The sequence below is a fragment of the Dasypus novemcinctus genome, chromosome 8, assembly GCF_030445035.2.
Source record: "Dasypus novemcinctus isolate mDasNov1 chromosome 8, mDasNov1.1.hap2, whole genome shotgun sequence".
NCBI lineage: Eukaryota > Metazoa > Chordata > Mammalia > Cingulata > Dasypodidae > Dasypus > Dasypus novemcinctus.
The window spans coordinates 123,936,086-124,007,103 of record NC_080680.1 but is presented as its reverse complement, the minus strand read 5'-3'; the positions used below and the strand labels follow the sequence as shown (position 1 = coordinate 124,007,103).

The 71,018-nt window shown below is 46.5% G+C and overlaps 2 protein-coding genes across 3 annotated transcripts; both read right to left on the bottom strand.

The window, feature by feature from the left end:
* Positions 1-33,322: 33,322 nt before the first annotated feature.
* TRMO (tRNA methyltransferase O) lies at positions 33,323-47,354 on the bottom strand. Of its 2 annotated transcripts, XM_004453965.5 has the most exons (5): positions 47,224-47,354; positions 44,554-44,728; positions 40,188-40,345; positions 36,607-37,245; positions 33,323-33,759 (listed from the first exon to the last, which is right to left on the bottom strand). In XM_004453965.5, exons 1-5 carry the CDS (start codon positions 47,285-47,287, stop codon positions 33,500-33,502), a joined length of 1,296 nt encoding a protein of 431 aa, XP_004454022.1. In that variant the 5' UTR covers positions 47,288-47,354; the 3' UTR covers positions 33,323-33,499. The 2 variants fall into 2 exon arrangements, with proteins under 2 accessions (XP_004454022.1, XP_071073212.1); XM_071217111.1 differs by lacking the exon at positions 40,188-40,345 and having other exon boundaries at positions 47,224-47,292.
* A 4,198-nt stretch (positions 47,355-51,552) lies between these two features.
* HEMGN (hemogen) lies at positions 51,553-70,801 on the bottom strand. The gene is made up of 6 exons (XM_058302629.1): positions 70,743-70,801; positions 64,236-64,313; positions 62,537-62,870; positions 59,902-59,995; positions 53,965-55,178; positions 51,553-51,712 (listed from the first exon to the last, which is right to left on the bottom strand). Exons 3-6 carry the CDS (start codon positions 62,613-62,615, stop codon positions 51,606-51,608), a joined length of 1,494 nt encoding a protein of 497 aa, XP_058158612.1. The 5' UTR covers positions 62,616-62,870; positions 64,236-64,313; positions 70,743-70,801; the 3' UTR covers positions 51,553-51,605.
* Between the last annotated feature and the right edge of the window lie 217 nt (positions 70,802-71,018).

Below are 71,018 nucleotides of genomic sequence, written 5' to 3'. Positions count from 1 at the left end.
AATATTGATGTTCAGATCTCAAGGTTTTAACAACATGTCCAGTTGCTTCCTGTGTGCTTTTTGTAGGACTTTCTAGGGAGAAAATGTAAATGGTCATTCAGTAGTTTGGGTAACATAGTAAGCAGAATTGAGAGATTATAGGTACATAGAAAATTTTTTAAGTGAGAACTATTGACCATGGACATACAAAATGTTGTAAAAGAGAGGAAAAAGTTCGCTACTTTCACAACAGGCAACATTATTTGCAGAGACCTGTGGGACTTTTTGGCTATCAGAACAGATTTATTTCTTGGTAAAAAAGCAAAAATCTGGTTTCCTGGCCACCTTACACCTGCTCCTTTGGTCTATGTGGGTCTAGTGACGTGAGTGTTTGTTTATAAGAGGACACTTCTCTAGGGAGGACAGGCCGGAAACCAAAAGGTCCACCCTCAGGCCAACACCCTTTGGGTAAGTTATGCCTCAGGTCATCATTTTAAAACCTTATGAGAAGGGAGCTGAGGTGTCGCAAGAGAGTAATCACCTCTCTCCCACTCCAGAAGGTCCCAGGATCAGTTCCCGGAGCTGCCTGGTGAGAACACAAGCAGACACAGAACACACAGCAAATGGACACAGAGAGCAGACAACAGAGGGAATGTGGGGAGGGGGGTGTTGGAAACTGAGGCACAGTGGCCTCTCAAGAAGAGACGTGCTGTCTCCATGCTAGTGCTGTCTCCATGGCTGCGCTTGCAACCTAAGGAATGTGCTAATTAAGAGTTCCTGGCAAATGGGATGAAGCTGTTAAAGGCTGACAGAAAAGATGAGCACATACCTTTTATAGTGAATAGAACACTTAGACTTTGTACCTTGAGATAAGATTTTTTAAAATTCCTTAGACTATGGGTAATGCTGATAGTTTAGATGTGTTGCTGCTTGATGACACGTGGGCTATGTGTTTGTGCTCATTGGCACATAGGCTATGTATGCCTGCTTCTTGACACGTACACTGGGGTATATAGAGAGCCCCTTGTAAACAATAAAGTTGTCTGAGGAGTTATTACTCGCAGACCCCCTGATCCCAGCTCTCGTTCTTTTTATCTCGCACGTTCTTTCTCTTTGTTTCCTTCTCCTTTTTCTCTTTCTTTCATTCCCGATACCCTTTGGGTCCAAATCTCCAACAGGGGGGAATAAATAAAATAAAATCTAAAAAAAATGAAAAACTTCATGAGGAGTTACAGGAAGATGGCCATGGAATAGGCAGTCAGAGCTCGACTCTCTCACAAAAGCAATGGAGAGAGAGCTAAAAGCTGTCTGAGGGACCTGCTTTGGGGGTCAGCAGACCAGGGAAATGCTATACAACTCCCAAGAGGGTGAGGGACAGAGAGATGAAGAACCCAAAACAACAAATGTGAGTTACCAAATCCTGGTGGCATCCAGGAAGTTCTCCCCTCTCCCACCCCCAAGATATTAAGCCGGGGTAAAACCCCTGGCTCACTGCATTCGACTGAGAGTGGAACAGGTGTCTTCCTTCTCTGTCAGCTGTTACAAGGGAAGAGGGAAGGGGAGTCAGGGGGCTTCTCTTCCATGAATTTGGCCAGCAGAGCAGGCTTTGAATCTTGGCTCTGACTAGACCAAAGCACAGAAAAGTCAAGACTAAAACATCTCTGTGAAAAGGCATGTCAACATGCGCCATCTGCTGGCAGGTCTGCAAATTGCATGAACAAAAACTGATTTTGAGTCTTTGTACCCTAAGTCCTGGGAGAAAATCTGTGCCCTATTAGTAAGTCTCTAGCCCAATTTTGGTAACTTAAGCTGGGAAATATTAAAAACTTAGACTAAGTTGAACCAAATATCAAAGAAGAGCTATGGGGAAAAAATAGGCAAGAGAGAGAATTTGGCCATCAGAGTAAATTCACCAGCATATTCAGATGCCTAGACAACAGCAAATAATTACAAGCTATACTAGGAAACAGGAAAACAGAAAACAGGAATAAGCCAAATATCCTGAAGAGAAACAGAATTTAAGACAATTAGTCAATGATAATCATACATCTCTCCTAAATCAATTCAAAGAATTGTAAGAAAATATGACTAAAGAGATAAAGGATATTAAGAAGACACTAAGTGAGCATAAAGAACAGTTTTAAAGCCTGCAAAGGAAAGTAACAAACCTTATGGTAATGAAAGACATGATGGACATGATTAAAAATACATTACAGGCACATAAGAGCAGACTTGAATTGCTCAAAGCAGAATTAGTTGAGGGGTGGGAAGTGGGGTATATGGTAACCTCATGTTTTTTAACGTAACACTTTGTGTAGTATATTTTTTAAAAAGATAATAATTTTAAAAATAAATAAGAAAAAAAGAAGAAAAAGACAGAATTAGTGATTTCAAAGACAGAACATCTGAACTGGAAGAGACAGGAGAACAGAAAGAAAGAGAATGGGAAAACTGGAACAGGGCCCCAGACAACTGAATGACAACATGAAAAATACATTATCAGTGTCCCAGAAGGAGATGAGAATGGAAAAGGGGCAGAAAGAATATTTGAGGAAATCATGACCAAAAACTTCCCAACCCTTATGAAAGACATCATATCCAAGAGGGACAATACAGCTTAAACAGAATAAATCCAAATAGACCTACACCAAGGCACCTACTACTCAGAATGACAAATATCAGAGATAAAGAGAGGATTCTAAAGCATCAAGAGCCAAAGCAAAGCATCACATACATCAGTAAGATTGAGTGCTGACCTCTCATCAGAAACCATGGAGGAGAGAAGAAAGTGGTATGATGTATTTAAGGTATTGAAAGAGAAGAACTGCCAGCTAAGAATTCTGTATCCAGCAAAGCTGCCCTTCAGAAATGAAGGTGAGTTCAAAGTCTTCACAAGCAAAAACTGATAGAATATGTTACCAAAAGGCCAGAATTACAAGAGATACTAAAGGGAGTGCTACAGTCTGAAAGGAAAAAACAAGGGCGAGAGACTTGGAGAAGAGGGTAGAAATGAAGCTTATTAGGAAAAGGGTAAATTAAAGGGTAAAAAGACAGACAATAGTACAATATGACAACAGAAAGTCAAAGGACAAAATGGGTGAAGTAAATAATGACTTTATGGTAAAAACATTGAATATTAATGGCTTGAACTCCCTAATCAAAAGACACAAACTGGGAAGCGGACTTGGCCCAGTGGATAGGGCATCCGTCTACCACATGGGAGGTCCACGGTTCAAACCCGTGTGGAGCTGGCCCGCATGCAAGGAGTGCCGTGCCACGCAAGGGTGTCCCCCGCATTGGGGAGCCCCACGTGCAAGGAGTGCACCCCGTAAGGAGAGCCACCCAGTGCAAAAGAAAGTACAGCCTGCCCAGGAATGGCACTGCACACACGGAGAGCTGACACAAGATGACGCAACAAAAAGAAGCACAGATTCCCGTGCCACTGACAACAACAACAGAAGCGGACAAAGAAGACACAGCAAATAGACACAGAGAACAGACAACCGGGGTGGGAGGGAAGGGGAGAGAAATAAATAAATAAATAAATAAAATCTTTTTTAAAAAAGTGAAAGACTGGAAAAAGATATTCCATGCAAAAAGTAACCAAAAAAGATCTGGAGTAGTGATATTAATATTGGACAAAATAGATTTTTTTAAAAAAAGATTTATTTATTTATTTAATTTCCCCCCCCTCCCCTGGTTGTCTGTTCTTGGTGTCTATTTGCTGCGTCTTGTTTCTTTGTCCGCTTCTGTTGTCGTCAGTGGCACGGGAAGTGTGGGCGGCGCCATTCCTGGGCAGGCTGCTCTTTCTTTTCACGCTGGGTGGCTTTCCTCATGGGCGCACTCCTTGCGCGTGGGGCTCCCCCACGCGGGGGATACCCTTGCGTGGCAAGGCACTCCTTGCGCGCATCAGCGCTGTGCATGGCCAGCTCCACATGGGTCAAGGAGGCCCGGGGTTTGAACCACGGACCTCCCATATGGTAGACGGACGCCCTAACCACTGGGCCAAAGTCCGTTTCCCCAAAATAGATTTTAAATGCAAAACTGTTACAAGGGATGAAGGAGGTCATTATATATTAATAAAAGGGGCAATTGACCAAGAAGAAATAGCTATATTAAATGTTTATGCATCTAACCTGAGTTCCCCAAGATACATGAGGCACACACTGGCAAAACTGAAGGGAGAAATAGGTGTCTCTACAATAATAGTTGGAGATGTCAATATACCACTCTCAGTAGTGGATAGAACATCTGGACAGAGGATAAGTAAAGAAAAAGAGAGCTTGAATAATATGATAAATGAACTAGACCTAACAGACAGCTATAGATCATTGCACCCCAAAAACAGCAGGATATACATTCTTTTCAAGCGTTTATGGACCCTTCTCCAGAAGAGGCCATATGTTGGGTCACAAGACAGTTCTCAATAAATTTTAAAAGATTGAAATTATATAAAACATTTTCTCTGATCATAACAGAATGAAGCTGGAAATCAATAATGGACGGAGAAAAGGAAAATTCATTTAGAAATGGAGATTAAGCAACACACTCTTAAATCATCAGTGGGTCAAAGAAGAAATTGCAAGAGAATTCAGCAAATACTTTGAGATAAATGAAAATGAGAACACAATATATCAAAACCTATGAGATACTGCAAAGGCAGTGCTGAGAGGGAAATTTATAGCCCTCATTGCTTACATTAAAAACTTTCCCTGGGAAACAGATGTGGCTCAATCAATCAATTGCTCCTGTCTACCATAGAGGAGTTCCAGGGTTCGATGCCCAGGGCCTCCTGGTGAGGGCAGGCTGGCCCACGTGGCAAGCTGGCCCACGTGGAGTGTTGGCCCACTTGGGAATGTGACCCTGTACAGGAGTGCCACCCTGCGTGGAAATGCCGTCTGGTGTGGGAAAACCACCCTGTGCAGGAGTGCCGGTCACACAGAGAGCTGGTGCAGCAAGATGATGCAACAAGAGACATAGAGGAGAGAAAATAAGAAGACGTAGTAGAACAGGGAGCTGAGGTGACACAAGAGAGTAATCACCTCTCTCCCACTCCAGAAGGTTCCAGGATCAGTTCCCAGAGCCACCTAATGAGAATACAAGCAGACACAGAACACACAGCAAATGGACAGAGAGTAGACAACAGGGGGAATGGGGGGAATGGGGGGGAGAAACAAATAAAATCTTTTGTTTTAAAGATTTATTTTATATATTTCTCTCCCCTTCCTCCCCTCCCCCCCATTGTCTGCTCTCTGTGTCCATTCACTGTGTGTTCTTCTGCATCCGCTTGCATTGTCAGGCGGCACTAGGAAACTAGTCTCTTTTATCTGTTGTATCATCTTGCTGCATCAGCTCTCCGTGTGTATGGCGCCACTCCTGGGCAGGCTGCACTTTTTTTTGCATGGGATGGCTCTCCCTCCTGTGTGGCAGGGCACTCTTTGCGCACAGCAGCACTGCACGTGGGCCAGCTTACCACAAGAGTCAGGAGGTCCTGGGGATCGAACCCTTGGACCCTCCATATGGTAGGCGGATGCTCTATCAGTTGCTTCCCAAAATAAATCTTAAAAAAAAAAAAAAAAAAGACTCCCAAAGATGAAAAGCCTGGAACCAGATGGCCTCACAGGTGAATTCTACACCTTCACAAATGAATTCTACCAATCATTCAAAGACAATTGAATACCAATCTTGCTCAAGCTCTTTCAAAAAACTGAACAGGAAAGAACACTACCAAACTCATTCTATGAAGCCAGCATCACTCTAAAAACAAAACCAGACCAAGACACTATAAAAAAATAAAATTACAAACTCATATCTCTAATGAATATAGATACAAAAATCCTCAACAAAATACTTGCAAACCAAATTCGAAAGCACATTAAAAGAATTATACACCATAATGAAGTGGGTTTTATCCCAGGTATGCAAGAGTGTTTCAACATAAGAAAATCAATTAATGTAGTAAACCACATTGAATAACTGGAAGAAAAAGTTACATGATCCTCTTAATTAATGCAGAAAAGGCATTTGACAAATTACAGTACCATTTCTTGATAAAAACACCCCAAAAGGTAGTAATAGAAGGAAACTTTCTCAGTACAGTAAAGTGTATATATGAAAGATTTGCAGCTAGCGTAGTACTCGATGGTGAAGACTGAAAGCTTTCCCATTGATATCAGAAATAAGACAAGGATGCCCACTGTCGCCACCATTATTCAATATTGAGCTGGAAGTTCTGGCTGGAGCAATTAGGCTAGTTAAAGAAATAAAAGGCACCCAAATAAGAGAGGAAAGTAAAACCTGCACTATTCACTGATGATATAATCGGATACCTAGAAAATCCTGAAAAATCCACAACAAAGCTACCAGAAATAATAGATGAGTTCAGCAAAGTGACAGGATGCAAGATTAATAGGCAAAAGCCAACAGCACTTCTATACACGGTTTCTGAGCAGGATATCAGGGAAAATAAACTCCATTTATAATAGTGACTGAAACAATCAAATATTTAGGAATAAACTTAACCAAGGATATAAGGGACCTATATTCAGAAAACTACAAAAAATTTGCTAAATGAAACTGAAGAAGATTTAAATAAATGGAAGGAAATACCGTGTTCATGGATTGGAATGTCAGTTCAACCTAAAACTGATTTATAGATTCAATGCAATTCCAATAAAAATCCCAACAACTTTTTTTGCAGAAATGGGAAAGCCAATTATCAAATTTATTTGGAAAAGTAAAGGGCCCCGAATAACCAAAAATGTCTTTAAAAAGAATGAAGTTGGAGGACTCTCACTTTCTGACTTTAAGCCATCTACTTAGTGACCATGGTAAAAAAAAAAAAAAATAGCATGGTACTGGCATAAAGACAGACATGTTGACCAATGGAACCAAATCAAGAAATCAGAAATAGATCCTTATATCTACAGTCAAGCGATTTTTGACAAGGCAGTCCTGCCCTCCCAGCTGGGCCAGAACAGTCTGTTCAACAAATGGTGCTGGGAGAACTGGAGAGCCTTATCCAGAAGAAAGAAAGAAGACCCTTATCTCACACCTTATACAAAAATTAATTCAAAACGGATCAAGGACCTAAATATAAAAGTGACAGCCATAAAACTCCTGGAAGAAAATGTAGGAAAACATCTTCGAGATCTTGTGGTAAGCAGTAGTTTCTTAAACCTTACACTCAAAGCACGAGCAACAAAAGAAAAAATAGATAAATGGGACCTCCTCAAAATTAAATATTTTTTCAACTCAAAAGACATTGTCAAAACGGTGAAAAGGCAGCCAACTCAATCAGAGAAGACGTTTGGCAATCACATATCCAATAAGGGTTTAATAGCCATGATATATAAAGAGATCATAAAACTCAACAATAAAAAGACAAACTACCTGATTTAAAAATGGGCAAAAGACTTGAAAAGACAATGTCCAAAGAAGAAATACAAATGGTGAAGAAACACATGAAAAAATGTTCAATATCACTAGCAATTAGGGAAATGCAAGTCAAAACGACAATCAGATACCATTTCATACCTATTAGATTGGTCACCATTAAAAAGTCATAAAACTGTAAATGCTGGAGGGCACATGGAGAGATGGGAAAGTGTGCGTACTGTTGGGGAGGGGGATGGAGAAGGGGACAGCCACTGTGGAGGACTGTTTAGAAGTTCCTGAGGAAGTTGAATAGACTTGCCATGTGACCCAGCAATACCATTACTAGGTATATATCCACAAGAACTGAGAAGAGTGACGTGAGCAGACATCCGCACACCGATGTTCACAGCAGTGTTATTCATGATTCCCAAAAGTTGGAAACCACCCAGGCGTCCATCAACTGAGGAGCGGATAAACAAATTGTGGTGTATACACATGATGGAATATTATGCAGCGGTAAGAAGAAATGAAGACGTGGCGCATATGACAACATGGCTGAACCTGGAGGACATTATGTTGAGCGAAGCAAGCCAGACACAAAGGGACAAATACTGTATGATTGTGCTACTATGACCTAAATAAATTGTGTAAACTCATGGAATTAATAACTAGAATACAGGCCACCAGAAAATAGAATGAGGGTATCGAATGGACAACTGAGGGTTAATCTGTGCAGACTTGGTTAAAAGCTTGTTTGTAAATCTTTGGAATTGAATGGAAATTAGGAGAACACTCTAACTGGAATTGCAGCAGCCCCTTTGGGCAATTTTGGACAGGAATGAGATTGTTCCTTTGAGAGAAAAAAGTGAAAAATCCTCATGAGGAGACTGTCTTGTTCACTGAAAAGGGAGATCACTTTGGTCAGTGTAGAGGCACCCCCCTTTTCTGTTCTTCAGGGGGCGATAGGTGCTCCTCTTTTCACTGTACCCCTCGAGAACGTTGCCAAGGACCTGAGTTACCGTCAAGCCAGCTGTTACCCCTTTCTCTCTTGTGTGGGCATCACGTCAGCACGGGTTTCTGCAGCTAAACTTTCTTCCTTCCTTTGAGACGAGAACATCATCAGCCTTTTTCCGTGATAATTTCATTTTTGTCTTGAAACGGCTCCCTCTCACTTTTTTATCCTATTCATCCCTCTCTCTTTTTCCCCTTCTTGAGAAGTTTTAAAGATTTATTGATCAAAAGGTCATTCAGACATTATCTGCACACTCTAAGACTATTGTGTGCAGATAAATATAAAGAAAAGAAAAGAAGGTCATTAGCTATTTTTCTTTTTCTGTGGACACTGAAAAGTATACTTACATAATAGCTTCTGTTACTATCGTTACAAGATAAGGAAAAAAGGCCTTAATTTCAAGATAAAGAAGCATTTTGATGTGATTTAGAATCTTTAAGAATTAGTTTTCCATATAAAAATGTCAGTCCAAATTTGGGTTCCGTTAAACCGGGATTAAATTTCTCATGATTGAAACTTTCTACATTTCCTGCATTGATTTTGAGTTAAGAAAGTCGCCACTTTTTCCAAAACTTGTTTACAAAATTTGCAATTTTACATTTAATTGTGTTCAACTAGATGGAATGGTAATAACAGATTTTTTCTAAAGGGTTTAATTTTATGACAGTCCTACAATGCCAAGAATCAGAAGGATTTAATCAGCTAAAGTTGTAATTTCCAGATCCTTTACTACTTCAAACCCTCAGACAAATCATTAAATTAATTAGTAAATAATCATTGGATGTTTGAACAGTAAGGAAGAGATAAAACACTGGTCACTAAAGTCATTTTTCACCTTTATTTCCTAGAATGGAAATAGATTAACAAAATATGTGAATTATTTGGAATGATGTTACATGAACACACACATATATTCTTTTGTTGTTTTTGGCCGCCTCAAATTTGTTAAAATGAAATGATAAGAATGCCAACTCCTTGCTGAAAGAAAAATAGCTAAACTGGTCTTGATTTTCTCTCTCTGGTTTTCTCTTGTGTCTGAAGAAAAGTTGGTAACTTTGGTTAAGGATGATCACTATAAATGGTTGGCTAGCCTAAGGACAATAATTACAGAGAAATACAAACATGTATTCAAGATAATGGGTCTGATTTTTTATTTGTTTCGTTTAACATTTATTCCAGTTTATTCCACTAATAAACTTAAATGATGCATATATTTTCCTGTTTTATTTAATATACTGATACTTTATACTTTAAAGCTATAGGTATAAGCTTAAAATTTATTAACCATTTGCATATTTGCATAACTGAGTATGTCTAGATACATGTATATTAAAGGATATTAATAAATCCTTCACTGAAAATTATTACATAATTTTTATGTAAAGTGACTAAGATGTTTTATGTTCCAATTAGTTCTTTTTAATTACCAAAATATTCTGTTAGTACTCGGTACTAACACACTTTAACACACTTTTAAATTATTTTTAAAGATTTTTCTCTTTTGACAAAGGTACATTTCTACGAATCGTTCTACTTCTGACTGTGTGCTATGGCAGCACTACTGGTCTTATCTTTAGATATGACTTTACATTTTGTCTCTTCCTCTAAGAATGTTTTCTTGATTTTGCCTTTCCCAAATTCAGGCCCCAAATTCAAAACAGTAAAATTGTTAAAAATGTCATTTATACCTGAACAATCTCTGGGTTTTCTAAAATAGCCACTGGGTTACACAAAGATGTATTCCTTTGCCACCTGTAGAAGGAAGAACAAAAGGAATAATTAATTTGTCTAGAATATTCCAAATGATAGTTCATATTTTATGAGAGCTGAGAGCTCTTTTGCATAACAAACTTTACATAAAATGACAAATTAAAAATATTTATTTAGGGTAATTATACGTAAATAAAATATGTTACTATGACTATCTTTCAGTGATTATACGCTTTTCAAATTAAAGAGGCATATTTATGTTTAAGCTCCAGGACAGGTACAGTCTGTCTGGACAAAGATGCTCTTCTTTCAGGATTTCAGATTCACAGACCTTTTTCCCTTTTGTCCATGAAAAGTCTGAATAAGCGCTAGGAACACTGACTCGAATGCGTGGACTCATTAGAGAACCAGTGCTTGTTTCCCCTTTCGTTTGACCCAGGGGCCCAGGCCCACCCACCTCCTTCCTCTAAGAGCCGTAGAAGCAGCTGCAAAACAGGGGTTAGAGCTTCGGTTGATTGAGCTCTGGAGTCTCCACTAAAGTCTAGACACTCCCCAGCACATCCTTAATTTCATTTTGTTTCTTGAGGATTCACACTAAAAAATTAACGAGCAGGCTATGCCATCACAGGCTTGAACTAACCCTGGGGGAAAAAGTTCTTCACAGAAATCAAATCGGTTCAGATGGCTAAATTAATTGCCCTCACCCAAACCTGCTACTAACAGAAGATGAAAGAGCAAATATTTATATCAATAATAGTTATAATTTTGGATTAGTCCAAGATTTTAAAATGCTTCAGAAACAAAGCGATCTTCTGACCTCTACAGGAAACTCTATAAAATGAACGGCAAATTTAAAAACTTTGAGATCCTTTACTAGTACCTAAGGAGATAGCCACAGTGAACATGGAGTTTACAAAAATGCTTCATGGCATTACCCACAAGAGCAGAGAGAAATTGGCAACAGTATCGCACCAGCCTTGGTGCGGTAGTTTTAAGGACTTGGCTGAGGATGTTCCTACCTGCCAATGCCACAGTCCTAGCAAAGAGGTAAAGACAGGACAGAAATGCAACCAAAGCCTCAAAGCCCCTCTGACCATCTCCAAATGAATTCTTTTTTTTTTTTAACACTTTTTTTTATTAAAGTTTCCAAATGAATTCTTTTTAATAGAGGTAAAAGTCACATCATATGAAACAAACCATTTTAAAATGAACAATTCAGTGGCGTTGATCACATTCATGATGTTGGACAACCTCCACCACTATCATTTTCATTAATCCAAAATAAAGCTCCGTGCCCCTGAGCACTCTCTCCCACTCCTCCCTCCTCCCACCTCCTGGCAACCACTAATCTACTTTCTGTCTCTAAAGATTTACCTATTCCGGGCTTTTCATGTAATAGACTCCTACAATATGTGGCCTTTGGCACGTGGCTCCTTTCATGAAGCATGTTTCTGAGGTTCATCAATGTGCGAGCGAGTATCTGTACTTCCTTCCTTTTTACAGCTGAATAATATTCCACACGTGTTTGTCCCTTCACCCACTGATGGACGTTTGGGCTGTTTCCACCTTGTGGCTGCTGTAAGCACTCACGTGCAAGTATTTGGGTCCCTGTTTTCAAATCTTTGGGGTACATACCTAGGAGTGGAATTGCTTGCTCATAGATACAGATATGTAGCTATATAGATATATAATGAACGATGAGATGGAAGTGCGCTCTGGTTGTCATTGGCTTATTCTCAGAGTGGTCAAGACATTTCCTTGCTGAAAAGCTATGGCCACAATCGTGGAGGGAAAAGTTATTTTAAAGAACTCTGTAAAGTTTTACCTTTTATTCATGAATTCTGCTGTCATCAACCACCAGCTTCAGGAAAAAGTAAACAAATAGAACTCTAAAGCTTTAAAATATCAAAGCTCTCAGAAGGCGCGGGCTGAAGCCCTGCCCTCAGCCTGGCACTGGAGGCGATCTCTCCCAGGGCTCGCGCCTGTCTCCTGAATTAGTAACAGGCAGCTCCGCGCATCTGGGAGTCCCTTCCAACCCTGCTTTAAGCAGACATGACTGTTTACAAGGAACTCCGACAGTTCCTCCTGCCCTACCCCCAACAGGAAGCTGCATTTCCAAAACACTCACCTAAGTAGCCTCCACGTGGTCTGAAATACGGATATTTGCTTTCTGGAAAAGACATCAAAGAAAAACTTCCCATGAGCCTCAGTAGAAAGGAACTTGGCAGCCGCTGTCAGCAGCTGACGGGGCAGTACAGTTCCCAGTGCTGGTCCTTGGATTCGTGCTCGGCAGCTGAAGAGACATACATCATGCTCTCCTGTTTACAAGATAGTCATTCCCTTGGGAGACTTCAAACCGAGGACTTTCAGGAATTCTCCACAACCTGCCGGCTTTGGAAGAGGGTAGCTTCTTCCCAAGATGACGGCCACGCCGCCGACTGCAGAAGTAGACGGCTTCCACCCGAGGTGGCACCACGAGATTGCCTTTCTGACCCTACGGCACTCTTTTTCTCTCCCCTCCTCTCCCACTCACCTCGCCTATTTACATGGACACCCTGCATTTTCTTTTCTTTTCTTTAAACAAATCAACGCCCTCCATTTTCTCAAGATGATTTCCCTTATCTTCCTTCTGTGACGTTGGCCCCCCTCTGGTGGCGACCCATTCTGGTTGAGGACTGCCTGACCCACAGGAGACCCGCTTCGCAGGGACGGCGTTTCAGGTCATGGGATCCAGGGCGACACGCCCCACGGGGTGCGAAAATGTCCTTCTAAAGGCACGACAGGTGCACCGGCCCTGAGGCCACACCCTGCGAAGATGGAGTGCCGCCTTCAGGGTGCAGTGCATTTATCCAGGCCTCCTCCTAGAGAGGAGGAAGGACAGATGATCTGAGAAGCAAGGGGTGGAAGAGGAGTGACCCCATTTTCCATCACCCCAGTGATCCACGGTGGGGCTCTGTGCCTCCCACCCCCCTCGGGGCTTTCCAGCACTTGCCTCAAAATCATGTGGCTCTACCTGCATGGAAATATATTTTATAGTTTATCAGTTGGACTTCTTGACTGGAAGTTATTGTTTTGTTAGAAAATTTAAAATAGTTACATGAAATATGTGGCTTTGAAAGAAAAATATATTGAGATATCAATAGGGATTTCAGTAAAAACATAGAACACGGGTGGGGGAAAGTTCAAGAAACACTTCCTGGAAGAAGCAATCGTAGGTGTGATTCAAAAGTAACAAAAGAGAATCCTGACTGTGACTCCACTGTGCTCTTCTACTCCTCAAGTCAAGATGGGTTTGAGTGTGCAGGTTGGGATAGGGTCTGGGGTTCTGCGTAACAAGGGAGAAGAATCTCAGTGCTGGGAGAAGGGTAGGGACCTTGTAGAAAAGAGAGGGACTGGCAGGGTGGGGCACTGTGCAGGGGGAGGGGGAGAATTGAGAGCCATCCGGGGCAGAGCAGCCCAAAAGGGACTTTGGGGGAAAAGGAATGACTAAGGACTTTTTAAAAATTATTTATTTCCCCCCTCCCCCACCCCACTGTTTTTGCTGTCTGTACCCATTTGCTGTGTGATCTTCTGTATCTATTTCTCTTTTTATCTTCTCGTCTTTCTTCTCTAGGATTCACCAGGACTCGAGCCCAGGGACCTCTGATGTGGAGAGAGGTTCCCTGTCTATTGCGCCACCTCAGTTCCTGGTCTGCTGCGCTTCGCCTTGACTCTCCCCTTCGTCTCTCTTTGTTGCATCATCATCTTGCTGCGTGACTCACTTGAGCAGGAAGTGGCTCACCACACAGGCCCTTGGCTCGCCGCGTGGGCACCGGCTCACCACAGAGGCATTCGCGCAGGCACCCAGCTCGCCGAGGGAGCACCCACACGGGCACTGGCTCACCACACGGGCACTCGGCTCGCTGCGTGGGCACCGGCTCACCACACAGGCATTCGCGCAGGCACCCAGCTCGCCACGCGGGCACTCACGTGGGCACTGGCTCACCACACGGGCACTCGGCTCGCTGCGTGGACACCCACACGGGCACTCAGCTCGCCGAGGGAGCACCCACACGGGCACTGGCTCACCACATGAGCACTTGGCTCATTGCACGGGCACTGGCTCACCACGCGGGCACACGTTCTCTTCTTCTTTTTCACCAGGAGGGCCCAGGATCAAACCCAGATCCTTCTGTATGGGAGACAGAGGCCTTATCACTTGACCCACATCTGCGTCCCAGAAATTTTTTTTTTAAGGTAGCAAGGCCAGGGATGGAACCTAGGACCTCCCGTGTGGGAAGCCAGCACTCAACCACTGAGCGACATCAGCAATCCTGAGTTGTTTTTTTCATTTTGTTTTGCTTGTTGTTTGTTTTATTTTTGTTTTTGTTTCTGTTTTTAGGAGGCACCAGATACTGAACGTGGGACCTCCCATGTTAGAAGGAGGCTCTTAACTCCTTGAGCCACATCCGCTCCCACTAAGATTTTTAAGTTGTTTGCCATGGTGTGTGCTACGTGCCCCTCTCCCTGTGCTCTCCTTTGCCCTATCTGTAGAAAAGGCTGTAGTGCTCACAGATCTTTTTTGTCAATGTGGATTCTTCTGGGCATATTGAAGGTGGGGTTGAGTTGCATGTCGATGTCGATGTGAGGCAAAACCTGATCATGCCGGGAAGCTGGAGCCAGAGATGTAGACAATGCTGAGAATGCATATCCTGGGAAGTTAGCACAATGCTTGGAAGAACTTGAAACTTGCAAAAGCTGTAGAATTGGGGTCCAAGCTGAGATTTCCAAGGGAGTAAGGAGGACCCAGAGGCTGTAGGTGAAGAAAGAAGATCATGTGATGAAATGATGGAGTAGGAGAACAGGAAGGCCCGGGCAGGGCGTAGGGATTTAGAAGGCCCTGGAAGGCTGGAGAACCTGCTGGGTGGGTGCAGGGGGCAGAGGCTGTGTTTCCCCTGCACGCTCTGTCCCCTTCCCAGCCTTAAAGAACCCTCTGTGGCTGTGCCGTAGCTCTGCGGTCGGGGCCCGATCTGGTCTCCAGCGTGGAGCTCAGGGCTCAGGTTCCTGCGGCAGCCGTGCTCCTCGGATGATGGCTCCGTGGCTAAGGAGGAGCTCAGTTTAACCGGCCATTGAGTCGCCTTTCTCCTTCCTCTGGGGATGGGTCTCCTCCTTCTGTTCCCCTCCTGCCTACAGAGGAGCACCAATGTTTACAAATGTTTTTGAAAAACACACATCTATTAGGTAAGAGAAACTGAGGACCAGCCCCCCACAGGGGCTGAGCCTTGTTTCCCTGTCCCTCTTCCCATTTTTCTGTTATTAATATCTTGGCACAGAGAGAGGGGACACTCAGGAAACAAGAAAAAATCATCCTTGTGTGCAAGACAGAGTGGAGACCAGGGCTTCTACCAAGGCTCACACGTCGTCCGACGTGGCTCGGGGGCCGCGGGTTGGGTTATTAAGTGGCCTCCCAATCACTGCAGGAGAATGGTCTCTTCAACGCCCGTGCCTCAGGCACTCTCCCACCCTAGGGGTCTCCTAGCCCAGCTGTTCCTTTGTGGTCGGGCCGAGCTGAGGAGCAGTGCTGGGCCCCTGGAAGCTTCTCAGCAGATGCTGTCCTCATGAAGCAGAATCCTAGTTTAGGGAGAAAACCCAACCTGAGAACTTTGTGTCCATCCTCAGCCCGGGTCTGTTGACTGAAAAGTAAATAAATGATGGAGGATCACATACAGAACATCCTTGTTGGAGATTTTCAACTACAAAAAGAAAATAGAAAATATCATATCCATTCTGCAAATGAATAAAAGGGAAGAAACACACAGAGGTCCATTCATGCAACGTGGAAAGCCTGATCATCCATGAATCAGCCGAGAGAGAAGAGGCGGATCTGGTTCCAGCCCGGGGGCCGTTCTTGTCTTTCCACATCACCGCAGAGGGAAGAGGAGCAAAGAGGAGCTCTGACAGGAAAGGTTCGGCCTCTGCAGCTGGAGCACCCCGGGATGCACCTCCTAGAGCTCTTCCCGCTCGGAGCCGGGGACCCCCAGGAAGGAAATCAGACCTCGGGGCCCATCCCTAGGACGAAAGGTGAGGGAGCCGGCCGACGGGACGTGCCCGCCAGCTGGCGGTGTGAGATGCAGTGGAAGGGGCGTTTGGAGGTAGACCTTTTGGCTCCTGACTTGGGGCAAATGATTGAATTTCCCGAAGGCTCAGATTCCTCCTTGAGACACACTTGGCCTGCCTCCCCCGGGGCCTGGCCGTGCACATCGCGTGGGATACTGTGTGAGCAACACCTTCACATATAAAACACACCTCGAGCCCCAGGATTGTCCTCATTGTGCGTCCAACCTTGTGTACTGCGGCCTCACAGTACACAATGGTCTCCTCCAAGGGCCATTTTAAGCAGCCTTCTGGAAGATTCCTTTGCTCCTCCCTTCACTACGTGCACCCGAGCCTTCTGGTTTCCCAGCTTGCAGAGCTTGCTGGAACAGTGCGGAGGTGGCATGGGACCCCCTTGCCCCTTAGAAAACATGATTAATCTCTTCCCCACTGTATTACTCAGACAAAGGGGTACTGATACAAAGTGCCAGAAATTGGTTGACTTTTATAAAGGGTATTACCTGGGGTAAAAGCTTACAGTTACAAGGGCCCTAAAGAATCCAACTTGGGAAGCAGATGTGGCTCAAGTGATTGGGCTTCTGCCCACCACATGGGAGGTCCCGGGTTCAGTTCCCGGTGCCTGTTGGAGAAGCTGAGCTGGAGGGACAGGCAGGCACAGCAAGCTGACGCAACAAGATGACACAACAAAGAGACACAAAGAAGAAAAACAATGAGAGACACAACAAACCATGTTGCTGAGGTGGCGCAAGTGGCTGAGCCCCTCTTTCCAACATGGGAGGTCTCAGGTTCAGTCCCCAGTGCCTCCTAAAGAGAAGATGACTTGCTGAGATGGGGGTTGCTGGGAATTCTAAAGCACTTCCTGTGAGTAGAGGTGCTTTATTTGTTTTATATATATATAAAAGATTTTTTTCTTTCTTTCTCACCCCCCCCCCCGCCACGGTTGTCTGTTCTCTGTGTCTATTTGCTGCTTCTTGTTTCTTTGTCCACTTCTGTTGTTGTCAGCGGCACAGGACTCTGTGTTTCTTTTTGTTGCGTCATCTTGTGTCTGATCTCCGTGTGTGCAGCACCATTCCTGGGCAGGCTGCACTTTCTTTCGCGCTGGGCTGCTCTCCTTATGGGGTGCACTCCTTGCACATGGGGCTCCCCCACACGGGGGACACCGCTGCGTGGCAGGGCACTCCTTGCGCGCATCAGCACTGCGCATGGGCCAGCTCCACACGGGTCAAGGAGGCCCGGGGTTTGAACTGCGGACCTCCCTTGTGGTAGACGGACACCCTACCTACTGGGCCAAGCCCGCTTCCCCTTTATTTGTTATACTCACATACATTGATACTCCTAGACTTTTCATGGCTTCTTTTTAAATAGTAAATGCAGTGGAGCAATTTCAGCCATTAGGCAATCTTATGGCTGATTCAGGCCTTCAGGTTAAATAATTAAAAAATAGAAGTACTCTCACGCTCTTGTCAAGATTGATGAGAAGACAGCTACTTAGTGAAGCATTTTATGTGCAGCAACTTGGAATTCTGTAGCTGTGGAGATGTCTAGATATGCAGATAAAGGTTTGCACATTTGGCTTTACATTTCTTTTCTTTTGCTGTTCTTTTGGGGAACTACCTGAGGTTGATTAATTCTTTCTCCATGTATTATATATTAGGTAAAAGAGCATTAGCCTGATTCACCAATGAAATGTGGTTACTTGCTGTAGTAACTGTTCTTCTGGATATACACTTGGATTTTACTTTAAAAATAAATGTCTAGGGAAGCAAAAAATAATAATAATTTTAAAAATTAGAATAATAAATAATAAAGAGATGATGAGCAGACACAGAGAGCACACAGCGACCACAAACAACAAGGCGGGGGTAGGAATAAATAAATTTTAAAATCTTAAAAAAGAAAAATAATCCAACTCAAGGTACCATAAGAGGTGTTTTCTCACCACAGTCAGCCGCCACGTGTTGAAGCAAGGTGGCCGCCATCTCTGCTGGTCTCCCCTGCCTTCTTCCTCTTAAGGCCCCGTGGGCCCAGCTTCCTCGGATCTCAGCTGTAGGCTGGCCTGGGGCTCGTCTCTCAGGGCCTCCTGTACAGGCTGACGCAGGGCTTGTTTCTTCCCAGGCCTTCTCGGCTGCTCAGCTGCTCTGTTCTTCTCAGCTGCAAACTATCAGGTGAATGGCTCATCTGTGCCCTGGGCCACAGGATCAAAATTCTCTCCTCTTCTGTGTCCCAGAAGCTCCCTCCTCCCATGTGAGTGTCCTTTTATATCAGGGGGAGCAGACTTAACCCTGAGTCAGGCCTTACTGACGTGGTCAAATCAAAGCCCTAACCTTTTATCGAGTAAACGTAAAACCTTTGAAATTAGTACAGCCAAAGGTATCACACCCAGAGTGTATCAGTCAGCCAAAGCGGTGCTGATGCAAAGTACCAGCACTCTGTTGGCTTTTATAAAGGGGATTTATTTGGGGTAGAAGCTTACGGTTACCAGGCCCTATGAGTCCACCTCAAGGTACCATAAGAGGTCACTGGCCACGTGTTGGAGCAAGATGTATGTCACATCTGCGAGGGTCCCGCCTTCCTTCTTCCTCCGTAGGCTCCGTGGTCCCACTTCTTCCAGTCTCAGCTGTAGGCTGGAATAAGACTCGTCTCTTTCCCGGCGCTCGTTTCTCTCTGGGCTCAGCTGCTCAGGGCTCTGAGCCCTGCAAGTCCACACCATCAGGTGCACAGCCCATCTCCCCAGGGCTGCAAGGTCCTGTCCAATGAGCTGCCTCTCTTCCTCTCTGTTCTCCTCAGTGCATTTACTTCCCGGGGCCCCAGCATCAAAACCCCAACTCTGCTGTCATGTTATTTTCTCTGTGAGTCTCCTCCTCACTCACCAAGGGGGTAGGAACGCAACGTCCTACTTACATGGCCCAATCAAAGCCCTAACCTTAATTTAATCAAGTAAAAGTGAAACCTCTAAAGTTAATACTATCTAATACGCCCAGAGGAACAGACCAGTTTATAAACATAATCCAATCTCTACTTTCAGAATTCATAAACAATAGCAAACTGCTACACAAAGGAACAGACCAGTTCACAAACAGCAACTTCCTCCTGTTGGGGGCTTCATAAATCATATCAAACTGCCATGCCCGTCTCTCCTGAGCCCTCTTCCCAGCAGAGCCAATGGAATTCCAGGGCCCCAGGGCACCTGGGGTTACCTGGAGAAGGGGAGCCCCTAGGGAAAGGATGTGAAAGAAAGCCCCTAAAAGGGACCGCCTGAAGCCAGGGGCGTGGGGAAGCGTGACTCCTGCCAGATGTGCTGGGCCCCTCAGCCCCTGCACTCCCACTGCAGCTGTGATCTCCCCTTCTTCCTCCGCTCATCCTCCTTCTTTTAAATTTTATTGTGGAGGGAAACGGACTTGGCCCAGTGGTTAGGGCATCCGTCTACCACATGGGAGGTCCGCGGTTCAAACCCGGGCCTCCTTGACCCGTGTGGAGCTGGCCCATGCGCAGTGCTGATGCGCGCAAGGAGTGCCCTGCCACGCAGGGGTGTCCCCCGCGTAGGGGAGCCCCACGCGCAAGGAGTGCGCCCCGTAAGGAGAGCCGCCCAGCGTGAAAGAAAGTGCAGCCTGCCCAGGAATGGTGCCGCCCACACAGAGAGCTGACACAACAACAAGATGACACAACAAAAAGAAACACAGATTCCCGGTGCCACTGACAAGAATGCAAGAGAACACAGAAGAACACACAGCAAATGGACACAGAAAGCAGACAACTCGGGGGCAGGAGGAAGAGGAGAGAAATAAATTTTTTTTAACTTTAAAAATTAAATAAAATTTTATTGTGGAGATATGTATATAATTTGCCATGTAATCCATTTTAAGCTGACGATTCAGTAGCATTACTCACATTCCCAATATTGTGCAACCATCGCCTCTATCCAGTTCCAAAACTTTTCCACCACCCAAAGCAAGCTCTCTCCCCAGCAAGCCATAGCTCCCCATTCCCTCCCGCCAGCTGCTGGAGCCTCTGCTCTTTCTGTGTCTGTGAAATTGCGTATTCTAAATGGTACATACAAGCAGACACATACAAGATGCGTCCTTTTGGATCTGGCTGGCTTCACCAAGCATCGCGTCTTCCAGGCTCACCTGTGTCGTGGCAGGTGTCAGAACTCCCCTCCTCTTGACGGCTGAACCATAGTCCACTGCGTGGACAAGCACCTGGCTTGTCCATCCGTCTGTCCAAGGACACTCGGGTGGCTCCTGCCTTCCGCCTTCCTCCTGCCTCCTGTGGGGAGGGGCCCGACAGAGCGACTGAAGCTGCTCTGGAGCCGGGGGCCACCTGCACCCTCCAGGCCCGCAGCAACCCCGGCCCCTGCCTCTGGGGGCCGGTCCTCCTGGGCATTTCCCCAACAGCTGAGGCAGCCTCGCCCCTGACGCTGGGTCCTCTCTGCGAAGACCCACCTGCTCGTGCTGGGGTGCCGTCGAGGGGTGGAACTTCCCGCACCGTGGGGCGTGTGTGGGGTTGGGGCCGGGGCGGCTGCTGAAGGCCTCGTGCACCCCCTACCCCAAATGGAAAGGGCCTCAAACTCGACAGCCCTGTCCATGTTCCGACCTTCCCCGCCTCTCTCCACCCCAGGGGGGCGCAGACGGCTCTAGGCGGGTGGCGTGTGCGTGAACACTGGGGGAGGGTGCTTGCCCTCTGGGTGGGCACTGTGGACCTTTTCCCTCCTCCCCCCCTAACAGGAGGAACCAGGGAGAGAAAAGGTGCTAGCCAAGCTGAGACAAGGACCCGCTCCTTAAACAGGTGGGGGCGAGGGATCGCCGCGTGTCTCAAGGCGGGCCACGCGCCAGGCGCTGGAACGGGGCCTGGGGTCAAGGCGCGGGGCGTGACAACTGGCCTCCGGCCTGGACCAGCTGCCCCCACTGCCCCCCACCCGCCAGGCAGCTCTGAAGGGGGTGAGGAATGATACCACCTTCCTGAAAACAGTAACATTTTCTGTTTGAGGAAAAGTAACTGAACTTCCGGGAAGATGGCAGACTAGAAAGACACGGGACTCTCTTCTCTCCCAGAAAAATTGCCAGAGGTCAGGGAGAAACAACATGGAAAAAAATCTTCTATGGTTTAGGACACCAGGGGAAGGCTGGACACAGCCCAGAGGAGAGACGGACAAAGAAAAAAAATTGTGACGGCAAAACTTTGAGCTAAGGCTCTCTGCCCAGAGGGGCCCACACCCAATCTTGGTGTGTGTTTCCGTCTTTCTCTCCCATTTCTCAGGAAGCTCTGTTCTTTCCCTCATTTCCCAAATAAATTCTTTGTATTGGCCTAACTAAAACAAAACAAAACAAAAAACCAAGCTGTGAGTTAAAAGCAGCAGCTGCTATCGCCAGCATCCTGCCCCTCGCCAGAGACACTTTTGAATTCCCAGGCCTCAGGGCCAGCAGCTACAGAAAAGGGGGCCCCAGGGACCCACCTTTCCAGAAAAGGGGAGAGGGAGCCTGAGGCTGACTCATCTTTTGACCCACAGATTGGTCTGCTGTGTCCCACGAGCCTTTCCAGGTTGGGTGGCCTGAGTCATTGTTGGCCTTGGGAGCTGGCAAGCCGCTATCAAGAGCCTCTTACTCTCCATCTCTACTAACCAGGACTGATTTTGAAGAAAGTTTGAAACCCGAGGCTCCTAGGCTCCAGGCAGGATCCCCTATCACATTGATCAGGTCTGTGTTGCCACAAATACGCTCAGACCTGGCATTGAACTGAGAGCTGCCAAGGAGCTCCATCTGCTGGCAGAATAAGGAAGTGCAAGGAGGAAATTAAAAGTAAGAGGGAAGCAGGTGTGGCTCAACCCTCTGGGCTCCCGTCCACCACATGGGAGGCCCTGGGTTTGCTTCCCAAAGCTGGCCCACACCCACAGAGAGCTAGCGAGCTGAGAGCCCACGCCCAGGGAGAGCCGGCACAGCAAGATGACGCAACAAAGGGAGACAAGCAGACCCAGAGGAAGGTGCAGCAAATGAACACAGAAAGCAGACAACAAGCAAGTGGCAAGGGAGGGATAAATTTAAATTTTTTTTAATTTAATCAATCTTTTTTAAAAATAATATAAGAAAGACAGGCTTTTTCCAGCCTTTATAACCTCTCTCCCCAAAACCCTCAGAAGTGGGTCTGCAACCCATTTCTGGTTCTAGGGACAAGTTTTGAACAACTAAAGACCAAGTTGAACCAAGAATCAAAGAACAGCAGTAACACATCCCCCCACCACTAAATCCTATAAAAGAGAGACAAATTGAGCACCTGAGTAAACTCACCTTCTTAATCAGATGCCTAGACATTGGCAAAAAATGACAAGCCATTCTAAGAAAATGGAAGACATAGGTCAAGGAAAGGAGAATATCAAAGCCCCAGAAGAGACAAAGGATTTGAGGAAACTAATTAATGAAATGCACACAAATTTCCAAAATCAAATTAATGAGTTAAAAGACAATATGGCTAAAGCAATAAATGACATCAAGAAGACATTGAGGGGGAAGCGGATGTGGCTCAAGTGACAGAGCTTCCGTCTACCATATGGGAGGACCTGGGTTCAATCCCTGGGACCTCCTGGTGAAAAAGAAGAAGAGAAAACGTGCCCACGCAGTGAGCCAGTGCCCGCACAAGTGCCCATGTGGTGAGCCAGTGCCCACATGAGTGCCTGCACAAGCAGCCGCATGGTGGGCCAGAGCCCGCACAAGTGAGTCCCGCAGCAAGATGATGACACAACAAAAGAGAGGCAAGGGGAGAGTCAAGGTGAAGCACAGCAGAAACCAGGGACTGAGGTGGCACAGGTGGCAGGGAACCTCTCACCACATCAGAGGTCCGCAGGATCGAAACCTGGTGAATCCTAGAGGAGAGAAAATAAGCAGAGAAGACAACACGGACAGCAAAAACAGCAGGGCAGGAGGAGGGGAAGGAGGAAAATAAATAAATAAATCTTAAAAAGAAAAGAAGACAACATTGAGGGAAGTAGATGTGGCTCAAGCAATTGAGCTCCCATTTACCATCTGGAGGACTCAGGTCTGATCCTCCAGGACTTCCTGTAAAAGAAGAGAAAAGCATCCCAGACTTGCAACGGTGAGGTGCGGGCCCCAGCGCAGTGCAGTGAAGCAATGCAGCAAAAAGACAATGATGAAAACAGATTTTTAAAAAAGAAAAAGGAGACACTGAGCAGGAGCAGATGTGGCTCAAGCAGTTGTGTGCCTGCTTCCCACAAGGGAAGTCCTGCATTTGGTCCCTGGTGCCTCCTAAAAACAAAAAAACACCATAAACAAAGGAAAAAACCAACTCCGGGGAGGCAATGTGGCTCAGTGTTTGCATCCTGGCTTCCCGCATGTGAGGTCCTGGTTCAATCCCCAGTCTGGTACCTAAAAAAAAAAAAAAAATTGAGCAATCACAAAGAAGAATTTGACAACCTGAATAGAAAAGTAACAGAGCTCATGGGGACGAAAGACATGATAGGTGAGATCAAAAACACACTAGAGGCACACGACAGCAGGCTCAGAACGGATTCCTGACCCAGGGAAACAATGAGATAACTAATGTTGTTTCTAGCTGCTAAATTTTGGGGTCACTTGTTACAGAGCAATAGATAACTAATACAAGGGCTTACTATGTATCCTGTACTATGCAGTGTAGGAACTCAATGTTTGCTTCACTGAAGGTGAAAGTCAATACTTTTTAAAAGTGTATTTTTCCCATTTAAGAGTATTATACAGCTATTTAGAAGATAGAGAAAAGTAGAGGAATGCATCCCATAGACTCCCAGCCTCAAAGCAATTACTATTAACAGGAGGAGGTATTTCTTTCCAGACTATACCAGGCATATTTTCACATTTTTAAAATATCATGGAGTTTTTTTTAAGGTAGGAAAATATTTAAAATTTTTATCAAAAATATTTTCCACATTATAAAGTCTTCCTAAACATCATTTTTTTTAAAAAGATTTAAATCTCCATCCACCCCCATTGTCTGCTCTCTGTGGTCATTCACCGTGTGTTCTTCTGTGTCTGCTTGTGTTCTCATTAGGCGGCTCCAGGAACCCATCCTGGGACCTTCAGGAGTGAGAGAGGCAATGGTTCTCTTCCGCCACCTCAGCTCCCTGTTCGGCTACATCTTCTTATTGTCTCTCCTCTGTGTCTCCTGTTGTGTCGTCTTGCTGTGCCAGCTCTCCGCATCGGCCGGCCCTCCTGCATGGCATTCCTACAGGGGCGGTACTCCCACATGGGCCGGCATTCCACGTGGGCCAGCTCGCCCTCACCAGGAGGCCCTGGCATCAAACCCTGGACCTCTATATGGTAAATGGGAGTCTGACTGCTTGAGCCCCATCCATTTCCCTAAACATCATTTTTAATGACTAGAAGTTCTATCAGGTGTATATATCATATTAAAGTAACCATTATCTTTCTTTGCCATGTAAATGGTTTCCAATTTCTTTGATCGTATAAGACTTTGTTTTACAACCTTGGGCATAATTGTACTTTTTTTTCTTTTTCTTTGAGATACCAGGGCTGGGGATTGAACTGGTGCCTCCCATGTGGGAAGCCAGCGCTCAACCACGGAGCCGCATCTGCTCCCAAGTTGGCTTTTTCGTTTGTTTGCTTGTTGTTTGTTTTTTCGTTTTTGAGGAAGCACCAGTAATTGAACCTAGGAACTCCCATGGGGGAAGCAAGCATTCAATCACTTGAGCCACATCCACTCCCTCATTGTACTTGATTATAATTATGCTTATTCCAAAAAATTATAAATCTCTCCCTGGCTTTCAGATTGTTTCCTAATCCGGGTACCGCCCTTGGGCCCCTGCTCCTCTCTCCTCTTAGGTGAGTTATCACTCATGCAATTCGTATTTCAGCTCTACCTCTTGGAGCTTCACACTCATGAATCCCATCCCTTGCTAAACATCCTCAGCCTCAGTTTCCCACAGGGACCCCACACCCGTCATCTTCTATATGTACCCCACCAGGCTGCTCTTCTGCTTGCATCCCCCAGTCAATGAGCAGCTCCCAGTCACTCTGCCACAGGTCGTCAGAGCTGCCCCACACCCTTCCGCCTTCATGCTCCCAGAGCTCGCCAGGCACCACGGCTGGCTGATGTCCCGACTAGCTCGACCCCGTTCTGCCTCTCACCGCAGCCCGTACTCACCCTGGGAGCTGGGCCTCGACACACCTCACCTAAACCGAGCAGCAGCCTCGGAGCTGACCTCTGCCCTGCTGCAATTCTTTCCTCTTGTACCCATCAGAGCAACCTACCTCAAATATGCCCGTGCCACCCCCTGCTTAAAATCCTTCAGCGCCTCTCTGCCCAGTAAAGCCGGACCTCGGTTCCTAATGCGCGATACCAGCCCTCCACCCACCCATCTCTGCAGTCCTCCAGCTTCTCCTGCTCGGGGCTGGATGGAGAAATGATACCCTCCCCCCCCAGCTCTTCAGTGTGCCCCTGGGTTTGCCTTCACCATGTCACCTCGTTTCACTGTCCTTCTCAGCACTGCCCGGGCATCGCCCTGCCTCAGTGAATCTACCCTGGGAAGTCAGGGGATGCCTCCCTGAATTAGCCAGAACTCCGTGCGTTTGAATTTTCAGGGCTCACACCCTCGTGCGCTGCGCACTCTATCAGCCTGCAAACAGGGGGCCCCGTAGCCATGCGCTCCTGCGTTGGAGACGAGCCGCTCCTCCTGAGGCTTTGCTAGCCACCCGGGGCACACCCCACCCAGCCACCTCAAGTTCCGAGACGCTCGCTGGGCCACGCCCTCCCACGGGTGCTCCCTGGCCCACGCAGGTGTTTGAGGCTGGCGAGACCCCGTGTCATCCCATCTGCCCCCTGCCTGTGTGCGGGGCTGGGAGCTCCTGCCAGGGCTTTGCTCCTACACTGTCTCCAGGGACATAATCTTCCGTGCTGGCCCCCAATGGCCACATTTGGCTGGTTGCCCTTGACCCTCAGACCCCACGGGCCTCTCCGCCCGACTCAGAGCTCTCGGCGGTGTCCCCTCCTTCTTCTTAGAGCCACAAACTGGGCCGGTGCTTCTTCCTCGCAGCCTCCCAGAGTTTCCCTTCTAATTTCCTAGCATGACCATCCTTCCTTCCTCCTTCCTTTTAATTGAGGTATAACTTACAAGAGCCCTGTTTCCATGGGGAACGATAGTTCAGAGAATGCTCGTGGGGTTGGTAGGCCTTTCCAATGCACAGAGCTGGGGTATAAAAATCAAATACCTCATTGGTTCATACTGAAACTTCCCCTTCAAATTCAGGGCGACATCATTTTTACTTAACCATGTCTGTCTTGCAACTGTATTAAACAATCTTCCACACTGAGGATCTTGCTTCTCAGAAACATAGACAAAGGGGAAGCGGATGTGGCTCAAGCAGTTGGATGCCTGCCTACCACACGGGAAGTCCCAGATTCAGTTTCTGGTGCCTCCTAAAAAAAAAGAAGAAAAGATAAGCAGACACAGAGAGCACACAGCAAAGAGACACAGGGAAGCGGACTGGGCTCAACAGATAGAGCGTCCGCCGAGCACAAGGGAGGTCCAGGTTCAAACCCAGGGCCTCCTGGCCCGTGTGGAGCTGGTCCACGCACAGTGCTGATGCACGCAAGGAATGCTTGCCACGCAGGGGTGTCCCCCGCATAAGGGAGCCCCACATGCAAGGAGTGCACCCCTCAAGGAGAGCCACCCCACGCGGAAAAAAAAAAAAACGCAGCCTGCCCAGGAGTGGCACCGCATACACGGAGAGCTGACACAGCAAGATGATGCAACAAAAAGAGATAGAGATTCCCGGTGCCACTGACAAGAATGCAGGCAGACACTGAAGAGCACACAGAGCAGACAACAGGGTAGGATGGAAGGGGAGAGAAAGAATCTTTAAAAAAAAAACAAAAACAAAGAGACACCACAAGCAGGCAGTGAGTATAAACAATAAGGTGGCGGGGGAAGAAATAAAGTATATCTTTTTTAAAAAAGCAGAGACTATGGAATGTCCTGTAATTATTCATTTGCTTTATCGACCAATAGGCATAGAACAATCTCGGAATAACAATACAAATATCTAGATACTTATAACACTAAAACTCTCATAATAACCAATACAATCACTGAAAAGTTAGTATTCTTTTCTGCTTTTCCCATTTCCACAACTTTTTATATTTCACAATATTTTCTATATTTACTTTGTCAGAGCATGTAGCTCTGTCTTTTCATTCTAATTTAGTCTTAGTTCTACAAGTGATTATATTTTTAATATTCACCCAGTCCTTATGCTGAATTCTCTGTAAACATTTTGGGTATCTGAAGTTCATTTCCTGTAGAAAAGAGCACATGGGAACAATATTCCATGAGTTTTTGCATATCTACAACAATTTGCACTCATTATACTTGAGAGACACTCTGATGGATATAAAATGTATGTTTCACATTTTCCTTCCTTGAGTTTCTTACACATGTTGCTCCATTTTCTTCTGGAATAAAGTATTGTTGCCAAAGAAGTGTGATGATAATCTGATCACTTCCCTTAAAAGTCACTCGCTATGTTTGCCTAGATATCTAAGGACATTTCCCCCTTTTCTTTAAAGTCCAGTGCTACAATATGTTCTGTTGTTAGTCATTCCAGGTACATTTTATCAAGTTTGCAATATGTTCTTTCAATATCTCATTTTAAAATATATATTTGTATTTCAAGGAAGTTTTTTTTTTTTAATGAATTATAGATTTTAATCCTTTGTTCTGTTCACTTGTTTTGGTTTTCTTCTTCACAGACTCCTACTATCCATATGTTGGATTTTCTTTACCTATCTTAAATATTGGCTACTTTCTCTCAAGACTTTTTTATCTCTTCATTTGCTCATGTTTGTGTATTGTTTTTGTTAAGAAATCTTAATCATTAAGGCATTACACTTTTTCCAGAACAAGTATAATTTACAGAAATCGTACCAGGCAACTTTTTATCAATATTTAGCAATTTTGTTTAGCCAAAATGTTATTCCAGTTGCAAAAATCATCTACAGTTATAAAAAATAAACAGAAAACTTACTAGACTTAATCTGCTTTTATAAATGTCCTAAGAAGCCTTAAGCTAAATATTTAAGTAAAAAACAACACACACACATTTTTAAAATTTTGGTGTAGCAGTTTGATATTATTGATGAATTCCAAAAAGAAATATTGGATTATGTTTGTAAACTGGTCTGTTCCTCTGGGCATCACACCCTATGATTGTATTCAATTCAGCTGAGATGTCTTTGATTAAACTATGTCAAGATAAATAAAATAAAATAAATCTTTAAAAAATAAAACATGACTTTCTTCTCTGTTATGGGGGTGGAACTTTCCTTGTTAATCCTACACCATGATTATAATGTTACTTTCTCATAAAAGAAAGGCAGAGATTTTCCTGAGCTATTTGGGCTAGGATCAGAAAAGGAGAAGGAGAAAGGGGCTGAGCTGGTGCCTGCGGGCTTGGTGGGGGAAGGCGGCTCAAAGGTGTAGCCCCAGCAAGGGGTGGCATCGGGGCAGGTAAATCCTGAAGGTAAGTGCACTTGGTGACATCTCCCTTAGCAAAACCCCACGTAGGTTGATTTTAAGTGACTGAGGTAACATTTTTTCTAAGAGGTACATTACCTAATGTTCAATTTGTGGTCTCAAGTGTTTCGTTCACAAGCGGGTGCCTTCCTAGACCAAATCTTCTGTCCCTGGACTGTGTTCCAAGGGGTATACGCTGATGTTTTAAAGAGCTTCCTCTTTGAGGATTTATTTCTAAACCTTCCATTCCCTGTAGTGAGTTAAGACTCTACAGGCACTAGACGTCTAGAAGTAACTATGTTAAACAACCAACTCAGTGGAAGCGGCTGGGCTTGTGAAAGTCCTGTCCTGCTTAAAACTGTGGTAACAAAACTGGGCATAAAAAGAAAAGCTGTGAAAACAAGCACAACGTAGCCTGCTGGAAGGAGCCCTGGGTTGGTTTTTATACTATTTGTGTAATAAAGAAGTCAATGGAGGCCGTCCAGGCAGGGGGCCCCCAGGACCCCGAGGTCTATCCATCCAGCAGGTGAGCCGGAGCAGAGGGGCCAGCGGAGGGCAGCGACGATGACAGGCACAGGAAGAACGCCACCCACGAGCACCATCTGAACGTTTAGAAAATACCGTCCCGATCTCTATTTGGTCAGGGACTTGCAGGTGGGTGCGGGGACTTCCCAAGGCCTCCCGGCCACACACGGCAGAGCAGACACAGAGCGGGACTTTCTGAGCCCACACGCAGGGCTCTCCACGTTCCCCGCCCCGCCTCCAGCAGGGTCCCTGCGCAGCTGGTGGGACGTGGCATCTGCCCCCTCCTCCCGTGTCGTTGAGGGGCTGGAATTCCGTGAACATCGCCCCGCCTCGGGAGTGCTGGCCTTCGGAGACCCACTGGCTGAGCAGCCGCAGGCTGCGGGGCCAGCAGGCCCTGGGGCCTGCTGGGGGGCTGGTACCCTAGTGAGGAGTGGGGAGCGCGTTGCTGAGCCTTCCGTGGGGGTAGGAAAGGTGCACGGCCCAGTGCGGAGGGCTTGAGAGAAGGTCAGTGATTGACTCGGGGTCGTTACCACGGCGCCCTCGCCTGTCTTTTGGGGACTGGGTCATAAAGAGGCCACCACCCACAGGAGGCTGGTTCTTTCATGTCAGCTTCACTTTCCTCTCTTCAAGGAAAGGCCGTAAGCACATGAACACAATAAATGCCCCGTGCGTGCCCGCTGCTGGGCGGGCCAAGAGTCTACCCGGCTGTGCTCAGCCTCCGCATGCTGGAATCCAAGCCCGCAGAGCGCCGGTTCAAGCCAGGGGTCATAAAGGCAAATGGTACGCACCCTGCTCACCTCTCCTTCCGGGGATGGCCAAGCAGCGCATTTCTGGTGAAAGCCACTGTTCCTGGAGCAGGTACAGTGGGCCAAAGCCCAAATGGGCCCAACAACTCCAACTCCTGGAGTTTTCCTGTAAGCGAGTGAAACAAACCGGCCCCTACAGCCTCCAAAGAGGAAAGCCAACAGCAGGGAGGTTCCCCTTCTGGTGACCTTCCCAGAAGACAAGGCTGGAAGCCTCGCTTCCCGGGGGCGGGGCTTCCTGGGGGCAGGGCTTCCCAGGGGCGGGGCTTCCTGGGGGCGGGGCTTCCCGGGGGCGGGGCTTCCCAGGGGCAGGGCTCTAGGATGACTGATCCTATCTCTTGGAAAGGAAGAGCGCCTTGAGCAGTCTGGATGGAACCCCGCTGTAGGGCGATGAAGACCTCCTCCCTCAGGGTGTTTAAGCAGAACCCAAGCCCAAACTGGGGAGCTGAAGAGCCCCGTGAGCCAGCAGCGTTCTGAGCTGAACCGTTTAGCCCTGAAATCCTGAGAACTGAACAACTAACGGTCCTCTTGCTAGAAGGCTGGTTGGTATTGTCCCCAGAGTTACTTTTTCCAAACTCAATGATCTTTTTTTTTTTTATTTCTCTCCCCTTCCCGCCCCGCCCCCCCGGCCCTAGTTGTCTGCTGTGTCTGTTCATTGTGTGTTCTTCCTTGTCCGCTTCCATTGTTGTATTGTTGTCAGCAGCACCAGGAATCTATTGTTTTTTAATCATCTTGCTGCATCAGCTCTCCGTGTGTGCGGCACCATTCCTGGACAGGCTGCGCTCTCTTTTGCCCTGGGCAGCTCTCCTTACGGGGCGCACTCCTTGAGCGTGGGGCTCCCCTACACAGGGGACACCCCTGCATGGCACAGCAAGGATGCACGCATCAACACTGCGCATGGGCCAGCTCCGCACAGGTCAAGGAGGCCCAGGGTTTGAACCACAGACCTCCCATATGGTAGGCGGACGCCCTATCTGCTGGGCCAAGTCTGCTTCCCTAAGTTTTTTTTTTTGAGGTACCAAAAGCAAACATTGAAAAACCTGGGACCTCCTATGTGGGAAACCAGAGCTCAACCATTGAGCTATACTGGCTCCTCCAAGTTGGTTTTTTTGTTGTTTTTGTTTTTAGGAAGTATTGGGGATCAAAACTGGGACCTCTTATGCGGGAAGCAGGCACTCAACCGCTTGAGCTACATCCATTTCCCAACAATAACATTTTTTCCATGTCAAGTTTTGATTCAGTTTCAAAATAGTTTTTTAGGAGAAGACACTGAAATTAAACAAAAGGATAGTCTGTAGCAATGTCAGTTTCCTAGCTTTAATACTGTACCACAGTTATGTAAGATGTCACTGTTGGATAATAGACTCAGGGTGGCTGAACTACTTTTACAACTTTTCATGCACTTACAGTTATCTCAAAATAAAATGATTTAAAAAAATCAAATTAAAGTAGCTTCCCAAGAAGTTCTAAGTAACATCAATGATAATGACTGAGCACGTGGTAGACAGTGGGGTTCACTTCAATCATCTATCAGGTGGTAAGACTGACGGTTGTGGTTAGGAAAGCCCCATCACGTCGACAGGCGTGCAGCGTGGCTGTGCTGATCATAAATCTTCACTTATCTGGGATCATGTCATACAACTACCAACAGGCAATACATTCCCACAACTGCTTCCTACTTGGTGTCACCCAGGATGGACCCTTGCATAGACTTAATTTCTGTATTTATCAAACTGTAAGGCAATAATTTGCTTATGTCTTCTTTCCTCTATTAACTATGACTTGCCACGAGAACTGCATCTTGTTCACCTCATTTTATCACCAAGATCTGACCAGGGATGGGTTCTCAATAAACAGCAACAGGATGAGTAAGAGAAATGAACCAGTAATTAAGTTATTTTCTTGACCTTTGGGGGATGATTTCCTTTTCTGATACAAAGACATCCAAAGAAAAGTTCAGAGCCTCTTTTTTGGAGTGATGATTAAATACATTTGGATACACACACGCATACATATGTATATGTCACAAAGTCTCTGAAACGTGGGTTTAATCTTTTATAGATCTCTAAAACCACTTTTTATTTAAGTTTCTATTATGTCATAATTCAGTTTGATTTAGAATAAAATAGAAAAGCCAGGCTCTTTCAGACAGGAAAATCAGTATGAACTGCTAGAGCAGATCCCAGCTTGCGGTCACCCCTTGGGCTGAAGCGTGGTTTGCTGGCCTGGCGGGGGAACGGCCGCGGTAGGCCAAGCCGCTGCCCCCATAATAGGGTGGCTGGTCGAACTCACCGCCACCCCTGAAGGAAGCTCGGCATAGGCGCAGAGTGCCCTCGGGTCTCCCCTTCTCGGCAGCCATGCTTCCGCGGCCGCCCCTCCTCCCGGATGGCGCCACACGATGCCTTCTTTCTCCCTGCGCAGGCGCAGGGCGGAAAAAACCAGTCTGCCCTTTTCCCCTCCCCCGACAGCAGCAACAGCCAGGCGTGGGCGGAAAAATCCAGCCCACCCTTTTCCCTTCCCCCGACAGCAACAACAGCCAGGCGTGGGCGGAAAACTCAAGTCTGCCCTCCACCCCAGCAACAGCAGCCACCAATCCCTAAACCCTGTCCCTTCCCCCAGCAACAGCGACAGCCAATCCCTAACCACCACCCCTCCCCCGTCCAGTACCGCCCACTGACCTTTCGCCGGCAACCAATCAGAACAGGGCGTGGCTTCGACCAATCAGCCTTCCCCAGCCCCTGTAAAACTGTTGCCTCTCCCTCAGTAAAGTGGACTTGCGTGTTTACCTTGTCTCCGCAGTAGTTCTTCTGCCGTGCGCCCTCCAGTCCTGAGAGCCCCCGACAAGGGCCTGGCCTCCCTTGTCCCCAATTCGTCGCCTGCTTCTCCGGGCGACCCCTTCGTCGCCTGCTTCTCCGGGCGACCCCTTCGTCGCCAGCTTCGCCGGGCGACCCCTTCGTCGCCAGCTTCGCCGGGCGACCCCGTCAGCCGAACCGCGCAACCCCTTGTGAGACCGATCCCTCGTCTGCTGCCGGACCGACCCCTCGTCCCAAGCGGGACCGACCCCTCGTCCCAAGCGGGACCGACCCCTTGTCCAGAGCTGGACCGACCCCTCGTCCGCAGCCAGACCCCACCTCTACCAACCGAGCAAGCCGCCGCACAGCTTAAGATTTCCTGTTATAAAAAAAGTTAAAAAAAAAAATTTCCTGCTATAATGGTCTCTTTGCCTAATTTTATCAAGTACCAAGGACAATAAGCTTCTTTGAGGCAGCATCACCACTGGATTCTCAATATTAACAGGTCAAAATAGTATAAGGTAACTTCTCTAAAGTTTATTTAAAAACATGTTTTGCAAATAAGTATTTTGGATAGCCCAAATCAATCCAAGCAGTGAGATCACAAAGTGTTCTATCTTCTGCAAAGAAATACAGACAATGCAAAAAACCCAATCCAAGGCCAACCATGTCTGGAAGTCGTGACAGGGGTGCCTTAAGATCCCACAGCCACCAAGGACTCTGCAGGGTCAGTCATCTGAACAGCCTCAGAAGCGTGCTTGATCCTTAGAACTTCTGCAAAGTCATCGCCAAACCAGCAAGTGACGTGCACTATGTCTATGGTGAAGTAGAAAAGGCGGTCCTGGCAGAGCTTCCGGCGGTACACGGACCGAGGGTCAGCCGACAGCACAGCCTCGATGGCTCGCTTTGCTTCCTCTGCTGACCGAAAAAACTTAAATGAAGTCCGACTGACATCTGCAACAAGAACACAACTCAGCTCTCAAAATCATGCAGGTCAAATGTCTTTACAGTGAATTTCAATATGGAATTTGTTTGGTTCCTGGGAATGCAGAGGGTTTGGAAATGGATTTAGTCATTAGAATGTCACCTTCAAGTGGTATTTATTATCTTTAGATTAAACTCGTCCACCCAACATTTTCATTTACTGCACGAAACAATCATTGTGGTGTTTTTCTTCAGCCTCCTAAGAGGAAAGCTGAGCTTTCATTTTCTTTCAACTCAAATGTCACTTTTCTATCCTCAAAATAGACTTTAATTCGATTCCCTGCCATTTTCTTCTCAAAATGGAGGCATGGTCTGGGAAACGTGATTGTCCCAGCTCTGAGAAAGCCACAAGGAGAACTAAACCCACAGGTGCCCAGTGTGGTAGCTTGCTGGAAGGGAGGGTGCATCAGAGCTGGGTCCAAGGAAGGCCAGGAGCTTCCCCGAGGAGCAAGAACACGAGAGGGTCCCAGGACCAAAGTGAAAGACACACCTGGAAAGCACAATGTCAGTGCCAGGGGCGGGCCACTCTGCTCCACTCAGGAGTCTAGTTTAAGTAACAGATACCTGCCCTGTCAGGTGGTAAAACTTCTTATCACATTTAGCATTTTGTGCCCTTTTTTTATATACTTTTATTTCAGAAAACATAGTGGTTGAGATGGGAAGGTTTATGTCATATTCAATTTCACACAGTAAACAAAACAAAGAGCAACTAGGGAGATGATGGCGACTAAGGGCAGGACGTGATCCTGGACGGGCTCTCAGAGGGGAGGAGAGAAGGCTGGAAGGGGCACTACTGGGACATATAAAAGGACGACATCAACACGGAGTTTTTTGAACTTGGTGGCTGCACTTCAGGTGGCAGCATGGGTGCGGGTCCTTGTTCTTGGGAAATGAGCACGGCAGTGCTGGGTTTCAGGAGGTGTGATGTATGCAGCCTACACTCAGGTTCATAAAAAGGATGGACAGAGAGACAGATGGACTGATATACCGACAGGCAGAGAGAATGATATGGCAAATGTGGCAAAGTGTTAAAAGTGGTGAATCTGGGTATCTGCAGGGAGAGGGGTTTGTTGAAATTCTCTGTATGGCATTTGTATTATTTTTAACTGTCTTCTAAGTTTGAAAGTATTTCAAAATAAAAAGTTTAAAATTAAAAAAAAAACTCAGTCACTTGGCATCCTGAAAAAAGAGGCAAGAGTGTGGCTGGCTGCAGACCCAAAAGGCAAAGGATGCGGTGGGTCATCTCTGACATGTATTGTGGTATTTATTTCGAGCCCAGTTAGACGTCTTGGTCCCATCGGGGGACCAGGTTGGAGAATTAAATGTCAAATGCCCTCTACTCTTCCCCACCTTCTAAGGCAGGAAAGAATCAGATGTCGGTGGCCTTTGTTCTTTGAAGGGACAAATCCGACAAGCTGTCTTCTGCCTGCCCCTGAGGGTGCATCCCAGCAATCTCCTGCACCCACTCTGGGCAGTGGCCTGACCCCTGGGATGGCTGGTTTCTGCATCCCTGGGGGACACTGATTGCAGGCTCCTCAGCTTTCCACCTCTCTCCAGGCAAAACTCAGACCCTGCAATGGCTTAGAAAACCCTCCATGGCCTCACCCCCTCCCCTGGAGCTCCTGGGACCTCAGCTCCTCCCTGCCCCGACTCAGCCCACCCAGCCCAGCCCCATCCACCTGGGGGCTGTGCCCCGACTGCCCCTCTAGCTGGTGCATTCTTCCCCCCAACATGCACGTGGCTCGCGCCCTCACCGCTCTGGCCTCTGCGCATCCTCGCTAGGAGGCCGCCTCTGGCTTCCCTAGGCCAAACTACAACCCAGCACCCACACCCTTCCTACCCTGCTCTCTTCTCTTAGAAACTCTTCCACAGCCTTCATCACATTCTAACGTTATATACAGTTTGCCTACCTATCGTACTTTTAGTTTGTCTCTCTCTACCTTGTTAGAAAGCCAAATTTCGTAAGAGCAGGCTTTTTTTTTCTCTTTTGCTCTAGAACAGTGGCTGGTATACAATCATAGAATGAATGAATGAAAAAATGAATGCATTTCCCTCCTGATGTGGCTATTCCGGCCCCTTAGTGAATTGTGACACAATAGCAGCTTTCTATATTTTTGAAACTTGCCATCTCTGCAGCAACTGACTGCTTCTGACAGTTCACTGTGCCCACCTCTTACCAGTCCTCCCTTCCTTCTAGATTGCTGCTTGGGACCTGCTGTCTGCTGGGAAAACCAGGTAACATCTACTAAGAGCAACATGGTAACGTAAACAGGTTCCAAGAAGAGCCCTGAGCCTCTCTTTTGCAGTAAACTGCACGCCTCTATCCTGGGACCGTGGGAGCAATTCCTGTGCTCCGAGACTCTTCTCCTCTTACTCCTGGGCTCCTGGATTCTTGCCGCAAGGATGAGCTGAGAGCCACCAACCACTACGATAAAATGGTACATCTCTCTAGTCTAGCAGGACTGTAAGAGATGAAGAAATTTAACCTACCTGAGAACAAGCACAGCATGGCTTCTGTATGCTAACCATTTGGAAATTCCAAGAACTGCTCTAACGGGCAAACAAGGAGCTGGAAAACTGGGGTCACCGAGGGAGGGAGCAGCCATTCTCGGCCAGAGCCTCCACCAAGCCTGAGCAAACAGCTGCGGGACGGAACCCCTAGGATGCCAGGATGCCGGGGTGCCCACACCTGCCCCATGTTTCTTTTCACCTGTCCGTATCAACAGATGTTCCCGACAACCGCCCCCAGAAATACCAAAGTTGGCTAAATCTCAGCGTAAAGCTCACACCTCACTCAACAAGAGGAAACTGAAGTACCTGGTGCCCGCTCTGGACTGAAGCGCCCGAGGTCCATCTCTGCGTGGGGAGTAAACCGGACTGCTAAGTTGGCCGCAGGGGCCGCTCTCACCCAGGGGGGCACCTCGCTGCGCCGGGCGGCACCAGTCGCCCTGGAAGGGGAGCCCTTGGCCACAGGCCGCCCCCGGGCGCTGCTCCCCTGCAGGCCGGCCGCATCTTCCGCTCCCCTCCTCCCTGCAGCCGTCCCTTCCTCGGCAAGGTGCTCCTCGGGGCTGTCTGGTCCACACGGCCCTTCTGCCGCCCTCGGGCTCTCGTGGCTTCTGGAGCCTGTGGCAGGGTCAGCAGCCGGCTCCACGGGGTCCGGCCAGGTGCCCCGGGCGTCTGCTGTGTCGTCGGGCGTCCCGTACTTTCCCTCTGACGTGCCGTCGTCAGGACACTCGGGTTTCTCGAGGCTGCTGCGGGGCTGCTGCCGGTCACCGTCCCCAGGCAGGCCATCCAACAGGGATGCAGGGGTTGGCTTCTGTTGGTCATCCTGAGAGGGCAGGTCCCCCGGGGGCTCACCTGGGTCCTGAGGTGCGTCGTAATCTGCGATGTAGGGCTTTATGTCCAGGACAGGCGTGCCGTGCACCATGTCGATTCCAGAGAGGAGCATGGCACTCCCTAGAGGAAGGAAGAAATCCTTAGAAAGAGGCACCAGCCACGAAGCAGGCAAGCCACCAGAGAATATGATACACCCAAATGCTCTTTCAACCCCATTCCTTGGCCTCACCGCGCTGACTCCCTGCTCTTCCATGCACCAGGCCCTTTCCCACCCGGGGCCAACACATGCTTTCCTTTCTACCTAGACACTCACTGTGGACTCTCCTTGCTGGCTTCACGAAAGGAGCAGCCGTGCTGGGAAAGCCCAAGTGGCAAGCAACTGTGGGCAGCCTTTAGGAACTGCAAGGGGTCTGCAGAATGAGGTCGGCTTTTGAGAGCTGCGGGCAGCCCTGGGGGCTGAGGGCCCCTCTGGGAGCTGTGGGCAGCCATGAGGAGCCGCGGGTAGCCTCCACCAACAGCCAGCCAGAAGCTGGGGCCCTCGGTCCTTCAACTACAAGTAAACGAATTCCGCCAATAACCTGAGTGAGCTCAGAAGTGGATTCTTCCACAGTCAAGCCTCCAGGTCAGAACGCAGCCCAGGCAACACCTTGAATGCAACCTGGTAAGAGCCTAAGCAGAGGCCCTGGCCAGCCTGGGGAAGTTGGCTGAGCAGGAAGCAAAAAGCTGCATGGAACCACTTTGGAGTCTGTCTCCGTTTAAGAAAAACATGACAGATGTACCTACTGTGAATGAGCCTGGAGCTTTGGAAAGATGATTTTGGACTTTCTAAGCAATAGGTTATGCCTAAACATGGCTGCAGGGCAAAGAAAGGCAGTGCAGCACAGGTAAAGAGTCCGTAGGGCTGGGAGTCAGTCAATCACCTGGCTGAATGCTATCAGGTAAATCACCTAAATTCAAAAACTTCAATTCCATCATCCATAAAATGGGGATCAATGTCCTCTGTAGATGCCACACAAACACTAGTAGTTACCCTAAAGCTTATTAGCGAGAAGCAGATGTGGCTCAACTGATAGAGAGTCCACCTACCATACCTGAGGTCCAGAGTTCGAACCCAGGACCTACAGGCCCGTGTGCTGAACTGACCCAAGACCAGTGCTGCCACATGCAAGTAGTGCCATGCCACGCAGGGGTGTCCCCCGCATAGGGAAGCCCCATGCACAAGGAGTGCGCCCTGCAAGGAGACCTCCCCGCACAAAAAAAGCACAGCTTGCCAGGAGTGGTGCCAAACACACAGAGAGCTAATAGAGCGAGATGATGCAACAAAAAAAGAGACAGATTCCTGGTGCTGCCGAAAATGCAAGTGGACACAGAAGAACACACAGTGAATGGACAAAAGAGAGCAGACAATGAGGGGGGGTGTGTGGAGGCAGTGGGGGAAGGGGAGAAAAATACTTAAAAAAAAAGGTTATTAGCAAACATGTCTAAAGTGCAATGTTGTTTGCCTTTTACTCTTTCTGAGGAACCCACTTCCGTAAGAACACTAAGCTCCCAGGGCAGGGGCTTTATCGGATTTGTTCATCACTGCATCCTCAGCACCTCCAACAGCGCCTGGCACATATTTAGGACTCAGAAAGTACGTGTGGATTCCATGAATGATCATATAACGTACAGGACTGTTACTCAAAATCATCAGCCAGCCAAAGAGAGATAAAACTCAAGTTGGATCAGCTGCTGAAGTTTTCTCATAAATCTACCCAGGCCTAGCTGAGCATAACCCAGCTGGGGAGCTCAAGTTCTGGGGAAGAGCAAACCAAATCACAGTTCACATCTATTCGGTACCTAATGGCCCAAAAAGAACTTTTATCTATTTTTTTAAGATTTCTTTTTTTCTCTCTCCCCTTCCCCCCTGTTCTGCTCTTTGTGTCCATTCACTGTGTGTTCTGTGTCCACTTGCATTCTTGTCATGTGGGACTGGGAAACCATGTCGCTTTTTTGCTGTGCCATCTTGCTGCGTCAGTTCTCCGTGTGTGCAGCACCACTCCTGGGTGGGCTGCACTATTTTTTTGCACGGGGCACACTACTTGAGCATGGGGCTCCCCTATATGGGGGATACCCCTGCATGGCACGGCACTCCTTGTGCGCATCAGCACTGCGCGTGGGCCAGCTCACATGGGCCAGGAGGTCCTGGGTACAGAACCCTGGACCCTCTATATGGTAGGCAGACACTATCAGCTGAGCCACAACCACTTCCCTGAAAAGAACTTTTAGAGCTTTCATCTCGCATGACCTTGAAAAAGGCCATGTGGGGACAGAGGGGGCAGATCCTGCTCCTTTTGCCAACTTCACAAACCAGCAGGCCGAAGCCTGGATTACCTCCAGATTCCCATGTGACCTGCCGTTCCAGCTTCTCTCTTTCTAACAAAGGTACCTATGAGGTCAGAGCAATTCAAGAACAGAATGCTTTCTAAAAATATACGGCTCAGTAACTGGGTTATATATGAACAATGTAGCTAAAACTAATCTGCAAAACAATTTTAGTTCCTTCCACCATCTGAGGGATGCTTGCTCCTGCAGTGTGGTTCATCCCAGATGCGGTTGGGGCACTGATGATTGAGGGCCATATGTGCTCACTTCCTCCAGGCTGTGAGGAAGAAACAATACACCCCCGCCCTGCCGTGGTCATCACATAGGCACGTGCCTCTAGCTACTGAGAGGGAATTTTGGAAGTGTCCAATTGTCTTTGAATTACTCCATACTTACTGCATCCCAAGTCTGAGAAATCTGGCTACTAATTTGATGATTATGAAGGCTTAGAATTATTCCTAAATAATATTTAATAACTTCTGGCAAATGCACTTCCTTGGAGAGCACTCTCAAAAAGTGTTTTTGGTGCTCACTTTCTTCTGAATCGTTTCATTTTTTCTTCACTGTCTGGTAGTTCTCAGGGATTAGCACCATGGGTACTTGCATGAATAGAAGCTAGTGGGGATACCAGGTTCAATTTGTTAAGACTTCTTTTGGGTAAGGAAAAAGAAATTAATAGTAGAAATGCAATGTGTTACCTTCTACCTTTTCCAGCTTGGCCAGGGTGAGTCCTATTGCATTGGGGCGATGTGGGCTCCTTGTAGAAAATACCCCAGTCTTTGCACCATTCAGCCTAGGAGGTTGTACTTTAGCTTTATAGCTCAAATGACCATTTTGGTGAAAAACAAACAAAATCCTATTGGAAAGAAACCAAACCATTGGGTAAGAGAAGAACACACGTTATTTTTATCATAATGGCTTGAGGAGGAGGGAGGAAATCTTTAATTCCCTATAAATTAATAAGAATTTTTTAACAATATCAAAATACAATCGGGGGGCAGCAGACTTGGCCAAGTGGTTAGGGCGTCCGTCTACCACATGGGAGGTCCGCGGTTCAAACCTCGGGTCCCCTTGACCCGTGTGGAGCTGGCCCATGCGCAGTGCTGATGTGCGCAAGGAGCGCGGGCCATGCAGGGGTGTCCCCCGCGTAGGGGAGCCCCACGCGCAAGGAGTGCACCCCGTAAGGAGAGTCGCCCAGCGCAAAAGAAAGTGCAGCCTGCCCAGGAATGGTGCCGCATACACGGAGAGCTGACACAACAAGATGACGCAACCAAAAGAGACACAGATTCTCATACAGATTCCCATGCCGCTGACAACAGGAGACAAAGATGACGACGCAGCAAATAGACACAGGACAGACAACCAGGGTGGGGGGGTGAAGGGGAGAGAAATAAATAAAAATAAATAAATCTTTAAAATATATACATATATATACATATATATATATAATCAGGGGAAGCGGATGTGGCTCAATCACAGGGCCTCTGCCTACCATATGGGAGGGACCCAGGTGCGATCCCTGGGGCCTCCTGGTGAAAAAAAAGAAGAGAAAGTGTGCCCATGCAGTGAGCTGAGTGCCCAGGCGAGCGCCCGTGTGGTGAGCCACGGGCCTGCATGAATGCTCACATGGTGAGCCAAGCGCCTGCGCAGCAAGCAGAGTGCCTGCATGGCGAGCCAGTACCCACACAAGTCAGCCATGCAGCAAAATGCTGACACAACAAAAGAGAGACGAAGGGGAGAGTCAAGCTGAAGCACAGCAGAAACCAGGAACTGAGGTGGCGCAGGTGACAGGGAACCTTTCTCCACATCAGAGGTCCCCAGGATTGAATCCCGGTGAATCCTAGAGGAGAAAGACGAGAAGACAGAAAGAGAAATAGATACAGAAGATCATACAGAGAATGGACACAGCAAAAACAGCAGGGCAAGGGGGGGGGGAGAAAAACCACACCATTCCCCTCCCTGAGGGAAGACACACTCTGCTCTCCACATCCTCAGCATCTAACCCAGTAACTGGCACTATTAGGGACAATACATGCAGCCAAAGGCCTGAATAAATAAAATTCATTACATGCCTGCTACATGCCAGGCATATGCTAGACATTTTTATACACTCTTTTCATTTCATTCTCTTAGCAACCCAAGAAATAATATTTATCCCCCATTTTAAGGTTGAGGAAATTGACATTCAGAAATGTTAAATCACTTGCCCAGGACTTTCTACACAAGACACAAATCCAAGAAGCTATGAAGAAAACAAGAGAAGATTTGAACTCATTAAATCATTAAATTTCCGTACAACAAAACATCAGCCCAGGAGACAATGTCTGCTACATAGGTAACAGACCATGTTATCTGTGGTATACACACAGTTCCTACAAACAACAACAAAAGACCAAACCAAACACAGAAAACAAGGAAGCAGGTGTAGGTCAGTGGTTGAGCATCTGCTTCCCATGTACCAGGTCCTGGGTTCAATTCCCGGTACTTCCTAAAAAAGTAAAAACTAAACAAAGAAGATGAATAGGGAATAGGCAATTCATACAAGAATGACAAATGGCTAACAACCTTACAAAAGGACATTGAACCTCACTAATAATTAAAAAATTAAAATGTTTTCCCCATGTCAGGCAAAAAATTGAAAACTGATAATATATAATATTGGCAAGGGTGTAGGGAAAAGGCCATTTTACCATAAACTGGGTAAACTCTTTGGAGGACAAGAGGACAGTTGCTCTCCAAAATTATAAATGTGCACACCCTCTGACCTATCCACTTTTGTGAACTCTAGTCACAGAAATACATGAGTGCCCAGGATATGTGTCAAAGGATGTCTGTTACAGCATTACTGTAACAGCAAGAAATGTACACATCTTAACTCTCCAGTACTAGGGGAGTGGCTGAAGCATGGTAAATCCATATTTTGCAAAAGCTGACAGCCATTTCAGCAAAAACAAGTATTTTTGTAGTCATGAAGGTTCTCTATGATACACTATTGAGTGAAGAAAACATACTGCCTTTTGAAAACAAACTCTGTTGTATTGTATGTGTATATTTATGTTTCTACATGCACTTAAAGAAAAGAAGGAAAGTTCTGGGAGGATACACACACACCAAGCTGTTCGTGATAATCTCTGAGGAGTGTGGAGAGGGGCAAGGAAGGATGGGGGGAAATGGGAGCCAGAAGGAAAAACCTTTGTATACACCTGGATTTATAACAGCAATTTTTTAACATAAAATAATCCAACCAAGATCACCCAAACCAGATCTGAACACCCAAGTTCTTGTATTCTACCCATGTCCCCAAATTCATATGAAAAATTAAGCTATTTGGCACAATAAATGGTTAATTTAGGTCCTCACCAATAAACTAGACCAATTCAGACTGCTAAGAGCAAGGGCGGAGGGGTGGACTGAGACCACGCTGCCAGTGGCAGAGAGGCAACTAGCAGTGTGGGGACCTCAGCAAGCGGCACTTTATTAAAAGCACCCAAGGAATGTGGAGAGGCATGGGAAAAATATAGCTGGAGTGACCTATGCACTGTGGTTAGCAGTAATAAAGTAATATTCTTGCATCTACGCGAAAGATGCACTATGTTGATAATGGGTCAGTATGGAAAATGTGAGCCAAATGTACATATGGACATGGTAACAATCAGATGATATTATCTGTAGCAAATGTTCCACCACAGTGTGGTGTGTGATGGAGGGGTGCTGTCTGGGAATTCTGCACATGTGCATAACTGTTTTATAAGTTTACAACTTCTGTCATAAAAAATATATTTAAAAATTAATAATAGGGTGGGTTGGGGGAAAACACACCACATGTAAGATTAGGACTATGATTAGTAGTAAGATTTTGACAATATTCCTTCATCTGTAACACACATCTCATAACAATGCAAGGTGTTGGTGGAGGGTTGATGTATGGGACCCCTGCATGATGTTATGCATGATTGCTTTGTAAGTTCACAACTTTTACTATACACTTGTTAATGTATGTTCATATATAAATGATATAAAGAGAAAAATAGGGTTGGTTGGGGGAAAAATACTTTGGTTAGTACTAATATTTTGACAATGATCTTTAATCACTAGTTAAAAACGTTTAACAACAACGTAAGTTATTGTTGGTAGGGTGAGTTTTAAGAGTCCTTTATGATGTTACATGTTTGTTTTTTAAGTTCACAACAATTATTATACAGTTATTGTTTATGTATGTTTATGTATGAGTGATATATTTCAATAAATTAATTTTTAAAAATTTATTTTAAAAAAAAGTACTCAGGGAGCAGATGTGGCTTCAGCAGTTGAGCGCCTGCTTCCCACATGGGAGGTCCTGGGTTTGGTTCCCAGTGCCTCCTAGAAAAAACAAAAACAAACAATCAAAACAAATGAAAAAACCAACTCAGATGAGAGGATATGGCTCAGTGGTTGAGTGCCAGCTTCCCACATACGAGGTACTGGGTTTAATCTCTGGCCCCTCAAAAAGAAAAAGTATCCAGAGGTCTAAGCTCTCTTCTGCCTTTTCGATAGAGTAGATTTAATTCTTTCTGGATCTAGAGTGAGCTCAGCACAATTATGTAATAGGTGAGAGAGTAAATATTTTAGATTTGCAGGCCAACAGTTCTCTGCTGTACTACACAACTGTGCCACTCAGCATGAAAGCAGGCACGGGTGAGACCTAAACAGATGGATGTAAATTCTCAGAGGTAAGTTTCTAATGAAAACTTATTTACAAAAGCTGGCAGTGGGCCGACTGGGTCTGCAAGCCATAGTTTGTGGACTCCAGATCTAGAGGGCAGAGTAATGACCCAAGGGCCGAATCAAGGAGGTAGCAGATTCCAGCACAAGAGGAGTTCATCGCAATTAGAACCAACTGGAACGTGCCACCCCACTGACACTTCAGACTGTGCTGACAAGGATCTGCAGGGACCTTGGTATGGGAACTCATGCAACAGACAAGGCTGCTCTGGGCAGCTGATTCCACAGTTGCCTTCAGCTACAGGATTTACTCAGTGGCACATTCTGGCCTCAGGTAACCCTTCTAACTGTAAAACCACTTACCAAACATGAGAAAACTTCTCCAGGCCCATCAAGGAATGCTCTGGATTATTAAAGATGCTCTTTTTAATCCTCAAACGAGCCCGTGACTGGCTACAAATGGATGGCTGCCTTGGTGTACCATTCTTGGCCAAGAAACATGATTCCAAGTAGCCAATGGGGTGGGTTAAAAGATTCCCTACAGAAAAAAATTGGATAAGAAATCATTAGCCAAACATTAAACAAAAGACCTAGGAAAACATGTTTTCTTTAAGGCATTGATTTTTGCAATTTTTAAATCTACTGGGTGTTATGCAACTATAAAAGTAATTGTCTTTATAGTATTAAAGAATGTATATAAATAACCTTGCCATTATATACATGTAATTATGTTCCTTTAGATGATATACTGGAAAGAACACTGTTCTGAAAAAGAAAGAATGAAAAGAAGGTGGTGCTTGAGGAGACCTTTGGTGACCATGATTCATATTCTATGCTCTCATTACTAAGCTGGGCGACACTAGTAAGCACTGGCAGGGGCTTTCAGATAGAGGGAAGAGAGTGTACAGAGTCAAATGAGAAACATCATGGCATATGCAGGGAACAAGCTATTTTGCTTGGCTGGAATGTGAATGAAATACATGGCAGAGAATGATGAAAGACAAAGAGAGAGTGGTTGTGTATAATATATAAGGGTGCTTTCAGTTGAAAGCAACATAAAAAAAAAACAAACTTGTGTAAGCAACAAAGGGAACATAAAGGGTCATAGTACTAAAATATCTAGAGCAGGGCAGAGATCAGATGAGATTTGGTCCACTAGCTCTAGGGGGGCAAGTGATTTTCCATCTGCTGTATTTCCAGCTTTTGGTATGCTGCCTGCATGAGGACAAGTTTTCAAAGTGGTCATGTTGCATGATAAAAAGATTTTAGTCTAAACTGATGAATATGTGTGGCAGTTTGAAATTCTTTTATGTATCCCAAAAAGAGAAAGATGCTTTTGAACTAACCCATCCATGCCTATGGGTGTAAGATCCTTTTGATTGAACTACGTCAGTGAGGCATGACTCAGGCTGCATCTCTGCTCTCTTGCTGTGCCTGATACAAATGGAGGCACAGAGGAAAAGGGGAGCTGCCCCATTATACTGATCCAGCCATGTGAGAGAGAGGACTAAGGAAAACAGAAGCCCAAGAGACTTAAGGCTCAGAGACCCAGGGAGAGCCACATGTCCAATAGCTCACAGTGGACCTCGGGAAGAAAGCAGAGCAGCTGAGACTGAAAGAGGAGGGCGAGAAAGAGACAAGTCCTATGCCTGGCTGCCCACAGCTGAGCTCTGGACTAGTACCTTAATTTTTGCTCTTTTCATTAGTGCCCCCCGCCCCCACTGCAGGCTTCCCCCTTCTCCAAAACACATTACCTCAGTCCTCCATACTCCCAAGGTTCCTTGGGTTATGCTCCTCTCTAGCTTTAAATTTCCCGTACCTCCCCAGTTAACAGAGTTAGTCTTTCTTAGCTAGAAATCCAAAGTTCTCCACAATCTGAGTTAAGTCAACAGGTTCCCCCTTCCCTGTTCCATCAATACTTTAGACTCACTGCTCTCCAAACCCAGGCTCTGTAGACCAGCCCTAGCTTCTACTCTTTCCATCTGACATACTAATAGACCTATAATCTCCAGAGTGAACAATTATTTAAAAGTGAGCAAACCTTTGTCCAGCTAACTGCATTTCTCGAAAATTTAAGTTAAACATCTGGAACAAAGATTTTACTTTAAAGAAATTTATTTAGAACAGGGGTTCTTAACAAGAGGTCTGTGCGCTTGAATTGAAATTCAAAAAAACATTATTCTTGTGGGGACGTATTGGTGCAGGTATGATATATTCATTAAATACACAGTGTTGTGTGAACTTAGTATGGTTTTAATCTTAGTCAGGTTTTTACCTGACAGGCAAATAAATCTGTGGGACAAAAAAAAGGCTAAGAACCCCTAACTTAAAACAAGAAAAACTGGCAGTAACCTAAATGCTCATCAATAGGGAAACAGTTTTAAAAATTCTGTAAAAAAAACAAACAAACAGCATGCAACCCCTTGAAATGAAAATTACTGCCAAGGAGAGATTTTTATGATAAGTAGAAAAAAGACGGAGTATAAAACAGCGTCTCATCTATCATCTCATTTTCCTAGTCTGTATGCACCTGAAACGAAATTGGAAAGTAGACACCAAGATATTAACAATGGCTTTCCCTGGGTGTGGCCAGCTATTTTCATTTTCTCCCCCTTGCATCATTTAATTTCTAAGGTTAATAGACAGTATTCTTCTCTCTATATAAGAGAGATGTAACTAAAGAGAAATTCAAGGTGGCCTTTCCAGACCGGGTTAAAAAATATGTTCCCCCTTCCCCAACACTATCGCCCTTTTCCCTCACTCCTACAGCTGGTGGAATTTACTAATCCCTTGCAGGCACAACACGAGCTGGACACATCCCACCACGCCGCGCGTGGCTGCTCCAGCTAAAAGCCCTGGGGCACCGCCGCTACCTAGACCACTACACGAGGGATGACGTCATCCCACTAGCCACTGACGAGTCACGTGGTCGCCACAGTAAAGAGAATGACGCGCGCCAGCTCAAGATCTCGCAGTTCACTTCCTTCTTTGGGGCTCTTCTGGGTGCGGTACCAACAACCTCTTAAAAGTTACCTGTTTCCAGCGCCGGCTTCACGCACCCGCACGGGGTCGCCGCGCGCGCCCTCACGATCGGCATGGCTAAGGGTCTTAGGGATGCCCGCCCGTTGCGTAAGCCCTTCCGCTTCCGGGCCGCGTGCCTCGCGCTTGCGCAGTAGCCGCCGCGGCCCTGGGGCGCGGGCGTGGAGTCAGGCGCACGCGCAGGAGAGGAGGAGGCTCGGGCAGCGGCTGCATCGTGTACCTGGGAAGGCTCTGTTGGGGTGGCCGCCCGGGGTCGCCGCGGTCTCGGCCGGGCCCTCGTGGCCTTTCCTGTGTCCTCATCTCGGTTCGGTAGTGCTGGGCCCCTACTGTCGGCCGCCTTCTCAGGGCAGTCTGCGCCTCCGAGCGCCCGCGCTTTCGGAGAGGGGCATGCACGGAGGACGGTTTACGCGTTGTCTCTCGAAGCATCGTTAGTAATAGGCAGAATATTGGAAACAACCTACATGCCCAACGAATGATCCAAGTTTTGAGAGGTTTTCATGCAATTACCACGTAGGAAAAAAGGTAGATGGTAGGAAACGTTAAAAACTGTCCCGTGGAAATACACGGGTGCTTATTTTTTTCATATTTTGCTGCGTGTTTCTAATTTTCTATAATAAAAAGGATGTTTTATAAGAAAAAAAACTACAACTCATATCAAATCTGTTGGATGTGTAGCGGGGTCCCACACCAGTCTCGGGGTTCAGAGATGGGGACTGTTTTCTTGTGCTTCACACCTCCCGGGGACTGGAGGATGAAATTTTGAGTCAACATGCCAGGTAAATTGGGAGGATTGTTTCTGGGCAGCGCTGAAAAGTTGAGGGTCAATAAAAATTATGTCTCATGCACAGGGTGATCAATTGTACCCACGCCCTAATCCTTTATCCACCGACTTGTTACCGCTCACCTTTTTCAACTATCTCCACATACAGTTTTGTTTGTGGGCTTTTTATCCTGTTGGTTCAGAAAAAGAAAACAAAAACTTTGCCTACGATATAAAATATTCACAAGCAGGCAATCATGAAAGCTTAACAATCATGAAAACCAGTTTCTAAGCTTGGCCATTTTGTCCTCTGCTCAGCAAAGGAAACAAGATTTAAAGATAACTGGGGGAAAAAACACAAAAAACAATTTTAAAATTGATCAGATTCATATACGTGTCCTCTGGCAGGTCTTGCCCACGTGACAATTTGGAAAGGGCTAACCATTATTCTCTTTTTCCAGAGAACCGTTCTGTCCAGCTGGAGAAACAAATCAGAATCACTGGGGCAAAAATAGCTGCACTTGCCACTAGATGGTGGTGTGGCTGAAAATGAGAGTCTCCCTTAATTAGTGGAAAGTGTTGTAAGAAGATGAACCTTAATTGTCATGACAGGCATCAGATAAACACACAGAAAATACATAATTACCAAGTGTGACAACTGAAATGCAAAGCAGGCTTGGAAACTGATGAAGTAGATGGTTACCTCTTTTTAAAAATAAAATTTCTCTTTACTGAAAACAGGAACTGAAATGAAATAGGGAGCTTTGTTTTCCTTTGATCTGAGGATATTATTATCTGTCTAGAGTGATAGCTGATTATCCTAATTTATAAGACTTAATCCCTTCTCTGGAGGTAGGGCTAGGAAACCGCCTTAAAAACACCCTAAATGGTCGTTGCAGATGGTCATCCCTAGCCTGCCCTTGGAGAAACAGCTCTCAGTGAAGGAGGATTCTTAACCTCCCCTTTGGGTGAAGGACCCCTTTGAGAAGTGATTAAAGCTTTGGACCTTCTGACACATCATTTTATATTCCTTATGCAGGGGTTCATGGATTTTTAAGAACCACCTGCCTACCTTTGGAGAGAGGCAGCACAAAGGGATAGACGGGGTCCTGTAAAGCTTTAGTTCTGGCCTCAAGCTTCTAAGCCAAGAGGAACACCAGGAAATTTTTAGACGCACGGTGGTGCTCCACAGGGAGTAGTGGAAGAGGGCAGGCGGGAAGGCAGGAAGAGAAGATGCCGCTCCCTCAAATTACTAGGTTCCTCCTTCCATCTCCTTCTCCATCTCTTTCACTTTTGTGCCTTGTATGTTGTATGGACACAACTCAAAGGTTGTCTTAATGCAACACAATTAGAACTTGAGATTTGCTGACCCTTTTTTTTTTATCTTGAACTACTCGGACAGGTGCAATGGAGACAGAAGCAGCGTTGCAAGGGTGGAGTATGGTGCCGAGAGGTCCTGGGGCGTCAGAAGCGATGTTGGGTGTCTAGCTTCTGTGGTTATTCCCTGTGAAATGGAAATGATCATCACTGCCCAGCCCATTTCAGACTTTCTGTGCAGATAAATAAAATAATGTGTGTGAAAGTATAAAAGCCGAAGTACCACCCAGATGTATTATTGTATGGTTCTGCTGCTCTGACTATAATAAAATGAGGTATGAGTAACCATTTTTTATTGAATATATCCTGAGGGGGGTGGAAATAATGTTTGGGTTGGGGGAAACAGCGTTGAAACCTCCCACTATTCCAGTGGTTCTCAACCCTGGCTGCCCGTTAGACTTACCTGCAGAGCTTTTAAAATAAAAAACACCCTGCATGCATTGTGGGATCCTGAATGGGACCCTGGGATGCAGAAAAAGGACACTTGTGAAAAAGCAACTGAAAGCTAAATGAAGTCAGTACTTTAGTTCATGTAATGATCTTAATATCTTGGTTTTGGCAAATGGCCCATGGTTAGATGAGATGTTACATTAGGATGAATGGGGTGAAAGGTCTCAAGGAACGCTCTGTACTAGCTGTGTAACTTCAATAATTCCAAAATTATTTCCTCCAAAAAAGCGTGTTTAAAGCAAAACACGGTAAAAACAAACCTCTTCCTGAAACTCACTCTAGACAGTTGAATTGAAATGCCCAGGGGTGGGGGATGGGGGGTGCAGGGGGAGAGGGTCTGAGCATCATAGTTGGGAAATCTTCCCCCAGTGCTTCCAAAGCAGGGTCAAGAACACACAAGGGTCCCTCTCGTTCCTGGCTGTGGCCTGGTACCTAGCACAGTGCCTGGGTGGAGAGCAAGCAGTTGTGCCCTTGCCACAAGAACCTTTTCTTACAAGTCCCTTTACTTTGAATCCTCTGTACTAACAAAAGGAAAAATGAAAGCAACTCTCGCCCCCCAAAAAATTACAAGACGGGATTTTCAGACATCTTCTCACCAAAAACAGTTCCTATTCCTGTCCCCAGTCTCCAGTTCATCCTGGTCATCATCACCAGATAAATGATTCTAAAATACTAAAATCTGTCTCTCCATTATTGAAAAGTCTAACTTAGGTGGAGGGGATGCAGCTCAGTGGTTGAGTTCCTGCTTTGCATATACAAGGGCCTGGGTTCAATCCCTGGTACCTCCTTAAAAAAAAAAAAAAGTCTAAGTGCCCCATTACCTAATGAGTGAGTCATGTACTGCTTAGTTAGGGATGCAAAATTCCCTACAACCTGTCTAGTAATAGCAGGTTTGTTGCGTGCATTCCGCTTGGCCTAACGCTAACAGGATAATTGGCGTGCAGTGCTCCTGAACTTGCCAGGACCTTGCCTTTCTCCATGTCACACACAGCAAGGCTGCTCTTCCTCACCTATAGAACTCCTCCCCGTCTTCCGAGGCTCCAGTTACATCACTCCAACAAAAAGTGAGTTTTCCCTCCATCTTTCTACTATTCAAGTGGCACTAGCATTTAGTATTTTGTTAATCATTGTTTTCTCTTTTATCCCCCAGGAGACTAGATAGCTCTTGGCACACAGGCCTACGTTTTATTGGTCTTCTGACCCCAACCATGCAGTTAAACATACAATAATTACTTTTAAGATCCATTTTGCACAAAGAGAATATAAACACCCAAATTCATATACAAAAGTACGCTAGACCCATTACTCCAAGATATCTTTGAAGGAACCCCAGAACAATGAGAAGAGCTACTAAAATTAACTAAAATAGCTGATGATTAAAGCCTGAAGAAAATTGCAATGCCAATGGAACAAAGTTTACAAGAAAATTATACACTTTCAAAAAATGTTAAGTGTTCAGAATTAATCATTTACCTACTGTTTAGGATTAATCCAAGAAATGTTTGTTTGTAAGGGGAAAAAATAAGTTCTTAAGCCCTTCCTCTTCCCTTCTTTGCCTCTTCCCACTCCCCCCATATCCCACCTCACCCTGCCCCCCCATACGCACACACCCTAGCACAATACTGTCTACGTGACAGAACCTAAAAAGCTGTATTAGTTCTCTTTTAGATGTGGTCTAGAAGTGGAGAGAGACCACGTGAAAATATTTCTACAATATTTTGAGAAAATCACACATATAAAATATTAAGATTATATTCCATTGGCCTATAACTATTAAGATTGTGCGCTGTTAAAATAAAACATAGCTATAGACATCGTGTTCTGGGTGAGCCTCCTGAGAAACGTTCAGAATTGCCGGGATTTCTGGTTCTTCTGGTTTGGGTTTTTCTCTCATTTCTGTAAAATCAAATAAATTAAGAAAAAAGATTCAATAAATGGTATTGGGGCATTAAACCATTCTTTTGAAGAAAACAATCTGTGCCTTACACCATACACAAACATATATTTCAGGGGGATTAAAGATTTAATTATTTAAATACCATAAATGTTCTATAAGATAAATCTTTTAATAATCTTAGTATTATCAAGGCCTTTCAAAGCATGACAGAGACCAGAAACCACAAAGGAAAAAACTGTCAAGTTTGAATATATAAAAATTAAAATTCTCTATGGCAAAACCCACTATGGACAAAGTTAAAACATAGGCAGCAACTGGCAGAAATATTTATAACATACATATAGGTTAAAGTGTAATAACTACTATTTAAAGTGATTTTTTAATCAACCAAAAAAGACAAAGATCACAAAATAAAAATGGGATGGGCATTCAAACAGATAATTCACAAAAGAAATAATCCAAATTTCCAGTAGTCATGAAAAGATGCCTAGGAGCACTAATAATTTTTTAAAGTGGAAATTAGAACAATTGTTTGTTGGTTTTGTTTTTTTTTTAACATAGCAGATAGGCAAAGAGTATTCAAATGAAATAATGTGCAGTGTTGCCAAGGGGGTGGGGAAATGGCACTTATATAAACTGTTGGTTTGTGCAAACCAGGATAACATTTCTAGAGCTAGTCACTGAATGACTCCAAACATTAAATAAGGATATCCCCTTTGACCCAGGAGTCCAACTTTAAGGCTTTAGCCAAAGGAAATAATCAAATTTAACCCTTCAATGCCTCCATTTCCTTATCTATAAAATGGGATAATAGAACCTATCCAATAGGGTTAGCATTGAATTATAATCCACAAAAAATATTTAATACAGTGTCAAGCACATGGGAAGTGCCAAATAAATGTTAGCTAAATAAATGTTACTTTCATTAATGTTCACTGAACATTGTTAGAATAGTAAAACTCGGCAGTAACCTAAAGCACTCTTACAGGGATTGGTTGAATCAATTACTGTATAAACATATAATACAGTACTATGCAGTCGTTACAAAAGAGCTCATTAAGATGCCCACAATATATATTGCAAATGAAAAAGAGCCATTTTCAGAATGGAATGTATCGTTCTATCTCATTGTTAAAACAAAGCAGCCCAGACAAGCCTTAACACTAGAGGCTGAAACAGGAGGTGGTACTCAAGGAATCTTTTGTTCTCTACTTTATCCACTGACACATTACTTTAATTTAATACTATGACCATTTCTTACTTTTATAATCAGCCAAAAGATATTTCCTTTTATTTGGTGAGACATAACAAAAAAAGCCAGTAAGTACTGATCAATGGCCTATGTTGACCATGCTGGATTTAAACCCTTAGAATAAGGGGTGCTATGTTGATGCAAACTGCAACTGGTGCACCACCTGTCTGCTTTGCATTGTAACTTAGTTTTTAAAGTATTCCCTCAAAACATGTATTACCTGAGATCCAACTAACCCATGTTCTTGTTGTACTCATCTGTTAGGAGAAAGAGCAAAGAAAGAAAGAAAGCTCTCCCAGGGATTGCTTGAGAAAACAATCCCCTGTGCTAACTCTGGTCAAATAGATGCAGCCCATTTCTTGTACCATCTACACGATTGTGCAAAGACAATCCACATTCTCAATTGTGCTCCTGAGGCAAGTGAAGATCTACCACATCAAAGAAAGGTCACCGTATTTTCAAAAGGCTGTGCTTACTAAAGAGGAGAAAGCATTTGGTCAGCAAGTTTGAAACAGAAAAGGGTTTGGGGTAAACCTGAGAAATCCTACAAGAACGCAAGTTCCCTGGCAACAGGATCATATTTTACCTTTGTGTCTCCCATGATGCCTTGTACTATGAATCCACTTGTCTTTAGTTTACCAGGAAAATTCAGTTTTCCAGAAAAACCTTGTTCATCAAGCTTTCTTGCCCATCTAGACCTACTTGACCTTCCAAAGGTTTTGTGCATCATTCACCCTATATAGGGTTCATTGCTTTCTCCTGGCTAAAGCTTCTCAAAATGGATAGTATGCCCAAGTACCTACTGTGCAGTCATTGGCTGAATAAAAACACGTTTTACTTGAAACTAGCTAATGGCATTCATGGTTCCCCTTGAGATAACTAGGAATGACCTGGGATTGTCAGAGTAGATTGGAAATCACCACTTGGAGGGGATGTGCCTGTGTTGACGTAATTATAAATGAGGGAAATCATTATGTGGTCCCAAAAAACAGCCCCTACCTGGAGGAGAAGTATCAATAGCCTTAGCATCTTCCTGGAGTGCTTCAGGACCCTGGCCTTGGGGCCCGCCTGGAAAGCATTCTTTAGGCACACCATTCTGATAGGCCTTAGTGGAGAGGTCTCCGGGCCCGCCTGCCTCTTGGTCTATTCCAGGAGAATATTCTTCAGGCCCGGCTGCTTCTTGGATTGCTTCATGAGAGGGAGCTTTAGGCACATATAATGTACTTTCTTTATATGTTCTTTGAGGAAAGTGTTCAAGTTCAACTGTTTCTTGGTAGGTTTTTGCAGAAAGATCTGTAGGCATAGCTAGTTCTTGTGTTTTAGAAAAGGAGCTTTCAGTCTGAGCTGTTCCTTGATCTGAATCAGAATTGTATTCCTCTGGTTCAGCTGGGTTTCGGTATGTTTCAGGAGTGGAGCTTTCAGGCACATCTCGTTTGGGGGATGCTTCAGAAGAGCATCCTGCTACTTCAGCTATGGCTTCAGATATTTTGGAGGGCAGGGCTTGGGGTACAACTATTTCTTGGCATATTTTAGGAGAGAGGTCTTCAGGCCCAGCCAGTTCTTGGCGTGTTTTGGAAGGATGGTCTTGAAGCACAGCTGTATCTCGGCACATTCTGGGAGAGACGCCTTCAGGTTCGGCCATTCCCTGGCCTGTGTTGGCAGGGCGGTCTTGAAGTCCAGCTGTTCCTTGGCACAATCTAGGAGAGAGGTCTTCCAGCTCAGCTGTTCCTTGGCACAGTTTGGCAGGGCGGTCTTGAAGTACAGCTGTATCTTGGCACAATCTAGGAGAGAGGTCTTCCAGCTCAGCTGTTCCTTGGCACAGTTTGGCAGGGCGGTCTTGAAGTACAGCTGTATCTTGGCACAATCCAGGAGAAAGATCAGGTTCAGCCATTCCTTGGCACGGGTTGGCAGGGCGGTCTTGAAGTACAGCTGTGTCTTGGTACTCAGAAGAATGCTCACGAAGCATGATGCTGTCTTGACGTATTTCTGGAGAGTGTTCCACAGCCACAGCCTTCTCTTCGGAGGTTTCCAAAGACAGGGCTTGGGTCACGCTCCTTGGTGACTCGGTTTCTTGCTCTGTAGGGGCCTGAGCTTTCTCCAGCATTTCCTTTTCTATTTGTGGCTGAGGTGCCATCTTCAGTTCTGTAAATTTTCTCTTTCTGCCTCCTTCATTTCCTTTTCCTGTCTTCTGCCGTTTGTGTTTTATCTGATCTCTGTGGAAAGATCAGAGTTAGTGTCAGGAACGGGGCAACAGAATTCAAACAAATGCTTGGTAATAACAGGTCCACATCTCTCACTGCCATGGGCATGACCTTGAACAAGCCACTTCATCACTTCGGGCCTCCAGCTCATTTATAAAAGGAAGGAGCAGTGCTAGGTGTTCTCAGTTGTCAAGAGAGGAAGTGTGCCTCGGGGGCTCTTTGGCTCTGACACTGCTCACTAGGAACCTCCTGTGTGTGCATGCGCCCTCATGTGTGCTCGAGGGCGCGTGTGATGGCATGTACTTAAATTTTGGTTGTGGAAAATGCATAACTCCTGTTTTAAAGTAATAGCTTGGCCCTCTGGTTTCTACACCAGCCTCTCGGCTTAGTCTGTGTGAGGGCCTTATCACCTCCTTACCCCTGGGTAAACTGACACAAGTGAGTTTCTAGACCTGCAAAACGGCAGACACACCCAGCCCCAACTCCCCGATGGTGCAGCATGCAGATGACACGTCCAGCGTGCCTATCGGGCCACCTTCTGTAAAGAAGCCACCATTCACGTCCCGTGATGTGTGGGTCAAAAGCCGCAGACACATTTCTCGAGGTGCAGAACCCTGGTGGAAAGGCACGAGTGGGCACGTTATGCCTACTCCTCACTGACAGCTGGAGTAGGGATCTAGAAGGTGCAAGGATAGGCATGGAAATTGCAGCCAATGACAAAGCGTTAGGCAGTGCCAAAGTCACCAGATACAGATGGCTAATGCAGATGAGCTGGCGGGGGGAGGTACTATAAACAGTTAATCCTTTTCTGACCCTGCTGAAATTCCGTTCCTTGCTCCCTGCTCCACGAAGCCTTTCCCAACAGACCACACAGCCGCCGTGCCCTCCTGGCGTAGCGCGCCCGTGGGATTTGCTCCGCGGTCAGGCTGAAGGCAAGGCACGCAGGCTTCCTCACACTGGGCTATTTCTGGAGGAACCTTATTTCTTTTAGTAAGCCAGACTTGCTTTGGAGATAAACATCAGTGTTTTTATTTTTTAACAGTGCTCATAGTTATTTGCACATTTAAAAAATATATATCCGTCCCTGTTCTACATTGGTATATGTTTGAAATTTTTCATAATAAAAAGTTTTAGAAAGATGACCTCACCAAAGAGAGTTTGAGGTCAGAAAAGTATGTGGGGATATAAAAAAGGTAAATAAACAAACATGAAAGTCAAAAACAAATATTAAAAGCCATACAGGGGAAGCAGATGTGGTGCAAGCAATTGGGCTCCTGCCTACCATATGGGAGGTCTGAGGTTCAGTTCTTGGTGCCTCCTAAAGAAGACAGCGAGCTGGCACAACAGGCAGGCGTGGCAAACTGACACAACAAGATGATGGAACAAGAGACACAAGAAGAAAAACATAATGAGAGACACAACAAAGCAGGGAGCAGAGGTTCCCAGTGCATCTCAAAGAGGATGAGCAGGATGGTGAGCTGGCATGATTGGCAGGTGCAGAGATGATGCAACAAGCTGACACAACAAGAGACACAAGAAGAAAAACATAATGAGAGACTCAACAAGCAGGGAATGGAGTTGGCTTAAGCAATTAGGCACTTCCCTCCGATGTCGGAGGTCTCAGATTCGCTTCCTGCTGCCTCATAAAGACACTAAGAGGAGGAACAGACACAATAAGTGCAAACAATGAGGGGGTGGGGGGAGATAAATAAATAAATCGTTTTTTTTTTAAAAGACATATAGAAGAAAAGAGAATCTGAAGATCATTATGGCCCTTCAGCATTTTGAACACTAACACCAAACTACTAGAGTGACAAGATGAATCATAAAGTTCTTATTGGGAAGTGGATTTGGCTCAACTCACAGAGCATCTGCCTACCACATGGGAGATCCAAGGTTCAAACCCTGGGCCTCCTTGACCCGTGTGCAGCTGGCCCACGCACAGTGCTGATGCACACAAGGAGTGCCGTGCCACACAGGGGTGTCCCCCGTGTAAGGGAGCCCCACGCACAAGGAATGCACCCTGTAAGGAGAGCTGCCCTGCATGAAAAAAGCACAGACTGCCCAGGAGTGGTGCCACACACACGGAGAGCTGACGCAGCAAGATGACACAACAAAAAGAGACACTGATTCCTGGTGCCGCTGACAAGAATCCAAGTGGACACAGAAGAACACACAGCGAATGGACACAGCAGTCAATGGGAGGAGGAGAGAAATTTTAAAATAAATAAATAGATAAATGAATAAATAAATGAAATACATTTCTTATTGTTGGGTTAAAAAAAAAAAGATGGTCTACCTGAATTCTTCAGTAAATACTTACTTTTTCCTAGATATTAAATCCTTAGAATTTGTTATGTAGCTCTCCATAGGCGTGACCTAATGAGTAATAGAATGTGCCATGTCTTCCCTGGTACTTTTTTTCAAGAGATCCAAAAATACCCACGTAGCCGTGACTTTAGACTCTCTTCTGCCACCAGTCAGCTGTGTGTCACTAAATCATTCTACGCCTTGGTTTCCTCATCTGTAAAGCAGGGGAAATAACATCTGCCCAGCCTCACGAGGGGGTTGCAAGAATTACTTGCAATCGCTTCCATGAATGAATTATCCCAATAGAAATGAGAGCTCTGGTATTAATACTGGAAGAGGGTGTCCTGCTCCCTACGGGCCAGTCACTGCTCTGAGTACTTCACGCATTCTGTTTTCTAGTCTTATCTTCACATCGGCCTATGTGGTCGAGGCTGTTGCCTCCATTTTGCAGGTGGCAAAACTGAGGCCGAGAAGTCCAGTGACTTGCCCAAGGTCAAACACCTGAGAAGTGGGGGAGCTGGGCTTCAAAGCCAGTCTCTGTGGTCTTCGGGTCAGGCCCCTAACCATCACAGCCTCTGCTTCTCTCGGGGACTGCTAGGCAGATGCCGTGTGCATGGGGTGGTAGTGAGAAGGGAGGGCACAGCCCGCCAAAGGGCAGAGATGCCACCCGAGCAAGGCCAGCTGCTGCCCCACGGCTCGGCAAGGTGTCATTAGCCTCAGAAAATTCCTCAGCCTCGTCCCCTCAGCCCAGCAAGCTCCATTTCTCAGGGGCTCCTAGAGACTGATCTAGAAACCCAAAGTCAGATTTTAAAAATTAACAGAGAGAAACATCAAGTCACACCCCAAGAAGTGACACTCTTTCTCTGCAGGCAGGTACCAGGGAAACCGAGTAAGGACCCCACAGTGGCCCATGGGCACAGACTGGGGAGCTGCTGTGCACTTCACCAGAGCCACCTGCTCAGCCGCGAGGAGCAGGAGTGCCTGCGCTAGCACCCTAGAGGCGCTCCGGGAAAAGAAGACGCTTCCTGTGAAATCAAGCACTGAAATAACAATGATTACGGGGTGGGAAAAGGGAGCTGGGACAAGTGAGTCAAGACCTCAGCAACTTCAGAACATCAGCAGAAACAATGTCCCCTGCGGGGTGGGGGGTGGGTAACTTGGACAAGCAGCTTTGTATGGCCAGAGGCTGCCTCAGGGGCTGGTGAAAATGCACAAAAGCAACAGCGGAAATGCAGCTTGCAGGTGGCGAGTGCAAATAAGCGTGCCAAACAAATGTGCAAGAAGTCACGCACGGAGGACGTGCGACTTGCCACACGTGGAGAGCTGTGCCAGGCTGGCAGAAGGCTTTTTCCTCTCCTGCTCAAGGGTTTGGCTCTCCTCCTGCTATCTTGGCTCCTCCTGGCTAGGAAAAACTCCACGCCAACACAAACGTGCACACTCTGCTGACATCCTTCTATTCTCCAAGCACAGGCGAGCTCCTCGGTGTTGTAGAAACATGTCGTGGCAGACCAGATGGGACTCAGTTCATAGGGGGGAAAAGCCCTTTCTTACAAAGCTTGACTGGACCAGGGGTTCTCAAATGGGGGTGATTTTGTCCCTAGAGAACATTTGACAATGTCTGGGGGCATTTGGGGTTGCACGACTTTTGGGGGCGGGGGGAGCTACTGGCATCCAGAGAGTAGGGGCCAAGCGTGCTGCTAGACACCCTTCGTCACACGGGACAGCCCCACACCACGAAGCTCCTGCCCAGAGGTCAGTGGCTCCGAGGGTGAGAAGTCCTGGCTTACGTGGCCCCAGGGGAGAACGTGGGTTCCCTGGGCTCCCCTTTCCTGGCTCCAAGCAAGCATCTCCTCTTGTTTCCCCAGCGCCCTTCCCAGCGGAGGCAAAGAGCTGCCTCATCCATCATCACACTGCTGTGCTCCCACCCTGGTGACACGCAGGTGATTTTGATTAGAGACTCGGGCACTCCCCCATCCTTCCGTCCCTCCTTCACAGGCAGTGTTTGGGCTTGCCCACGGAGAGCTAGTCCCCTTCAACCAGCGAGGACTTTACCAATGGAAAGCTTGGAGCACCATCTGGGAGGCTTCCTTGTGGTGTCTCCCAACCCCAGCAACAAAACGCTTCCAGCCCAGCCCTCTCTCCCATACCATAAGGAGGCTTCCTGCTGCTCCAACCAAGAGACCAGGGAGGCAGTTCTTATCTCATCACCTCACTAACTTGCGGCTGGAGGCAAGAGATTAAACCCATCCACGACTTAGCCTCATGGTTTTTTTGTAAAATAGGGATAATGGTGCCTGGTCTACCAGATTTGGGGGAAGATAGCCTAAAACATAGTGTGAGAAAGTGCTTGGCACTCCTTAACACACTATGTGTGTGTGCTGGGAGCGTGTGAGTCCTCCGTCCTGACCTTGCAGTGATACCATACCTGAAGAGCCACTGGGAAGTCTGTTTCTCTTGTGCTTCAGCTTTTCTTTTTCTGAGCTGCTCTCGGTTCCGCAAACACCGAGTTCCAATGACTTCTGTGGGATCAAAACAAAAGTTATAGGAGAAAGTGGTTAATTGTGGCATTTATCAATAAAAGAGTCCAAAAGAAATGATCTAAGGTCTCTAGGCTGGGTGTCTAAGATTTTCCTCCTCTAGCTTTATGGAGAAAAGGACTCTTCCTTATATATCCTTTTACTTCCAGAAGGTGCCTGGGACCACCTCTTTATTCAGTAAACATTTACTGAGTGAAAAAGTCAGATCTGTTCAGAGTATTTGTACATATATGTGCTATCAATAGATTAACTTCTGCAAAATAATATTTACATAATGTATAAAATTGGTAAAAAAAAAAAGATCTATGTTCTATCAACCTTAACAATATAACCTTTCATTCTATTCATTTCCACCCAGTCCCTACGTTGCACCACTTTAAAAGTTGTACGATAGCGTACTAAAATGTTATATCTTATTTAACCTAACATAATAACAAAAATCTTTTCCGTAAACAGTCTTCATAATTATATATTTTCTCTTTACGCCTTTTTTTAAAAATAATTTCAAATTTATGGAACAGTTGCAAAAATAATACAAAACCCCCACAAATAACTCCAACATACCCACCCCAGATACCCAGATCCACCACCTTTGCTGTATCATTCCATCCAGCCATCCAGCCAGCCACCCATCCACATAATTATGATTTTGATGACTGTATGCAGGAAAAGTTTGATGTACTATCATTTACCTGATCCTTCCATTTGTATTGCGCATTTAGGGTGTGGCCAGTTAATTTTTGCTATTGTAGATCAAACATAATAAGAATATTCACACATATAGGATTATTTCCTTAGTATGATCTTCAGGTTCTTTGGGATGTTAAAGGTAATATACAAAAGGGTTCTGTTGCCATCTGAGCTGGAGGAAAGTTAATGGACCGTTGGTGTAGAACTTCCTGGAGCCTTTGTATATCTGCACTGTGACCCCCCCCCCCCCACACACACGAAGAGGAGAGGGCACCCAGCTCCAACAGGGGTCCTTAATGTGAACTTGAGTAGGTGAAAATTACACCTTTGCTTTTACCCTCCTCTAATTAAAATGACCGTTTCCTCTATTATGACTGTAGGCAATAAACCATGGTCGTTTTAGTAGTACCTATAACCTTGTCACCAAAAGAAATCATATGGGAAACGGACTTTGGCCCAGTGGTTAGGGCGTCCGTCTACCATATGGGAGGTCTGCGGTTCAAACCCCGGGCCTCCTCGACCCGTGTGGAGCTGGCCATGCGCAGTGCTGATGCGCGCAAGGAGTGCCGTGCCAAGCAAGGGTGTCCCCCGCGTAGGGGAGCCCCACGCGCAAGGAGTGCGCCCGTGAGGAGAGCCGCCCAGCGTGAAAAGAAAGAGCAGCCTGCCCAGGAATGGCGCCGCCCACACTTCCCGTGCCGCTGACAGACAACAGAAGCGGACAAAGAATCGAGACGCAGCAAATAGACACAGAAAACAGACAACCAGGGGAGGGGGGGGAATTAAATAAATAAATAAATCTTTTTTAAAAAAAAAGAAATCACAGATTTTTTTTTTATATCAGGCCAGTTTTTATAGGCACTTCAGAATATCTTTTACACTCATCATTACTGTGGCTATTAAACCTATTGCTAGTCTTGTTAGTTAATGCATCTACAAACAAGCATGTATGTTACTATATCACATATTTTCTATTTTGATAGCTGTATTTTAATGTAATTTGTATCCTTTGTCTACATGTATTCCATTGTGTTTATTTAAAATCTTCATTCTGGGGGGTGGGGGGCTATATGGGGACCTCATATTTTTTTAATGTAACATTAAAAAAATAAATTTAAAAAATATTTTTAAAAAAGAAAAGAAATTTTTAAAAAAGTAAATACCAGTAAAAAATAAAATAAAATAAAATCTTCATTCTAAGAAAGGGTGTATAGGCTTCATCAGACTGCCAAAAGGATCCCTGGCACACACACAAAAAGTCACACCCTGCGTAAGGGCATCTCAAGGCATAGGGTTTTGTAAAACATTTTGAGAAATACTGCTTTCCAACAGATCCAAGGATTAGGATTAGCAAGTCAAAAGAATAAGCACCATTAAATTTCCTCCTACTTGCTACCAGATCTCTTTCCAAAAGTCATACCAAATTTGTGCTACCAGTGTAGCTCAGTGACTGAGCACTTGTTTCTCATGTACGAGGTCCCAGGTTCAGTCCCTGGTACCTCCTTTAAAAACACTACTACTAATAATATATGCTATCGTAGGAATGTATCAGTGTATATGTTTTACCACAACCATTCAATACTGAGAATTTTCATTATCTTTCATTTTAATATATCTCCTATTAATTATTTCTTATTACCTTGGGTGACTCTGGCTTATCAGAAACTTACAGCTGAAAGGCACCTCAGGAAGCTATCCAGCCCCAGTTTTTCCCATGTAGGGTTATATGAACATAATCAGTTATGCCTCTTATTTTTGCCAGATCCGTAAAGAAGAAAATACCCATAGTCCCAATTCTTCCCGATAGCCCCCACCTCTTACGGTCTCTTTCATTACCTGGAGCGTAGGTCCCTTCCTGATGAGGGCCAGGTAGCTGACGGAGCTGCGCGTGAGCTTGGTCCTTCCCTAAATCCATCTTGCTGTAATACCTCCTGCCCTTTGGTCTGACTTCCACAGGCAGCTCTTCGAAAATACCAAAAGCAACTAACACAAACACACGCACATCCGAGTTCACTGGTCGCTGGACTTCCCGCCTAAATGCTTTATCTGGTTGGACCACAGCTGCAGGCGAATCCTCCGTTATCACACCGCACAGGTGTGAGTCCAGGGAAGGCGGCTGGCGTGGGTCCTCATCCTCTAAAGCAGGGGTTCTTAACAAGGGGTCCGCGAGCTCGAATGGAAATTCAGAAAAGCATTATTCTTGTGGGGACGTGTTGGTGCGGATGCAAGCTATTTCTTAAGTCATACACGGTATAGTGTGCGCTCAGGAAGGGGCCTGTGGTTTTCACCTGACTGGCAAAGGGGTCTGTGGAACAAAAAAGGTTCAGAACCCCTGCTCCAGAAGTTCTTTCTACGGGGAGCTCGTCTGGCCCCAGCCTGGTACGGCGCGGCCTTCGCTGAGGAGGTCAGTGACTTCTGTCTGCCGTGAAGTGCTCGCATCTGACGGTCCTGGTTTACGCGGGTGGGGCACGCTGCGCAAAGAGCACCAGGTCCCTAACCAGCAAGGCACCCCTTTCTGTGGCTCTCTTTCCACACATGCTAAGTGGATAAATAATCCTGTCTTGCCCGTTTCCATTTTTGGGAAAGTGAAAACAATGGATGTAAAAATAATGAGATGTGCTATGCAGATGTGAAATTGATCTTTTATTGCTTTCCTGCATGTGGCATTTTTCATCTTAATCCAAGTCTTGCTGTTTGTGCTTTAAACTTAGATAATAAGTGAGACGTAAAGAGAAGAACCAAACTAGAAATCCAAAGCGTGTTTGAGCCCCGTCCTGCTCTTGCCATCATGCACAACTGACCTAAGATAACTGGTGAAATCCACTGTTGCTCATCCCAAGGATGGTCAAAAGCCATTGCTTAGTGAAAATATCACCGTGTTATGGCTAAGAAATTAAGGTTAAAGCGCCCCATCTTCAGCAAGGCTCCCCATTTTTTGAAGGCAAGTCGCCCAGAGGACCATATCTGAACTACGGGGGGAGCACTGAGCACCTCTTGACCTGGCAGCCCGTCTGGGGGACACAGGGCTGACAATGTGCTCTGGAGGCCAAGACTGGAGTGACAGGAGTTCAATTCCCAGTGTTGTGCGTCAGAGCCAGTTTACCCATCTACCTGGGGGGCCATTGTGTCTACCACACTGCGTTACTGAGATTACATCAGATTATCCAAATAAGGCATTGCGTAGGTGCCTGGTGTATGGCATCTCCAGGGCGCGGCATAAGGGATTTGTTTAACAAATGTTAGCTGCTTGCATTAATAATAGAAGTATAGTAATGGTTCTTAATGTTACATGCATCAGTTCTGAAAAGTTCCTTAGAAACCAGATTTTGGTAAACCAAATCATACAATTGCACTAAAGAAATTCAGAGAAAATATGAAAGGGCTCCTTTCTAATAAGACCTGACCGGAATAGGCGCCCCTCCTTCCACAGACCCCTAAGGCTCCCAAACAGGAAGGCCCAGGCGCCATCTAGGCCCACCCCGTCTTACATAAAGAGAAAACTGGCACCAGGGAGAGGAAGGATTTACCTATTTACCTGCTCAATATTCTCTTTCTTGTTGCCGGCAGCACCTCTTGCCGATGACAAGACGCCTCATCCTTTTTGTGATCTCGCCTGCATGTGAAAAGGTGTGTGGTGTGAATATAGGAGAGAAACAAGGTTTTCAAAGACTCTGAAAAGTACTGAGAATGACATAATAAACACCCAAGTGCCCGCCACCTAAATATAACTTGTTTTTTAGTTACCAGATCCTAATGTGTTAGCTTTAAGTTTCTCAGTTCCCCAGTCTTCCTCGTTAGTAAATCTCTGTGTCTCAAATCCAGATAACCTCGGGGAGACCCTCTTCAAAGGAGTGCTGTAGGGAACGGAAGACTGGCTTTGTCATTTTTCTTGGTTATTGGGCATTTTCAGATAAAGGGTTTAAAGAAACCAAATACTAATTAAGAGTCCTTTTGAAAGTGATGAAATACTAGTGTTTTACCATTTCAACTGGCATTTCAAAACCCTGGTTCCTTTACTTGCGATGTTTGCATTCTCACCCCTTGGTTGTTTCTTACATTATGAGAGCTAATAAAATAACCTTGTAGCACTCCTTGAGGCACAGTAGAGAGGGCCAAAGGGCCTTCTCCTTCCGCAGAGCTCACACATCCCGCTCCGCGACTCAGCCAACATTCCGGAAGGCCCGCTCCGGTGTCCTGAGCCCCCTGCCCGGCCACAGAGGCGCCAGCGTGGGCCCCGAGCTCTGTGCACTGTATGCTCGGGGAGGAGACGTCTTTATTGCAAGGAAATAACTAGTTCTTTACACCTGGCTACAACCGAGTCATTTCCCACCCGCCCCTCGCCCCCTGGGTGGAGAAGCAGAGTGTGGAGGGACCCCAGGAAGGTGGGGCCTCCCCAGGGATGAGTGGGCGATACTGGGCGGCGGGGCCAGCCGAGGCGCTTTGGAGCAGCCAAGATGGGGAGTCCGGCAAGGTGTCTCTGGTGTGATAAGCAGGCCAGAGCGGGAACTTGCCAGGGACAGAAGTCTCCAGACGTACAATGTACAGCCGTGGTCTGCTAGATCCTTCTCTCTGTAGAAAGAGTTACTACCAGAATGCAAAATGTTAGACTTTAAAGCAGGGGCTCTTAGCTTTTTTTGTTCCACAGACCCCTTTGCCAGTCAGGAGAAAACCACAGACCCCTTCCTAAGGCCACACTGTGCTGTGTGTTATGAAAAGGTAGATCAGGCAGCGGACTTGGCCCAGTGGTCAGGGCGTCCGTCTACTACATGGGAGGTCCGCGGTTCAAACCCCGGGCCTCCTTGACCCATGTGGAGCTGGCCCATGTGCAGTGCTGATGCGCGCAAGGAATGCCGTGCCATGCAGGGGTGTCCCCGTGTAGGGGAGCCCCACGCGCAAGGAGTGTACCCCGTAAGGAGAGCCACCCAGCGTGAAAAAAGCGCAGCCTGCCCAGGAATGGCGCCACACACACGGAGAGCTGACGCAGCGAGATGACGCAACAAAAAGAAACACAGATTCCCGTGCCGCTGACAACAACAGAAGCGGACAAAGAAGACGCAGTAAATAGACACAGAGAACAGACACCTGGGGTGGGGGAGAAGGGGAGAGAAATAAAATAAAATAAAATTTAAAACAAACCCCCCCCAAATATATATAAGAGGTTCCCATATACCCCCCAAGAATAATGCTTTTGGAATTTCAACTCAAGCTTGTGGACCCTGGTTAAGAACCCTGCTAAAAGGTGGACGTTTTTAGCCAAGTCTGCCTTGCTCTCCAGCTGTTGGCACATATAAGTGAATCCACCTCCCCCTGGGCCAGAACTCAGATTATTCTGCTCCTCCTCCTCTCCCCAGGTAGGACCTGCGGGAGGTTTGGCTGTCAGCAGCCCCCATCTGTGCCCTCTCTCTCTAGGTGCCGCCAGCTTCTTCTACTCGGAGGGTTAAAGCAGCTATGACCGCATAGTAAGAACGACTTCATCTGCTCCAGGCTGTTTTCCCTGTCATTCGTTCCTGCATGCCTAGCCCTCTCCTAGGTGCTGGAGACATGGCTTTTTTTTTTTCTCTCCCCTCCCCCCCCAGTTGTCTGCTTTCTGTGTCCATTCGCTGTGTGTTCTTCTGTGACCGCTTCTATCCTTATCAGCGGCACCAGGAATCTGTGTTTCTTTTTGTTGCGTCATCTTGTTGTGTCGGCTCTCTGTGTGGGCAGCACCATTCCTGGGCAGGCTGCACTTTCTTTCGCGCTGGGTGGCTCTCCTTATGGGGCGCACTCCTTATGCGTGGGGCTCACCTATGTGGGGGACACCCCTGCGTGGCAGGGCACTCCTTGTGCACATCAGCACTGAGCATGGGCCAGCTCCACACGGGTCAAGGAGGCCCGGGGTTTGAACCGCGGACCTCCCATGTGGTAGGTGGATGCCCTAAGCATTGGGCATTTAAAATACAGGTTCCTGCCCTCAGGGAGCTGCCCTTCTATTAGGAAGAGAGAAACAATAAGCAAATAAAGTCTGCAAGCACCCAATGGCGAAAAGTGCTTTGGAGAGCAGGGGGCGAGGGGATGAGGGCGTGAAGGGAAGGTTGGCAGAGATTGGTATTTAAGATGGTCGGGGAAGGGTGACTGATGAGGAGACAGCTGAACAGGAAGGAGGGAGGTGAGGGGTCAGCCGTGCGGGTCCCTTCCAGCTGAGGGGCTCTAGCAGGCGGGTAGGTCAGGTAAGTAGCTTGTCAGCCCTCGTAGGGATTCCTACCCTGAGCCAGATTGGAGAATCACGGTAGGACGGTGTCCAACAGAAGCGTGATGCAATGTGACTTCTCCTTTTATTTTTTTATTATTTTTTTAAAGATTTATTTATTTTATTTCTCTCCCCTGCCCCCTCCCAGTTGTCTGTTCTCTGTGTCTATTTGCTGCGTGTTCTTCTTTGTCCGCTTCTGTTGTCGTCAGCAGCACGGGAATCTGTTTCTTTTTGTTGCATCATCTTGTTTTGTCAGCTCTCCGTGTGGGCGGCGCCATTCCTGGGCAGGCTGAACTTTCTTTGGCACTGGGAGGCTCTCCTTACGGGCACACTCCTTGTGTGTGGGGCTCCCCTACGCGGGGGACACCCCTGCGTGGCAGGGAACTCCTTGCGCACACCCGCACTGCACGTGGGCCAGCTGCACACGGGTCAAGGAGGCCCGGGGTTTGAACCGCGGACCTCCCATATGGTAGACGGACGTCCTAACCACTGGGCCAAGTCTGCTTCCCGACTTCTCCTTTTAAAGGATCGCTCTGGCTACCGTGTGGAGAATAGACCACTGGGGACAGACGAGAGGTGGAAGCAGGAGACCATTTAGAAGGAAGTTACCACACAGCTGAGAGATGATTCCGGCTTGGACTGTGAAGGCTGAGGGCAGTAAGTGGTCGGATTCCAGATTACCTGGCAAATAGGGTATGGGGTGAAAGAAAGCAGTCAAACGACACAGGCTTCGGTCTGGGCGAATGGAAGGATGGAGCCACTGTCAAGGGACAAGGACGACTGGGGGAGTCAGCCGGGGGCTCAGAGGAGGAGATTGGCCATGTGACTAGACGGGGAGATGGGGGAACAGCAGAGCAGCAGCCAGCCAAAGAGGGGGTGACCAGCTGGGTCAAAGATTTTGCCAAACGGTCAAGTAGAGGAAGGCTTGAGAATTGTGCCAACAATTTATTTCCTAACAATTCCATTCAATTTGATGAAGTACAGACCGTGGACCCCAGAGAGGCTAAGTCAGCTGGCCAAGGGTACATCGGCAGGACTGGCTATGGAATTTGCCAGGCCCAGGGCAAAGTGAAAGCACAGGGACCCTCGTTCAGATATTTGAAGAGTTTCAAGACAACTACAGCCAAGCAGTCATGCCAGCACAGGGCCTACTTTCACAGGTATTGCACTGGATCCTTGCAGCGGGCTTAGGAAGCAGCTATGATTATTCTCACTTTCACATCAAGAAACTGGCGAACTGAGTGATTTTGCTACGGTCAAAGATAAACAGGTAGGGAAGCAGATTTGGCTCAACTGATAGGCTGTGGGTCTACCACATGGGAGGTCCAGGGTTCAAACCCAGGGCCTCCTGACCCGTGTGGTGAGCTGGCCCACACGCATGCTGATGCGCGCAAGGAGTGCCGTGCCATGCAGGCGTGTCCCTTGCATAGGGGAGCCCCATGCACAAGGAGTGCGCCCCGCAAGGAGAGTCACCCAGCATGAAAAAGCGCAGCCTGCCCAGGAGAGGCACCACACACATGGAGAGCTGGCGCAGCAAGATGATACAACAACAACAACAACAAAAGATACAACAAAAAGACACAGATTCCTGGTGCCGCTGACGAGAATGCAAGCAGACACAGAAGAGCACACAGTGAATGGACACAGAGAGCGGACAACAGGGGAAGGGGAGAGAAATAAATACAATAAATCTTTAAAAAAAAAAAAAAAAGGATAAACGGGTGGTTCAAGCCTGAAACCAGGCCCCTCAACCTCCAAGTCTGGCCCTTTTCCCTCCAGACCAAACTGGGTGTCAGGATTGCGTTCCTGCCCCTGACGCACGCAGAGCAAGCTTGAGCACGAGGCCTTGTCCATGAGCTTGAGAGGCCCAACTGAGCAGATGCGGGAGGGAAGGAAGCGCGTGGCTACGAATGCCTGCCTGCGTACTGGATCCCATTTAGTCAAAAACAAGGGCTGATAAAAGGGCCCTAAAGCAAATGTGGCTTTAGGCTACACGGGAACAATTTAAGGGGCCCAAACCCAAGATGGGCGTCCTGTCTCACCGCCCCTGGAGTGTGACCTGAAGATCAAGTGGGTGATATTTGAAAACATTAGAAAGGCAAGGAGTGTGGATTCAGAGCTCTAAGATTTCCTGGCTGAGTAGTTTGGGGGACATCACTTAATTCTTTCTGACTGTCAATTTCTTCCCTTGTATAGCATAAATTCTTCATGGCAGTTCTAGAAGAATGAAAGCAATGGTGAGAGCTTTTGAAGAAAGGAAAAAGCACTGTGCAGGAGTAAGGGCCATAAACTTGGACAATGTCAAGAAGATAATTAGAGCGTTCTAGTGATGCACCTGGACATTTTCCTAGAGTGCATTTGGGGGGACAAGTCAAGGAAGGGACAATATTGCACACTTGTTCTTAGCTGGCCTTTCTTGCTGAAATACTTTTACAGAGCTTTTGAATTCTTTTTCAAAGAGTGGATCAAGCTTTGTTTTCCTACGCGGGGAAGAGAGTTTCTCGTCTCCCTCTCTCCCCGCCTGCAGATGCATGATAAATGAGTCCCACGTCTGCTGAAACAGATGCCATGTTCAGGTGCAGATAACATGGCCAGGAGTCTGGAATGGCTGTGGACAGCTTGTCGACCCAGTTTGTTTCAAGGTCCCTCCCCTGGCTGCCTCCAGCCAATACTGCCTTCTGTTTCTGAAAGTATGGACAAATAAGCATCTCTGGATAAGCACGGTGAGTGTCATTTATCTGATTCATCTGTGGAAAGAGTACTTGTGCCCCGCCCCCCTTGACCCACCATCCTGTGGTCCAGAGCTAACAGCGCCTCGGTAGCTCCCTTTTCCACACATTTCTCAATTCCTTCGCATCTGCAGTGTGGCTCTTTCCTCTACGGGCTATGCTGTCATCAGTCAGTGGTTTCCTAGGGATCCCTTCTCCGTTCTTTCTCTTTGACCTCTCTGCAGCATATCAGTCCTCTGACCACTTCTGTTGTCCTTGCAACTCGCTCCTCTCTGTTTCCGTGATGGTTCTCCCCTGTCCCCCCTCCTTCTTCATAGGCTTTTCTTCACTCCCCTAGATGTGGGAGGCATTGTCCCAGGAAAACTCCCTGATCCTTGCTCTTCTCCCTATCCCCTCCCCCTTCTGAGATCATTGGTCCGACTGTCTATCTTTAGCTAGTACTTCTATGCAGGTGCCCTCTAGACAAGCATCTGTCTCAAGCCTCGGTCTCTCTTCTGAGTTCTAAGCTCACATTGTCAAGAGGCTGTTGGAGATCACGCATCATCTGGATACCCCAAATCCCTCTTGCCCCTCCAGCCACTCTTCCATGCTCTTTGTTTCTGTTGGAGTAGGAGCACGCGCTCCTCCATCCAGTTCAAACCTTCAGAACTGCCTTTGACTCCTTCTCCTCACTCTGTTTCTCGTGTCCAGTAGGTCATTGAATTCTATCACTTCCTTCCTCCCAACATCCCACAAGCTCATTGCTTCTTTTCCTTTCCCATACCACCATTCCAGAGAGGGACCGCAACTTCCCATTGGAAGTGCTGGCAAAGCTTCCATCTCCCCTCACCCTCTATCCCAGTCCATCCTGCACAAACAGCCGGAACGTTCTTCCCACAGCAGTCTCTAGACCAGTCACTACCCTGCTGAGATGGCTGTGAAGTCTCAGTATTGCCTACAGAATAAAGACTTAAATTTTTCAGCCTGGCAGTTGAGGCCAGTTTCCCAACTTTCTCTCCCATTAACTTTCCTGAAAATACCCTACGTTCCAGTCAACCTGAGCACCTGCCTCCCTTTTCATCCAAGATTCCTTCCAACACCCACGTACCTTTCTTTGCACCTTCTGGCTGTTCAGTGCTCTTCCCTTGCGGCAGCCCAGGCAAATAGTGAGCGCCTCCATCGCAAAGCCTTTGGTGACGATGCGATGATGGCGCTGCTGCCATGGGCAGTGATTATGATGAAAAGCTGGCCACACTACAAATACATCACATGGGCGTGACATTTTTCAGGGTTCCATCTTGTTTGGTTTCTCCACTACTGTTGTCCCCACTTCACTGATAAGAAAACTACGGCTGAAAGAACTCAGGTTACAAACTCTTGGCCA

Coding starts and splice junctions, on each gene's coding strand:
- TRMO (XM_004453965.5), bottom strand. CDS start 47,287: ATGCCGATCGTGAGGGCGCGCGCGGCGACCCCGTGCGGGTGCGTGAAG. Junction 40,346..44,553: donor GAGAAGTTTTCTCATGTTTG/GTAAGTGGTTTT, acceptor TCTTTCCAATAG/GATTTTGTTTGTTTTTCACC. Junction 33,760..36,606: donor CAGTCCAGAGCGGGCACCAG/GTACTTCAGTTT, acceptor TTCTTGTTGCAG/ATGTCAGTCGGACTTCATTT.
- HEMGN (XM_058302629.1), bottom strand. CDS start 62,615: ATGGATTTAGGGAAGGACCAAGCTCACGCGCAGCTCCGTCAGCTACCT. Junction 59,996..62,536: donor GGAAGGGACCTACGCTCCAG/GTAATGAAAGAG, acceptor TTGATCCCACAG/AAGTCATTGGAACTCGGTGT. Junction 51,713..53,964: donor TATTGATACTTCTCCTCCAG/GTAGGGGCTGTT, acceptor TTGATTTTACAG/AAATGAGAGAAAAACCCAAA.